The sequence below is a fragment of the Mya arenaria genome, chromosome 1, assembly GCF_026914265.1.
Source record: "Mya arenaria isolate MELC-2E11 chromosome 1, ASM2691426v1".
Lineage (NCBI taxonomy): Eukaryota > Metazoa > Mollusca > Bivalvia > Myida > Myidae > Mya > Mya arenaria.
Window position 1 is genome coordinate 53,539,729 of NC_069122.1, and position 72,089 is coordinate 53,611,817.

At 32.8% G+C, this 72,089-nt stretch overlaps 1 protein-coding gene across 1 annotated transcript; it reads left to right on the plus strand.

Annotated features, from left to right (window-relative positions):
* The first annotated feature begins 8,658 nt into the window (after window positions 1–8,658).
* Window positions 8,659–38,453, plus strand: LOC128227966 (calcitonin gene-related peptide type 1 receptor-like). Its single transcript, XM_052938958.1, has 12 exons — window positions 8,659–8,718; window positions 14,547–15,018; window positions 29,595–29,686; window positions 31,899–31,990; window positions 32,538–32,691; window positions 33,665–33,815; window positions 34,006–34,066; window positions 35,048–35,114; window positions 36,566–36,648; window positions 37,364–37,499; window positions 37,944–37,985; window positions 38,229–38,453. Exons 1-12 carry the CDS (start codon window positions 8,662–8,664, stop codon window positions 38,451–38,453), a joined length of 1,632 nt encoding a protein of 543 aa, XP_052794918.1. The 5' UTR covers window positions 8,659–8,661.
* Window positions 38,454–72,089: the final 33,636 nt, after the last annotated feature.

Genomic DNA, 72,089 nt, shown 5'->3' on the forward strand with positions numbered 1-72,089 from the left:
ATAGATGGGTGTTGGTAATCTTTGTAATTATGCAATATATACCGGAGCAAAGCCTATTTCATAAATCTCCAACAATGTTTGTTACATTTTACACCGTACTCCTTACGCACGGTCAGTCCAAAGTACTTTTGATAAAACAACCAATTCTTTTCTAAAAACTGAATAGAGCTTATCGCTAGGAACTTACTAGTATATGTAAATATCTTATAAATGTCATATATACCTGTTTAACTATTGCATCGTGTTTCTTAAATAGATCATATAATATGTCCAATAACTTTTTCAAAGCCATTATAAATATCGAACTTTATACAATCAACCTTATTTTAATAAAGAAACTATAATTTGTCACACAATATTCATTTTGCATTTATCGTCCAACCTGATTGGTTTCAAGATATTTTAAGGGATTTCAGGGGTGGTGGCGTTACGGTAGGTCTTTAATGTCCAGATGGTGGTGAGATTATGCTCACAATTACACCAGACTGCACCGAAAGTGTCTATATAATCAGTTAATGCTGAGTCAGTAAAAACTTGGGCATAACGGGTTTTAGTAACTTACTAATTCTGGTAAATTGCCTGTAATTCGACAGGTAAAGTCTTCTCAGCCCTGCTACACTATAACCAGGCTTCTTTCAATAGCTTTATTGCACCCATTTACCTCCATCTATTTGCATGGTTCGTGTATATCTTAGCGGAACAATAGGTGTAACGCAAGTTTTAATTAAGCCATGAAAATATATATTTCTTAGGCGCCGAAATTAGCTGTTAGATAAATAAAACTAATAGTTGACAATCATAAGACACTGAGTTATCATGATGTAAGGGATACTTGTTTGTAGATTATCATTGCTCAGATATACAAGTACGCGAGGTTTTATGTGACCTTATGGCATTTTAGGTTAGAGTTCGTATTATTTTTAAACCAAATCAATATTATGTAGAAATGTTGATGACTTTCGAATACCTGTTTTTATACTTTATATATAGTTTTATCGTTAGATTTACCATATACTTATATTTGTTGATGAAGTTTGCATTTATTTTGATAAAATGATGTCATTTCAATCATTTGGCGATGTCTTTTAAGCTTATCGTAGCCGTTAAAAAGTTGAAAAATGCTGATATCAAGCATTAGGATACTGCAAAATGTTTCAGGAAAAAAACGTCTTAAAGTATACATATACTGCTTTCATTGATTTACAAAACAAAATCAAAAATATAAATGTGTTCATGAATGTCAGGTTAGAAGGCAACGATAACATATATAAGGTGGAAAGATAAACCTTAGTATCACTCTCTGACCTTGTTGTGTATACTATGTAGATATATCGAACAAAATACCTTAACTGCATTTTAAAACTGTTTCTGCCCGTCAGTGTTTTGGTTTACATAATCTGTCGGTGCCTATATGGCTGCATTATGGCCAATTGTCACCCAATATGAGACTTATAGACCAATTTTGATGACGAATAACAGGAAACGTATCTCCATCTCTTGGCCAAGTGTGCGCTAAAATTTTTACTTAGAAGCCAACATGTTGTTGATTATTTATCATAACATCTGTGTGGTTTCACATGCCGCTGACATTCAGTAAATAAGAAAATGCCAGCCTTTTTAGACCCACTCCGCCTTATTTGGTTGATTAAATAATTTTTCACATGGATTTAAATGTTCAGGAATCGATAACACCTGCTGCAGTATCACAAGACGTCAAAAAATGTGTTGCAGATTTTTTTTATTTCTGTTGTATGGCATTCGAAATCATTCCGTTTTACAATGCCAGTTGTATACTGATATCAGAAAGAAATGAATACTAATGTATTATCGATATCGACTCATTATGTCCAAAGTTATTAAGTAAATCAGAAAAAATAAACGTTTACTACAGTATATGTTTATTTATAAATTTGTGTATAACGCTTAGAAAAACGCAGTTATTAAAATTAAAATAAATTGTTAAACTATTTGAAGAATTAAATTCATTTTTTAACAGTATGTCTGCTTATTAATAAGCAATATTAATAATAACGTTGAGCAGGCGCGAGTAAATGCTTGAATCCTATTTGATTAGACAACCCAAGTAACATTCATTGATTTCCCCTGAAGCATTCGTGTATGCAAATCAGCTGATTAGTATTCATAACCGAGCTACTTATTATTTACAGCCTATGACGTCACGTGATAGTAGTTGTTTACATATGTATTTTCCTTCTTAAACATATTTGGGGATAAAATTAAGCATAAATTGAACAATAACCCTTTTAAAAATATTGATCTTGTATTATTTTTTTATTATAAATGACAATAACTTGATTAATCATGGCGGATGCTCTGTCAGATTACGACTTGTTAAAATAACTTTTTGGTAGTTTCGAGTTGTTTGTGCCGGAATTGAGTGAGGAACCTGCTGCTGCTGCTGTGATTTCTCTAGAATTTGAAGAACTTATGAACATTTTATTTGAAGATTTGCCTGAAGTTACAAATAAAAATGAAATCGAAAATGAAAGTTAAGATTTAGGTCAACAGCTTAATGTAAGAAATGACATGTCGACAATTCAAAAATATAAACAACTGGACAGTAGGTGTAATGGTAAAAATATTTTCTTAGGCAAGGAATTATGGATGATACATTTCAGAGTTTAAACAAGTCGCCTTTACGTAAATATCTTACCTGAAAAGTGTTGTTAATTTGCTTCGAAATGGGGAAAAATGAGGAGTCGGCAGCCATTACTGGTCTTATTGTTACTAAATTTAGCTCCACGTGTCTCCAAGACAATGATGTTTTTATACGCGTGAGAAGGCTACAAACTACTTGGAACTATCGAGTGATGAATTGCGGTTCTTGTATAATAGCAAACCAAAAATAATCTAATGGTGTTTTATGCAAAATAGATGTGATGTTTCCGGCACTTCATACATCAATGAAACACAGAAAAATAATGATCAATTCTTAAATAATCGACCGATTACTATTGACTTAAGAAATGAGTCGCGTTAATGAATGAGCATTGGTCATTTTTCCAATTGCATAGTTTATATTTGCTGCAACTGTTTTAATAAACTTGTTTTGTTCTGTTTTGTTCTATTCTGTTTTGTTCGTCCTCTTAGATTAGTAGGAAGCATGTCTGAATCTGAATCCCTTCATAAAAAACAACGATATTGTATACATTATTCATAATGTACATAGTGTTGAAGCTTATGTGATTACTAAGGTTTCTACCTCTGTTGTATTATCTTATTGTGTAGTATCTCTATTCGTCTCACGATATACGCATATCTCTAACACACACAAAATAGAATATAATATAGTATAAACAAACAAATAATATGAATAAGAATAGTAAACACTTTAAATTAGTACGTGAACACTATTATATCAAGCATTTTTATGGACCCTGTCATCTGCAAGGAATTGATGAATCCTATTGTTCTAGTATGACATGAACTTGTCAGTTGTTCTGATACTATTGTTTTGCGTAAAACCAACTTATATATAGCGGTCAAGTCAAAGAGAAGAAGCGCATGAGATTTGACTTTTCCATCCATTACAAGCAACACACATAAACTGTCATCAACGTAATGTCTATTTCAATACTTGATTGAACATATGCCTGTTAGATGACCAGAAACAACAGAAATAATTTTTGTTTCCTTTGTTTTTTTAGAATTAAATTGGTCATGTACATTGTACGTACCAATACCAGCGACCTGGTTAAATTCTTTTTTGTATTAATTTGAAGAACACATAATGTTTTTATTTTCAAACAAGAACAACGCACTTAACTGAGAAGACGTATTATTTCGTCTGCGTTCGTGCCATTTATCGTATCTCCAAAATTTTGGAAATTATTACAAAGTTGCCTAAGAAGAAACATAATAAACGTATTCTGTAAAGTGCATAATAATTTCCTTGTTAATGCGTTTTTAATTTGAATTCATCAAATTCAAAATGCTTACACAGTTTAAAAGTTGAAACTAAGTTTGGTATGAGTATTCGATTCTACACACAATTTCCATGGAAACTCTTTTGTATTGATTGGTCCTTAAATCTTGCTTACTTTTTAAAGCATATATTTGTAAGACAAGACTTGAAACTACAGAGATAAGCACAGAAGTTTAAATGTAACCAAACTAGTTAACGGCAGACGTATTGAGGCCAACATCGTCACAAACTATTCGTCAATACTTATGTGAAAAACTACAGAAACAAGCTCAGTAGCCAAAGTTCCAACAAAAACTCCTTTAATGGCACAGAGTAAACACCAAAGACAAAGAACACAAAAACAAAACAATCACTTACAAGAAACATGGAACAACAGCACAAAACTCCACAAACAACACAGTGCATTTATACTAAATACAAAAACAAGGTATTTTATCAAGGATTGTTCAGTACCTCAAGTCTAAATTATGTCAAGGCTGTAAAATATACTCGTAAGTAATCTGTTATCACTACTCCACTGTTCCTTGACGTTATTCCAATTCTCGTTATACCTATGCAACATTATTTTTGCAATGGTAAAAGTGGGAAGCATTTTGGACAGGAAATTCATGGCACTGCAGCAGAAACAATGTACGTGTCGTATGATAAGTGACAGGTCTCGATTCAAGGACAATTAAGTTAATAAACGTTGTTTTCAAGACAGAAACTTTGTAAGAGATTATGCTTTGCGGTTATTTTCTGTAGTTTTTTTAGATTTATTGATCAAGGCACCCTAGCGACTGTTTCGTGCCGTGTGTATAATTTGAAAGAGTACGACATATCTGTCAGAGATGGGATTAAGGCTATAAAGAAACAAAACAGTAACGGCACCGGAACTGCAAAAAATCGGCACCAATTGAACAAGAACTACAAGACATTTGATAAAAATGTAAAGAAGTTCGTCTCAAAATAATACTGACATGTTGTATTGACAAGTGCAGAAATCTCAATGGAACGCTTAGTGTTATTTAAATTATTGACATTAATCTTGCTTATTGCCTCAAAATGATAAACAATGTTGGGAAGCTTTTAAGAATATTTGATTCAAAAGTAGTCCTCATTTTTTTCGAGGAGTCTTGCCACCGTTAAATGGCTTGATCAATATTTCTATTCGCAGTCGTATTACCAGTATTAATCACTCTATTGTCTCCAACTGATGCGTAGGAATCGTAAAAAATCAACTACAGTGAAGAGACCATATTAATTGAGAGTATTAGAGACGTAATTTAGTCATGAACATGTATATTTCTCTGGCAGCTTAAGAAGATAAAAAGAGCTTATTGTTAACCATTTCGAGATTACATATCAGACGGTAGGGGAGGACTGCTGCGCCCTTTCCGTTTTTAGTAGCCCCTCCCCCCTGCAACCACAGACACCAACATGTAAATTAAGTGGACTTAGTTTGATAATCAGTTTTTTTCTTCTTTAAAAAAGCTTATTCTATTATTTCTAAAAAATTCAAGCGTAATATATTTGGCAGTTGAAACCCAAAACTCCTTCAAAACAACACATTTGTATTTTTTTTGTCTTATTGACAATATATAAGCTCTAAACAGTCTGATATGAAATAACTGCACTTTTAAAAAAAATGACTCAAAACGTACATTTAAAACTAGATCAGTTTTACAGAAATCTGTCGACGACTTTCAGTATCTGTTTTAATATTATAATCAATAAATACAATAAGTATCACTATCGATTGCTGATTATGTTTTGATTTGTTTTCCATTACATGTTATCATTACGGGTTTTATATCTTTTAAAAACAATCAATTTGATTAACAATGCCTTACCTGATATTAAGTTAGGCTTCTTTGAAGCAGAAAGATGAAATGACTTGTTACCTGATGTTATACAAAACGATGAGGGACAACAGGTAAATGGAATAGCTCTTCGTGTATCATAGTTTACTGACGTAAGCATTCATTTTTTTTTAAAATGGTGAAATAGTTCAAAGCCTCAAACATATTGTGGAAATCCTTAATCTAATTTCAATAACATATCTAGAAATATTATCGATCATATTTCTGTTCACATGAATATAAAAAGCCTTACGGGGATGGAATAAATATTGTAAAATTGTTACCGCGATATCATCTGATCCAGTGAGCTCTAAGCGTCTTCAATACGATAAACCAGTTGACGTATAAGAACGCTTTGGATAACACTGGGAGGAATGGAATTATACATAAGTTGCTTTGCTAAGAGATCGTAGTTGGTGTCGTAAATGAAAAATGAAGTGAATATAGTTAAAGAAAAGTAAGTTATTATTATTTCTCATCATAAATAACATCACATTTAGCAATAAAGTGTTAAATTCAGTTTTATGAAGTAATATTAATTTTGGTTGAGACAAATGTCATATAGTTCGTTTGTTTAAAATCGACTGTAAATATTTACATGTTATAAATACCATTAAATTCATCATTGCGATTAAGTTAAATAAATTGTAAATAATAAGAGTCATACCAGCATTGTCTAAAGGGGTGGCATCGAGGTTATGTGTTGTAAAACAAATTGAGAAATGTAGCATACAAACGAAATTCAATTTTACAAAGTTCTTATCTAATACATTGAATTAAATATACGACAGTCTTTGCCATTTACGTGAACTTTAACAACACATCAGTTGCAAATGCCTTCTGAAGTTTACACCGTATTAAATATAACCAAACAGCCGCTTACAACCAAATGAAGTGCTGTTAGATTTAAAACGGCAATGCATTAAACCATGGCAAATGTCAAGAACATCTTTGCTCGCTGATTAGTGTTTGTTTTAGATATTACCCATCCCATAGCTGGCGCTGGAAACCTCAGAAACAGTATTTGACAAGTGCCTGCTCTTTTCGATGGACTACAAATAACCAATGCAAATTCATCTGCGAGTTATTGAGTTTACTTTTGTTTTAAGTTTACTTTTTTTGTTTCGAATGAAAATTCATTATAACGGTTGTTGCTGTATGCATACTGAACTTTGCCACCCTATTTCACAGCCTTATCCGTCAAATATGTATACAAGCTAAGAAGACATAACTTGCGCCTGCTCTGTCACAAAATCCATTTTAGATTATGAATAAAATGACATGAACGTAACGACGACTGCAGCACTGCCTGCAGAATCAGTTAACTTTAGTTGTATTATCCCTACGTTAAAAATATCTGGTTGGTTCATAGTTTATGAGCCGACATAGTTATGACGTCATGGTGCTAGTTTGGGCACTTACACGTTTTAAAGTATTGATTTCCTTATATAAATATTTATATATACTCTACATCTATACATTTGGAAAAGTTATGAGAAGTTTGTGAATGTTCGCGACATTTTTGTTAACTTTTTAGGTGAAATTAAACAAGTTTAGCTAAAGCATTTGTCTCAAATCTATAAAAACACTGCAGCAAACAGGTGTATCATTCATTCTTTAGAACAGTAAAGATTTGAGAGTTTACAACGATGCCGTTTTGAAAGAAAATGGAGTTTTAAATATATTTATTTTATGCAAAAGTCCATACGAGTTTGTTTTATAACGCAACAGCTGAACTTTTATTATATTGATTTAAAATAAAGACATAAATTGTGATGCAAACAAAGTTCATTTGATAAATAAGGCCAGGCTAGGGCCATTAATTTATTATCACTAGTGGAAGCAATTCAACCACTTTGAGATGTGATATATTGCTTCATGCGAGTCGTAATAAAGTGTACGATATAGCAATTAGATCTCAAAATGTGTAAGATAAGACGGAAACCTAGCTAAGGATATTGAAAATGTTAAGTTACTTTAATGTAAGTATTTTAATTTTATTTTATTAAGGTAGTAGTATTACATGGTAAACTTAACACAGCAGAAATTAGAACTAGAATAGGCAGAAGCACATTAACTTCATGTTTTCATAGTATTTTCCATTGATGTAAAACCACTTCTTTTAATTCCTGTAATTGACATACAAACAAAATTCAATTTTGAAATCAGGAGATATTCAAATGTATAACACATCACCGAACGTTTGGACTATGTTTTATTTTAGTGCGACAATTTGATGTTGTTTGAAAAAAGCGAATACCATAAAAGGAGATGAATAACCTTGCAAAGTTGTTGGTGTTATAACTACAGTGTAATAAGAATTTACGAGCTGTTCGTACTAGTCTGAAATCGACTCAAACATTTTATTTCAAATATGAGGGAAAAGACAAATATTAAGATAACGTGTCTTCAATATTTATGCGAAAAGCTACAGAAACAAGCCCAGCAGCAAAAAGTTTAATCGGATTATAATCTCACTTAAGAATCAAAATCTGCAGACGTGTCACATTGATTTGCGATTCATCTGAACGTCTGATGGTAGAATAATGAAATGTAATACTTATGAAAACAAACGACTTTGGTAGATTCGATACCATTTAGATTATTGAAATAGTTAACCAAGAATAAATATACCTAGGATAAGGTAGATTTAAAGACATCTATCAGAGTTGAAATTAATTACAAACTAAGTTGTATCTTAACCCGGTTGTTGGGATTGATGAAATGGTGTAACGACTGTATAACCTTTATACAATATATATTTTAAGGGAGGACATAATTATTTTAACAAATATCATTTTAGGCTTTAGTGTCAGTGTACGTTTTAAATGTCAAATATCCTTTAAATCATACTTGTATTTGTCAGTTTCAGATATGACGGCATTTTCCACGACCTATTCACTGTTCATGATTCTGAGTCTTCTTAACCAGGTATGTACTAAATATGCTTTTATTAATGACTGTATTTTGATATATAATGTATAATGTTTGTAGCGTTTTGTCTGTTTCTGGGGGTTTTGTTTGGCCATGAAGGATGTGCTTTTAAACACGGTGGGTTAAATTCATGGCTCCTGGTCTCGTCCATGTAGTACCCAGTTTTCAACTATTCAATATTTATTTTAAAAACATATAAATTAAATTGTATAGAAGAACTAGTGAACATTATCATTATACTGTAGAGCAAAATGCAAAAAAGTATCAACGATAATAATATTTCGGACAGAACTGCTACTGTTCGAGTACGTTATATGCATAACAAACATTGCATAATAACACGTTTCGGTGACTTAAATCATACTGTGTTGGTCGCGTACTGTATTAAAATACATTTGAATTTAAACATTTATGTAGGATTTGACAATGAGCTTATATAAAGTATATATCATCTAACAGATCTTAACGGGGACTGTAGAAAGTATACAAAAGCAATATTAAAGGTGCTTTAATATTTCGCACAAGAGTGAGGTTTTAAGTACATCTAAATTGTAGAAACTTAACTAGGTGTCATTTAACAAGTTATATTAAAATACTGTTCAACATCTCAATAAAAGTTAGAGGTAAAGCACAGAAAAATATTTACAAATTATATTATTAAGGATAGTCACTAAAATATCTAGCACTGATTATATGACAATATACAGGTTAGCTAATACGCTTCAGTTAATTACTGACATTACAATGAATAATAACAACAATACAATTGGTAAAGAAATAAAAGATTTGATTTCAATTTCCATGAACATCATTTATTCAAATTTAATTTTCGAAATAGCAATACAAGACCATTAAATATAAGTCATTCTTCAAATGATAGAAAGACCATGTTCTATAAGTCCCTATTTACCTACGATGCATATCTCTCCAAACACAATAGCGTTTACCATCTAAGGATTTGAAAGATCAGAGGAATAAGAACATTTGGAGTGAAATGCATCATACGGAAATCCTGGAGGACAATTTTAGAACGTGATGGATCTATGATTTCGTAACCCTAATCAATAACTCAATAACTGCATATAGAAATAGAAGCAGATATTGAATTCTTGATAACAAACTGCTTTAATATTAAATATTGACGGATGTCTGCAAAGGCATCGAAAAAGAATGCCGATTCTTATGTTTCGCACAAAATGGAGTTTGTTGGGGTCTATGTTATATGTTAGACTTGTGTGTTGCTAACTTGCTTCTTCTACCCATTCATCCTCTTTGTTAAGCATTGTCCTGATATACATTAATGGAACAACAAGTGCAAACAAGTCTAGCAATATTCTTTTAAAATGTCACTGCTGAGATGGACCGTAATTGTTTAAGGATTAAAATTAGATCTTTTGCATTTAATTGGGGGTATGGTATGCAATGGGGCTGTTCAAAATGGGTGGAACTCCACCAGCATTTTGAACTGCGCCATTGCATACCATAACCCAATAAAATGCAAAAGGTCGAATTTTAATACAATTTTTTTTAATTTACATTTATTTAAATGTTCATTTCTGCTAAAATAAAAAGATTATTCAAGAGCATTTTATTCTTTTTTCTTTCTCTCGTTGTTCTCAGCGGTGGTTAAATTCGAACAGCTGCGGTAACCTTAATTTATAAAACAATGAATGCGCAGAAAAAATAGTTCCTTACTCATGGGTTTAATTTCTATTTTTTCAAGGAAAACTATTTTTCCCACCTCAGATAAGTAAATCCAATAATTTAACCATGCTAGAATTTCTTATCTTGCCCACGGGCGAAGATAAAATGCCCGTATGGAACTTCTTTCTACATTGCAATTACCTTGCTTGTTGAAGACTGTCGTCTGTAGCATCATGGAAACCTTGTCTTGTGGCAATATTTAAAACGCTAATTAAGTATTTCTCGCTTCAAATGTCACCATTAAACAGTTTTCACGCACCTTTCAAGAAATAATGCTTCAAACTCCTTAGAACTATTAAAAGACCGATTTGACTATTAACATATCAATGCGCACATATCCATGACAACCACGAATGATCACATATCCATACGCAATTATTTTCATTAACTCATTAACCACAAAATAGTTTTAGCAAAAAGTACACTTTTAGTTAATTTTGTTTAACTTAGGTGGGTGAAAAAACATCTACCATACCCGCTCGTGTAAGATAGGTTCATCCCGACCCTCGCGCAGGGTGTTTTGCGGAAACTCGCTAAACCTCATTTCCGCAAAACACCCTACGCTCGGGTCGGAATAAACCTATCTTACAGTCTCGGCCATGAAAGATACGTATAATCTTAACAACGTATTTTAACACTTTAACAGCTAGAACAATACAACTAGGGTTATGAAAAATTAACAATAATAAGAAAACAACAAGAGTTTCGCCACCTACAAATTTCTCATTATATCTCGCGATATTACGCGATACTAGCGTTTGTTAGTCACGAGTTTTTAAATTGGTGAGAAACTCCAGTCAATATACTTATTGAGCGTTATGTTGAAGGATCAGTTGGTGTATGAACCATGTTGGAATACGGTGTTGGACAAATCAGCAAGTGCATTGTCATTTCGTTGGAAGTTAACACCGGATTAACCGACAGTGGCGGTGGGTGGGGTAAGGTGTTTAGCAATGGGAACTTTCGCGAAAGGAAAGCCAGAGTGCGAGAAGACTTAGTGTTGAATTGAGCTCTTTCATCTGGACGTTGCTGGTTGCACTACAATATGTTATTGGTTCATTTCCTCGATTTCATGTTCTGTCAGATGCTTTATTTTTCAACCAAATGACAACTCCAAATTCCGAAATAAGTCGTCATCATTGTCATTTAATATTCCTTTAACTGTTCCATCCATCATGAAATCAAAATCTACATTAAAATAAATCAAATTATTGTTGCTCATTTTGTTTTAACTGCTGTGTTGCAGATTTTAGTTTTGCAGGTTGCCAATAACTTTACTACGATTTCATTGATCAAAATAGTTCCGTAGTAAATATGCCACGCCCATTAGTAATATTGCGTTCAATAGCAGGGGAAAAGTATCGAACAAATTCACGCGATTTCGATTGGAAATGCCATTGCACAATATACAGAAATAATGTGAAATTGATAACAACCATTGCTAAGGAATGAAGTGTTAATGTAAATATATTGTTATTGAGGTCAAAATAAATATATTTTATAATTGGTGCTTTTAACGCATGACAAGCATGTTGACCGGAAACAAACTCGAAGTCAACACAATCAGGCACAGATTCAGAGTAGAACAGCATGTATCTTACTCAATGCATCCGTTCATCCTAATTATGTTCTGGCTATTTACTTGTTCTGGTCAATTCTCTGCATTTAACATATCCTGTTATCGCCTGCTTGTTACGTCGCACCACGAGATGACCAGTGCTCCTGTTACTGACATTGACTCTCTAAGCCAAGCTGTTATATGGTTTAACTTTAATTTAAAATGAAAATACAGGCTCGGACAAGGCATAAAGATGTTTGAAGGGCGCTGCTATAACTATCATGATTCTATCTGCTTAATTAGGTTTGTTTTGCCCTAGACATTTCAGAAAAAAAAAACCCATATGTAATAGGCTATAAATCATCCTTTGCGAAACTTTGAACCTAGAAGTGGGTTATAGTTGCATTTTAACAAAGAGCGGATAATGCCCCTACTGGTTGCATGTTTTCTTTTAAGGAGAAATAAGTTTCAGGCGTTTATTCACGTCCGCGAACTGGACAAAATTGAAGAGATGAAATTTTACAAAACATTTTATGACGCGATCCGATCAGTATTTATTCGATTAGCTTATCATCGTTAAATTGAACAATGAGCGAAGGGCAAACGATCTAGAATTTCAATCAAATAATCTTTATAAACAGGGTTTCAACAAACGGTATTCTGCTTTCGGCTACCTTAAACCATTGTTAGTTATGAAACACATATATCAAAGTTCAAAAAGTCATACGTAACATATTTGAATAATGTTTCACTCGAGATTATTTATAATAAAGCTAAAATACCTACAATAAAAACATTTTCGCTACTGCTTCCTCGATGGTATTGTGCACAAAACGCTGTCAACCACACGTACACGTACATGGCAAAGTATATTCACTAAGCTTAGAGCGTCCCTCTTAATTGTGTCTACATAAATATTTGTAATTATATTATAATATTACACAATATAGCAACATTTGTTACTAAAAATATTTCTTTTTTTGCACATTGCAAAATATCTGGCCTTCACTTTAGGTGGCGTTAAGTGCCTCCCAAGAAATTCGTCTATAATGTTTTTGTTTAGTTTATGGTATAATTAGGAAAATGATATGTTTTGATCTTTTTTTGGTAAAGCTTTAAGTGCGGATATATGCTCTGTTTGTGTCATTATTTTTGTATATTGAATTTGTGTCTTTAGTTTATTGTCGAGTGATCCCTTATTCTTATTAAACAATTGTATTTTTGAATGTTTGGATATTGGACTTGTCCCTGTATTTTTCATGGCATTATGATTCAATACCTCTGTGTTGCACCCATGACAACATTGAAATCCCTTACGATTCGAAATAAGTCTTTAATACTGATTTGTGTTCAAACATTTTGATCTTCCGGAATATGTTTATACTGCAAACAGTATTTTTAGATAACTTATATAAAAAAAAAATATTTTTCAATAAAAATAAATATCTTTATTAGGAAATCAAATACGTAGCCATTTTAAATAATAAAATCAGTAAAGGGGCCATGTAAGACCATCTGAACGATTAATGTTAACATAAGTTCATTGGTTCACACTTAGCCCATCTAGAATTCATTTCACCCAATAAATTGAAAACAAATTTATTCAATTGGTTTGCATCGCCGATCGCAGTCTAGACCATTGTGAAACAGCTTACTTTTTATATCAAGTGATCAAATGATATACGGCTTTTGCCCAATCGTAAAAAGGCCAGACTTTGTTTAAAGGGGTTGACATATACTGCGACATTTATTATATACTAGTAAACATCTATTGAGTATAAGTATAATTTTGTAACATCAGTCTCAGTTTCAGTCTCTTTTACCAATGACATACGCTATATCTTTGGCATACATGCGGTTATATTATATAATATTTATCAGGTGTATGCATGGTAAAAAAGAAGAAAGGCTATGTATTTTTATAATCATGTGTTACAGACATGAGAGTTGATGGTTAAACATTTGTATTCCTATGAAAAAAATGAACTTTGTTCACGAGAAGGTAGTGCTTCTGTCATATTTCAGACCATCTGAAATGAACATATAATATCTCATTTATTAAAACCAATTAATAAGACAGGTGTGTATTCCAGAAGGATCGTATAGGCCTATTGTTTTTTAACAACAACAATTTTCTCTGCAAATGTAACAATCTATTCAGCAGCAATCTAGTTAGCAAGACTATTAGTAAAGAAATAGATCCGATTAAGAGGCACAAGACGAGATCCTTATCAACGACACTGAACTAAATACAAACATGTACAAAAATACTAACACATATATAATTAACATAAACGGATCATATAGACATAAAAATAACTCAGATGGGAATGAAATCGCTCCTGACTATATACATCGAGTGTGGATCTCTTTACCATTTTAATACAAACATGCACCACTTGGATCAATCTATTGCGTCAATAAATAGTACCAGAGTATTGCAGTTTCTTCTCGTAGTAATCCTGGTATATCTTGAAAAAAAAACTTTATTGGTAAAATATATATAATAACACTTTTGGGATAGATTAAAATTTTATTGGCTCTTTAATTTTGTCTTTTTCAGAGGGCAGTTTCAATTAACAGCGTACTTCAGTATCCGTACAACTTATCAGAATCTTGTAGCTGGCGTCTAGGAAGATATCACAAAGATGACTTTTATCACAACGCGTGTGCATGGTGCTACTTCTTTCTCTTCCGGAGTCATGGACTATTTCCCGACAATTATAAATATCTAAAAGTTCAAAACAACAGAAGCGGTCTCATTCAAGGAACTTATTTACTTGCGGACGCTGAGAACTCGACTTTGCGTACTCAAGTTTGCAAAACTTTGTCTAATGACGAGTGTGAGTTATGGGGACTATGCTGTGCAGCAAGTAAAAAGTGCTGCCATCGACAAATTCAGTCGCGAAAAAATACGACTAATGCGACGGCTTGCGGAATAACATGGGACGGCTTGTCATGCTGGGAAGAAGTTAACCCAGGGGAAAAAAGCTACCAATCATGCCCAGGATACCTTCAATTCTCCATACCGACACGTACGTTGATCTATTTAATATTCTGTTACACTCTTTCAATTGAATAACATAAGTACGTTTTTTAAATTCGTCTTGCATTTACGGACGTTTTAATGATATGACTGATACATGGATTGACGGCGTTTCTGGAATTATTTCACCCAGCAACATAGTATTATTTCCCTCAACTGAGTGCCTGACACACTAGCTAAAATTGCAAAATGATACAATGAAAGACAAGTATTTGTATTTAATTTCGTTTGGATTTCGTAATACAACTTTATACTAATTGATTTTAAATACAGAAGCTTACAGTGACTTTGACTTAATGAGTCAACCAGTTTACACCCCCCAGAACATTTTTAACATGTCTGAAGATCGAATACATGCGTATTTTTAATACTTACAGTGATTGAGGATTTTGTATTTTTATGATATCTGGTCGTGTTACATTTATTATGACATAATTTTTTGATATTGTTACAAGCTCCTATAAGAATGCGTTCATCTTGTACCTATAGAACGTTTCGAATATTGAATTTATGGAATGCAAATGTTTTTATCCTGAATATTACGGTTTGAAGATAGTCAAGGGCAACACATTGTTCAAAAACATTTGGTGTACCGCTTATATCTTTTTAATACATTGGTGAGTATGCAGTCTTGTACTTGTCAAACAATTAACAGTAAATCACACATCAAACACATTTCACAACCTCCGATATCGAGAGCAGTTTTTTTTAAAAAGACGTTTCCGAAATATAAAAAATATTCGCCTTTCATGATAACAAAAAGAAACAGTTCAGAGAATTAATACAAAGCCATATTAAGCCAATTGCTGATTATAGAGTTTCCATGAAGAACGCTGAAAACAATTAATCGTCCGAGAATATCTTGTCGACCCGTTGCTTCCTATTTTGTCTGGAAGTGATAGTATTGTGTTATTTTTATCTGAAAATACTTAATATTTTCGAAGGCAGCTGAATATCGGATTTATTTAATCGCTCTTAAACGTTTAATCCAGTGTGTCGGATATTTATAGACATTGTCAGTAAAGAAAACCAAATAATGCCAATTCTGTCTAAGTGAACATAGCATTTATTCAGGCATAGTAAGACTAAACTATTTGTTTACGCCTCATTTTAGTGTGTATCCATTTACTCCTTGGAATAAAACCGCACTTTTTGTCAGTTCATACAATACGCTGTTATATTTATTTCAAGACATTGTGATTTCAATTATACATACAAAATATATACATGCATTTAATTTAAAACATTGAATAGGTAAACACCTGCGATGCGATGTTTTAATTCAATTTACATTTAAATCTTTTATTAATATTGTCATAACCATATTTCAGCAAACCCCTCATCTTAGGAGGATATATCACAATAAGTATTTGATAACTAATGATCATATGTCCTTTTGATTATATCAATTGATAGCAAATTCGATATAATGATGATTATGTTTTGTTTAAAGCTCAACTATACGAGGGTTTACTACCCGTCCGGCGTTTCGGCGTCGGCATCCGGTAAAAGTTTTAGGGCAAGCTGTCACTTTCTCTTATATTTCCAATACCATTCATTCATTTCATTTAATCCTTTAAACACTTGTACAGGACCATCACAAAGTGAGGTTATATATCTCTATAATATCCTACATACAGATAATGGCTCATAATTGTCTTAGGAACTTAGGTTAAACATTAAGGGCAGGTTAAAGTTTAGTGCGAGATGATATTTGTTATAAATATATTCCATAGCCGTCATTCAATTGACTTAATACTTCACACAATTGTTGACGGCCATTTTAAAACAAGGTAACACAAATCCATATTAAGCCTTATACAAATTATGGCCTTTAATTTTTTATTTTTTTTTACCTTTTTGATTTTTTGACGGGTACTTATCTATAATTTAACCAGATTTTCACAAAGAGAAATGTGGTTATTAAATTGAGGTGCGCCGTTGTTCGGGTGGGCCGGTACTAGGGCGGCGTAAACTCACCTTAAACTCACATGGGATTGCGTTTGGGCCCAAAGCGACAAGTTCACTATTATTTAGAATAAATTACCTTTTAGTACTAAAAACATTAGTTAAGGTTGACATAATGTTGCCAAACTTAGTGGTAGGAAGAGATAATCCAAGCCTTCTATGGGATAGTGTTCGGGGACCCTACGGTCAAGGTCACTGTTACTAAAACAGAAAAAAAAAACGGTTTTAACTGAATCTCGCAACAAAGGCAGAATATATGCTGTCAATTATTGAAAACCTTGTTTTGGTGCATGGCGGCGTTTCTTGTTAATATTTTTATTTACCTTTTTCATTGCTGTTGACAGGCACATATTACATCATTATTGTATTTCTAAGACAAAGCGGCGAATAGTCGAGCGCGCTGTCCTATGACAGCTCTTATTAAATAACGATACCAATACGTCTAGTGCTCTTATATTTCAACCTTGTATTTAGTATTTATTTTTTGTCAATCTTTTCTAAAATGTTGATTCAACATGTCCGTGTGTTTGTGTTGAAGAGTTACACGAAAACATAAAACTAATCGAGCACTTGGGATTTTTCACTGTTTACACCAGAAACCTTAACACCACCTAATTCTTCCGCTAAAAGGTTTGAAGTTTCTCAGCAAACATAACCGTCGAGGGACTTAGGCAATAATTGCTATCAAAACAAATGTCATGGTTCTTTGGCATAAAACATATCCTTCTATTCCAATCACGCACATTCTATATGTTGTGTTAGATTGGGCTTTGAAAGCTTTTTGTCCCACTTGTAAAGTTCCAATCTATTTTTCATATTTCTGTGTCCCTAAGCTTTCATTGCAAAGCAATACTACATAAAAACGCTATATTCAAAGCAGTTCGCTTCCAATGTTTCCAGAACCAATAAAATGTATGTTTTTTTTTTCTTTCCTGCGCTTTTAAAAGACTGAATAGAATACATTAACGGCCGTAAACACCGCTTCAAATCAAGAGCTGGTGATATAGTTTTCTGGCAATATGTTGTTCGGTAAATCATTATATTATTACTACGCATGTAATTGTCACTGATTTGATTGACAGGTTGATATTTCTACGACGTCACCTTATACACGCCATGACCTTATTTTCACATGCGATTTATCAATTATTGCCATTTGTTTTCTTGTATTTGAGCATTATAGAAACAAAACTTCTGTTTAATTTCGTAGTAAGATCGTACATGATCACATACAAAATTGTGTTTTAACTCGTGTACGAGGCGTCATCGAAAATATTGCTTTCTGTTGCACTTGGTGGAATGCATATCAATATTCCAATTAAACGAAAAACCTCATTAGGACGAAATCGCAGGAAATCAGTCCTACGAAAAATCTTTCTTCGTTAAGTCTGGTGTTGTGATTCGATTCGCTTATCACTTTAGTGATTGTTTTCTGAAATAACTTAGCATCTCTTTCGACTGCTTAATACGGTATGCGTCTAATGAGATCATTTGAAGGCTCAAATGCTGATATTATTGTTTCCATAAAGCCGATAATAATTGATAAATCGGAAATATGTTGCCTACAATCGCTCTACAATTGTCACATTGGGATTAAGTACTCCGCTTTGCGACTGTTTCTGATGATACTTAACATTTTCAGTGACCGTTATGTATTTATTCAGAAATAATCGGGTAATCTAGTTTGTCTGACAATTGCTGCCATGATTGTTAAAGTGCAAGAAATGTCAACCAAGTCTAGTTATGTCAACCTAGCAATTTGCGGATACTTGTTCAGGCAAAGATTGACTGCAAGCGTCAAAAAATATATATCGGATTACTAGGACTTTTGAGTAAAAGAAGTCATCCTGATAAAGTGGTTCATTATAAAATTTCTTGTTTTAATACGAGGGTATGCTATTACAGATGTTCTATCTAATATCATTGTTAAATTCATTTAAATGTCAGCTTTTTATTAGTAGCACTTGCGACAATACGATCAGACAACCATTTATAATAGGATTAATAGAAGATAACAATGGTTAGATAATTATAGCTTTAATTTAATTTTAATACTTAAACAATTCTTGTAAGAAACATTGTGATGTAACAATATGAATTTGATTCATATTATGAGCAGTATGACCTCATGAAAGTTTAAATGAATGTCGACGGTAAGAGGAGCAGGCCAGTCCCTCCCGTTCGTGAGAATGTTTTGTGCAACTATGCACACCCACATAACAATGAATTAAATCTATCGGAATACCAATGCATAATTCATTTGATCAGCTCTGTCTTCCCTTGCACTTTTTGCAGTCGTCACAAAGTTTTCACTAAGGGCTAATGATAAGATTAAATGTTATTATTACTAATGCTGTTCGTTTGAAAACGTCTAACAAAAGCAAAACATCTGCCATAGCTTTACCATTGTTTATTGTTATGCATGAGTAAATAAATTATGTATGTATTGTTTTAGCGCTAATATACACAAGTAAAGCACGGCCCTAACCATTCGCTCAATAATTATAAGGTGATGCCACCTTTATAATATGAAATACTTATGGGAATAAACTACAGAAACAAGAAACCAATTTAAAAACTTTACATGGTCGAAAATGTATTATTTGTTGATGAATCTGTGTACATATATAACCAGTCCTATGACTCTGGCTTAAAAAGTATCATGACCCTTATTTGTTTAAACAAAGATAGTGTTGGTGTTCGCTCCGCGGCTCTCATGTATATAATTAAAGGGATCTAAAAAAGGTTATTGATTATCCGCAAACAATCAAATTTTAAAAATTACACGTTTATCTACATCTAACAAATGGACCTATATTTGTTACAGCCTTTTCACTTGTTTACTTGACAATGTAAATGGTATAAATCCAATAAACAATTGCCTGTCAAATCAACTTTCAATTAGTGCCATACTAGTGATGGTAGTGTGAAAAATACATTTAAATGGTGCGTTTAGCGACGAGGTAAATTTCTTGTTTTACGAAATATATTAGCCTCTGTGCCAAAATGATTGATGACGCAATATCAAAATGTCGAACATTTTGTATTTAAAAATGAATCCCTTAACTGGTCCTTTTGTTTTCGCGCCAGCAACAAAGCAAAGCATACAGCAGAACAATGTCAGCCAACATGCAATTCAAACCTAGTTTAACAATCAGTAAATGACTTTAACTTTTGTGAATGCACAGTAAGTAGTATTTTATTTTTATTTAATTAATCTAGTTGTAACTAAAACTGTTTTAATCACTGAAAATTAAGCGCAGTCCATGAGAAACTTTATCTGCATGTTCTAATTAATTCCCAAGACTTTGTTCAAACTCATAAGGTTGTAAACTGTGTCAGTTAAATGCGTTAAATTCACCGCACTAAGTAGTTGAACGTGCAGCGCCATTTGATCTAAAAAAAAAAATTTCAAAGTCATCAACCGTCTCATGACAGGGAAACGTTTATGTTCTTTTTTACCTACTTATGTTTTTATTTTATATTCTTAAAATTTCATGTAAACTTTTGACAGATGTGATGTGCAATTAAACGGGGTTTAAATTTTACTGACCGTTCCAATGCGGTACCTAACAATCCTTGATAAATATAACTAGTTTTTAGTATACTCTCATATGCAATGTGTTGTTTGTGAAGTGTTTTACTGTTGTTTTATGTTTCTTGTTTGTGAATTTTTGTTTTTGTGTTCTATGTCTTTGGCGTTTACCCTGTGCCATTTAAAGGGGTTTATGTTTACACTTTTGGCTACTGAGCTTGTTTTTGTACTTTTTCACATATGTATTCATGTTTAAACTTTCGGCTACTGAGCTTGTGTCTGTAGTTTCTCATGGAAATTTTAAAACGTGAGAAGTGACAGTCAACAATATAAAAGGAAATTCTTCTTCGTCTTCAAGCAAAACAATGATATAGTAAGCTTGATAAGTGAAATATAAAAATAAAATGTAACATACCATTAAGTAAAGAAAATGTGACAAGTGTCATAAAATTAAGTGGCCTTTTTGAAAAAAAAAACATCAATAATTAGGAAGTGTCATAGACAATAGTACGTAAAAACAAAATGAATGATTTAAAATAATTTCAGAAAAACAAACAAAAAATTATTAGAGTGAATATTAGAAAAAATGTACGGCATAATATAAACACCATTTGACTGCAAATGATTAGTTTTAATGTTTAATTCGCACTAGCTAACATCTATAGTTGAGTCCCTTGTATTTAAACATATTGTCGAAAGATGTCACACACACCGTACTTACTATTTAGATCTGAGTAAAGATATTTGACAATAAGCATTATCCAATAATGCTAAGTAAGAACACAAAAAGGCGCACATTAGTAAAGCAATCTTACCCATAACCAGACAGAATGTAAACCAAATGTGAGCAAGACATTTCCGACTGATTAATTATCTGCGGCTTTTATGGTAACAATATCATTGTAATTCGTTCAGATATGGGGTTTTATGGCATCTCTGAACATTCCAACATCCGATTTATTCTGAGAATTTTATAAGGAAGTAGTGGTTTAAAAATTTACCGCCGAGACATTGGCAGAACATTATTTGATAAATGTCACATATGTTCATGCATTTGCAAAGAAATTCAATCTAATAGATCAAGTATTTTGAACGAATATAAAACATTGCTCTTTTGAGTCTGTCATTATACTACCAGACGACTGAAGGCAAGAAGTTTCCCATTTTGGCCTTGCCTGGGACCCCAGATGTCTTTTAAAACGTTTTGTCGCATTGGAAGTGACAGTTTTATTATGAGACAACATTCAAAGTAATTGAAATTAGATTAAGGTAACAGATGTAAGACATTTTACACACATTGTGGTTCAAATGGGCTTTATTGGGCGTCACCAAAACGTTATAAGATTAAACTTTTTTTACTTATCTTCCTGCTAGTTAACATTTATGCCTTTGAATAAGACGTATCCGTATAAACTATATTAAGTATTTGTATGATTAGAACATAACTATAAACAAAGCATAACAGCAATACATTATCTTTTTCGAGCACAGTATATCCGCCTGTACATTATAGTTGCCATTGCAATAATTTATAAAATGCGATGTTTAAATTTGTTCGTCGGATATTGATATGGAAGAATATAATGTACATTTGAATGCATCAAAACTGGACCTAAAGGAGGAAATATGGAGTTCTAGTACCACGACATATTGAAGTTGTCGTTCATTTTACACTAGGGCCATGCAACTGTATTGACAACTACAAAGTTGCTCTAGGGGACAATATTATTAGACTAGCTCTTGAATCAAATGTACACGGTTTAATTATTAATCCTTTTTCTGTAATTTTCTGGTAACGTTCTGCACCATTTTGAAAATAAACCTAAAATAACCCGGTGAAAAATCGATATGGACAGACCGAAAAGTAAATAACTTACAAAATTCTAGTTCAAAACCATAACAACGAAATGACAGATTATATTACCCATCAACTTCTGAAATACGTAATAAACAAGTTTCAATTTTAATTTTACCAAATTGACTATCTTGTCTCATTCAATTTAGAGAAAAAGTCCCTTTCAATATGGAGTGACGACGACAGTTATGAGTATTAAAGTACACCAAATTAAATATGTTTGTAACCTGGTGTCTCTTTACAGGCCCATCGTAAATTATTTAGCATTATTTTGAATACATATTCTTTGGTTTATTTACACTTTAACCTTTTTAGTTTCGTTAGCAATAACAACCTTTGTCGCTAGGAGGCTTACATGTACGGATAAATTCAGACTTGAATCAATCTTGATAAACGAAATCCTCCTTCCATGATCCGGTGTAGATGCAAAACATGGTTTTATAATTTGTACTTGTTATGATCAGACAATGACTGTTTTTTTTGTGATTTTAATAATTTCATTTGTTTTTCTTAAATCGCATCTTCTGATTTATCTTAACGGACCTGGATAATACTGAATATAATATTGATAGCATATACCGATACATGTATGAAAGACGTTTAAGGGGTAATACATTAAAACAAACTCAAAATGACCTGTTGTGTACATCTAGACGCCGTGTTTGTCATTGATTTGTATGTAAACAATGTATCGTTTGTGTGCACGTGCACTTTTTGGACATTCTTTGATACAATGCAGTTTAATTATGTGTATCTATCTTAAGAAACAATGCATCACATATAGAGTTTAAATGTTCTTGCGTAGACGTCCTATTGTTTATATTTATCTCATTAAAATTGTATACCTAGTTTTACAGTGTATTTTCAGCGTCATGCTTTATACAAATAGTATTGTTGTAAATTCATTGCTTCTTCTGCCACTGACATTTATTATGTATTCTTTTGGTATTTATTATTACATTGTCAAGTAATTACAAAGCAATACCCTTACGCCTATCCCATTCCTAAAAATATTTATTGTAAACGTCTACTGTAGATTTCTTAATTCTGCATTTCAGTTGTTGATGATGACATCATTGATCAAAATAGGCATACCTGACAATACTCTCCTTTTAGATGTATCTAATGGCAAATTAAGAAATGGTCATTATTATCAAAAGGTTCAAATTTAATCTGTATAATATATAACGTCAATAATTAATGAATACTCTCGTATTTTTGAATACGAAAGATTAATTTTAAGTTTTATAGAGAAGTGTAAAAGAGAGGAAATAAGGTATATTGATTTTATTTTTCTTACTTAAGTGGAACTCATATGGTTATGGTATCATTAAAATTATTTATTTTAGATTTCTAATGTATGTCTTGTACAACTGTCGGGTCGGTATTTTGCAGAATAATTGAATCAGCTTTTACTGGCTTTAAGTGTTTTCATTACGTTACAATTAACTTGGTGATTTATCTGACAAATCCTTTTTAGATGCTGATGCAACAGTAGTTTATATTTCCTTTAAAAACACATACTGGGCTTTCAAATTCGAACATATTATTTGTTTACATGTCTTCTTAGATCGAATAGTCAGTAATCTTATTCAAACGAAAATGTCAAAAAGCACAGATGCAAACTACTGGTGAACGTCTCATTTTGTCTCCAAATAATGGGGAGATTAACTGTTCTTGCTCGAGTTGTCTGTCCGCTCGTCTGTCCGTCGGTACGTTCGACCGTCCGTCCATCTGTCACAAATCCTGTCTGCTCCATATGTCTTGAACCCCTTAAAGGATGTAAAAATTACTCGCCAAAAATGTTAACCATATTGATACGATTTGCAGACCACATGTTACAGCCAGCTTGGTTCAACGTCAATGTCATAATTGGAGTTGAAAGTTCATTTGACTATAATTCGTGTCCAATTGTCTGTAACCAATGTTGTCCATATTGAGACGATGTGCACAGCGCATGTAACAACGAGCTCGGCTCAAGGTCAAGGTCGCAATTTGTGGACAAAGGTTAAACATGTATTTTATACTTTGCGGTCAAAGGTATTACGTCTGCAATATGAGTATCTTTCGTGTCCACTCCAAATGTCTTAAAACCCTTGATATAGGCTAAATATGGCATACCGACACACTAGCAGACGAGTGGCCATAATTTTCCATCAAGAGTTCAATACAACTTGATTGAGACTTCGATAAATGACTTAGAGTGTATTGGTATTACCATCACATCACCACAATTCTTCCGATTCAGTGTGTACAAACCACCAGACTTTCCTGTCAGTTTGTTCTCCCAATACCCAGATGGCGTACTCACAATTGATACAACATCAACAATAATTGTATCTGGATATTTTGATGTGAACATTGCCAATACTTCAAATGCACATTTAGAGGCTACAATGTCTGAATATCAACAAGTTATATGTACTCAAACAAGCAGGAAAGTAACTTTATTAGATCATATCTATAACAATTATTATATAGTTGTTCAGTCTGGAGTTATACCAATCTATTACAATTTCCATGACTTACACTTGCAAACATTTAGCGCATTGTCTAAGCCAGGTGTCCCTATGAGAAGATCCATCACAATTTCAATGGTACAACAACATAAAGAAGCTAAATTGTTCAGCATACGATTCAATTCCATAAAAATGGCTTTAACGACAATAGACGGTATTTGTTGTGGATGCCTCGCTGTTTCCGTTTCAAGGGTTTTGTATGTTCCATACATAAATTGTTGTTTCTCGTTTTCCACAACCACAAAGGGAAAAAATTGTTTTGTATTTAACAATCATCTAATTCAATTTAATTTAAGACGTTATGGCAGACAAAATAACATAAATGTAATACTCAGTGCTATATATGATAAGCAAAACAAAGTCTTATTATTTGCGATTCTACTCTCTCAAAGCAGCATCGGTCTACTTCAAATATTCCATTAATACTGTTGTTATCTGTATCGTAATACATTAGTTTTAATCACATATAAACATTGAACGTTTTTTCTGATTTCATGAAAACAAGAACAACATATTGTTTCTATTTGGAACAAGCACAACGCTTTTAAAGTATCTAAATACAACTAAACGTGGCTCTTTGTATGCCGTAATGGTAGCTTTTGGTATTTCGATAAAACAAATATCTTGAAAAGTACTCAATTAATGTTCGCTCAAGGTTAGTTTAAATATATTTTATTCATCAGCGTTCACATGCATAACAAAAATAGAAACAGAAAACACATCTATAATTTAGCGAAAAAGTTGACGGAAAATATCATATCAATATGATTTGTTGCGTTAAAATATTAAGTCTGCACAATTGTTTTCTTTTTTTTCTGTTAAAGGATCGTCGAGAATTTAATTGAAACAAAGAATGGATTCAAGTATGTAAATCTTATCCCCCAAAAAAGTTTTCTGTCGGACGGAAATCATGTCAGAAATGGTCAAAAGAAATCGCACATTAGTAATACAATCCAAGTATCAATCAGGCAAATAGATACAATTGTCAGCAACATCTTTTCGACAGATTAATTGTCCGTGACTTTTGTTTTAATATAGCATCGTCATTTGTTGAATCAGTGTTTAACGGCTGTTTCTAACATAGTCACACATGGGATTTTAAAAGTATACGCCATATAAAAAGCATCTTAATTTTAGTGTTTATTTGTATTGCCTTGCACTCACAATATAATTAAAATGTAAAATTGCAATCCTCTCGTATGTGAAATATTACAATTCATGATGCAGTCATCTAATTTTATTTAAACTTAATATTAATGCAAAAAGCTACAGAAACAAGCTCAGTAGCAAAAAGTTTAAACATAAACCCGGTTTAATGGCACTGGGTAAATGCCAAACACATAAAACATAAAATCACAAACAACAAACATGAAAGAACAGCACAAAAGTACACAAGCAGCACAGTGCATACATAATACATATATATAATCTAGGTAGGTTTATCAAGGATTATTAGGTATCGCCTTGGTACGGTCAGTAAAATAAAAACTGATTTGTTAAATACACATTAGACGTTCACTCTGCTTAGTCACATTTCGATGTTATTTCTTTTTATAAGTCTGTATAAGCCATGCAAAAAGGCACAAACAACTTGCACAAATAATAAATTGTGTAAATAATACACAACGCCCGTCCCACCATTATATTAGTCAGGTTGATTTTTCTTGTGTCATATGGTAATCTAATTGCTGTTTTTCATTTTACACATTATAAAGATATATCACACGGATGAAATTATTCTGGTAGTCCATAGACTCATTTGTCAGTACGGAATATCGAGACATAGCCTAAAACTAAACAAATTGTCTTACGGCTTATGGTACTATTTATTTATCTGAAATAGCCAAACAACTTCAGGCAGCCAATTTCCGTCATCGGCATTGCCTGGAACTTCAGCTGTCTTCAACAGTCTTGTTGCCGCATCGGTATTGACAATATAATTTTAAGAAAACAATGGAAGAATTAAAAGAAGATTTGTGGAATAAACTGTTATAAAACATTTGTTGACTTTTTTGTATCTAAAGATGCGTTATGTCATCCGTAAGTAACACCTGATCATAATATCTATATAGGTTATATTTCGCAGATTTATATATTTATTTTATTTATTTCAGCTATAATCTAGCTTTTAAACGAAACTTGGTTGTGTGTATTATCGATACAACCACTTAAAAGAAAAAGATATTACTAGTCTATTTTTATTGAATAATTCAGGGCCCATATGGTCATGTGACAGCACGAAATAGTATATGAAAACTAAAAAAAAAATGTCATTTGTGGCGTATACACTTGACTGTCAATCTAGCTGTGGCAGGTTCGATTCCCCGACGCACCACTAAAACCATTACTAATCGTCTACCGGGAGGAGCGTGACATGGGGGTGCTATACACTTGTATACACAAAAGAACCAGTGTAGCTCTAATCAGGGTTACATTCTGTCTGTGCACTTTGCTCCAATAACCCAATAACCCAATATGGCTATCGGCAGAATGGGCCTTGCTCGTGTGCGAGTAAAATGAGAATTTACATGGCAATTAAACAAGGCATTGCATGAATGGTAATGTAGATAATGAACTATTATTTATACATTTTCAGGGAATTGTACAACCCTATGACGTAATGACAACGGATTTCAAAGCGTCAACTAATACTTGTGTTCAATTAATAAGAACATAAATCAGTAGAACATAGACTGTTCTAATAGGTTTGAATTATCTACATAATGATATAGTTTTCTTGCAAAATATGGCCGGTGTTTCTCTTTATTATTATTATGATTCATTTATATTTCAAGCTCTAATACACTTGGAATTTCATAGAAAATATTTGTTTGGATTGGTTATATAAGAACATGGTAAAAACAACATAAAGAGCTACATTGAAAACGGTTACAGATTCTAAACTATCTTGCATTATCATAAATCTAGGAAGGTTGTGACCCATACTTCTAGATTTGCAAAGATTAAGGGCTAAATTCATAAGCAATATATTGAAAAAATATTTGAATCAATGATTTGATTTTAAACCCTGGTTTAGGCTTTTACTTCTCCAATGATGTATGAAATGATCTGATAGGTTTGGGTTGACAATATTCTTCGATAAAGCAAGTGAGTCTACAAAATAAAATGACTGATTCAATAATGCGACAATCCAAGATTAATGAATCTTTTTTTAACAAACAAATCGAGATTTATATTGTTTAAAGTACAAGGTTTATGTTATGTCCAATATAAAATGCGGATTATTTTGTCGAAATTTAGTTTAACAATACTTAAGTATTGTCCTGACTTGCATACAAGCCATTGGTCTTCTAAACATTAAAACTGATTTTTTTTTAATATGAAAATATTTTGGAATCTGATTGTGTACAAACTATTTTTTAGACAATTGGCTGTGTCAATGAAATAAAGTAATAGCCTGAATGATAAATACGCCAATTGGCATTTCATGAACAAATGGATAGTTTTTGCAAATGCTTATCGGTTTAAAGAGCACCAAGCAGTTCCATGGGATCCATTTATCAGTTCTAACTTTGACAAGTGTGACATCCTTTCCTCACTCATGGAAGCTGCGGAACTAAGAACCTCATTTCATCATTGTCATTTTTAAGTGAACTTTGTACTGGGTCATGCAAGGAATCGTCGTCTTTTATTGCAATATTTAATGAAGGTTTAGAGAGGTTCGACTTATTTATCAAGAGAACGCAAAATGAATTGCTTCCAATCAATGGCATCGTTGTGTTTTGACATCCAGAGTTTCGTGAGTTATTGCATGTTTTAAGAAACAGGGATTAGTTTGTACGATCTTTATAAATACCCTAAAGCATTCAATACGCTGCTGATAAGTCGTGTATTTGTCCAGTTAATATAAATTGACTTTAGTAAACTTTTCTGAATGCACCAAAACCATAAACAACACTTTTACTCGTAATTGCATTTTTACTTGTTTGGTCCTTGAAACAATCTTTAAAATACCTTGTGTAAAAACGTTGTGCTTAAGGTTACGCTTTGCAGATATGGCTATCAAATGCAATTTCATTTCCTCAACAAAATTTAATGTTATCAAACATTATCATTAATATTTCCCACATTTAGAACTACCTGTATTGAGAACCCTTTCGTTAAGAGAAACAGCACTGCGACGTATATAAATAAATATGTTAGTCTATGTACCAATGCTATCGAATTGTTAGTTAGGTCACTTATAGGCCCAACGGGCAGGGTGTTTTGTATGTTTATTTGTATTGTAAATAACATTTATGTTATGCACATTTAACAATAATAAACAACTTAATGACTTACTTTCTTACTTAATTCCATGGTTGACATCATTACAACTAACAATTCATAGTATTTATATATTGCCAGAATTTCTGTAATTTCTATAAATTGGTATAATTATACTATTCCAATATTCCAGTACAATTAAACAATATTAATTGAGAAATCAGTTTCAAATTTACAAATTATCTTTAGCATTGTCGCGTGACAATTTAAGCGTACTAGTAATCATCATATAAGTAATTCCAATTGAGCATGTACGAGTACATCGTCTTTTTTATCCGAATGAAGCTACTAGCGCAGTTCAACCTCAATGTGTACGCATTTGCCAATCTTATTGAAGGTCCTTTACAAGAGAGAAACATATCGAAGCGAAATATATTGCCAATGTTGAATGGTCTTTGCAGGTAAAGCAGTTAAAACTTGTCTGAAGAATGGTACATGGCTAAGCAAGGATGGTTTGGAATGGACGGACTACACTCCTTGTCTTTCGTACAAGGTGAGCTGTTTTTGTTGTTAGTGAAAATGATTTGTTCTGGCTTAAAACTTATCTTCTGCAAACACCAGGTATTATTTAATTTAAGTCTGAGTGCAACAACGGTTAGGCGCATTTCCAAGTTCGCGGTTGCATATAAAAACCTATGATTCTGAAATGTAACAGAGAAAACATATAAGACAAATGGTATCCGGCACCTAATTTATAACAATTAGGCTTTTTATTATGAAACTCTATGATCACACAGTTTTAAATATTTTATTTGCTAAGGCTGACTATGTGTGATTCTCATAGTTTCAAACAATAACTGCATCGTATCTTTAAAAAGTTTGAATTTGGAACTCTGAATTGTATTCCTTTGTCTGCAGATAGAGCTGGGATCTCTAATCATTGAAGAACTTAGGATTTACCTATTTACCTAGTTTATAGATATTTGTTTTGTTACTAAGTTTCCTCAAGTTAATGCATACGTTCATAAGATTCACCTTTTGCGTTTTTACTTTAGTCAGGATTAGTGGGATAAGAGTGGGGTTGTGCACGCAAACTGGTATAAACCCCAAGTAAATTTTTTTTTTGCCCGTTAAAAAGGCGTTACCTAACAATCCTTGAAAAAGACACCTAGTTTTTGTTATGTTGAATATATGCACTGTGTTGTTTGTGCTGAGTTTTATTCTGTTGTTCAGTGTTTCTTGTTGGTGATTTTTTGTTCTATGTCTTTGGCGATTACCTTGTGCCATTAAAAGGGGTTAATGTTTAAACCTCTGGCTACTGAGCTTGTTTCTGTAGCTTTTCATATAAATATTTATGGCCATTTTTGGACGCCTGGTGACCAACATTTGCTTTAATATCGTTTATAAGTGTTTGTCTATAGATAAAGAATATATAAGAAATATATTAAACTAAATATAACAAATAATTTCTTTCGTATGAAGAGACTGCTCAATAGATCAATACAATACAATAAAGAACTATAATACAAACTTCAATAACTCTGTGGGGTTTTGTGGGTAATTTGTTTAACATATTATTCACCAGCAAGCATTTAACTGTCAAATGATACCAAAAGGGTATCGGGTCTGATTAATTCAATTTTTTTAACATTATTGCCTCTGGCTATGGCCATATAAAATGACACTCTTATTTGTGGTCTTTGTTTCTAAAAATGAACCGTAATTGCATGCAAGTACTTAAGTATTATTTTCAGTGTTCCCTCGTGTACGGTTTACTTACGATATCGTACATTCAATAACGTTCTTATAAAGACAATACAAGCCGTAATACACGCAAAAAACACAAACTATTTTAACGGGTCAGTCATATATAATTAATCGTCATGGGAACAATGAAAACATAATGCGTAATCGGTAAAAACGTTAGGTTCTGCTTGGACTAAACAGATCGAAAATACCACTTGCTTTAAAAGTGAAACTGAAAAGACAACATCTCAACCGACTGAGTTGCTTTCTTCATTTTTTTTAAACATTTCAACATTTGGCATATCTATAATGAACATTTATTACATGATGTGTTATCATATTGTTCAAATGTATTGAATGCTAAGTAAAATATCAAAATAATCGAATCTTTATTTAATACTTTTAAATTAACGGTTTTGCATGAGTGATCGTAACAAACTAAACACTCGTTGAACAGTGGTGGTGACCAAAACGTTTTTTGTCTCAAGTCATTGCGTGTTTGTGGTGGATTCGCATCATCTCAAAGAACACTATTTTGTTTTGTGACATTAATATCATTGAAATTACATTTTGTCTGTGAAAAAACCCTAATGTAGTTTATAGAGCCATACAGCATTGCGTTTCATATAATTAAAAGACAGCAGACAAGCTGCTAACGATGGCGTTGAAAAAAGAAGAATTAAACTATTACTTCTTTTATCTCAGTAATATTTTTAGTAATTCAATTTTCATCGATTGCATTTCAGAATAAATGCAAATAGTGTTTTTTTTTAAGATTTCAAACCCTAAAATTAGTAGAAGCTGAAATTGGTCAAAGAGCCTAATATGTTTGTTATTGTCATATTTTGGTGGATTTGGCGGGGTGTTAAAGCGAGTATTACGTTCATACTTAATTGACTGTATCAAATGTGCTGCTCCGCTCAGTACAAAGTGTAATCGCATTAGTTACATTGTTGTAGATCCAAATAAACCAATTTTGAATACCAACCCGTATTATACCACGTGAACGTTCATTTCAGGACTTGAGGGTTACCCTTTATATTGGTCTCGGCTGTCAAGTTGCGAGTCTTGTTCTCCTTATACCCTCTCTGCTAATATTTCTTTGTTACAAGTAAGTATATCATAATCACAGAACATATGTGTCAGACATTATTAAAACAGCTATCATTTTTTGTAGAAATATTGCTGATATTTGCTGATAGTTCACGGGAGGCGTAGACACGATTGCAATATTCATTTTGGTCATACACGGGATTAAACATATTTTTTGTCTACTGTTTACTGTTTACTGCTTGCCAGGAAGAGGTATAAATAATATTTTTAATGCATATGATATGAAACGCGCTGAAAACAGTATGTGGATGTAACGTTTAATAGGAAATGACCTCATTTATAATTGTTCCCAAGCCTCTGCGTGCTGATGCATACTTTTGATAGTAGAACGGGCTATACAGTTTTTAAATAGTACGATATTTGTATTTCATTGATATTGATTATGATATTGATTGCATATAATTATCATCCATGTATGTTATGCTCATATTTTATATTACAGTGTGAATACAAGTAAGGGTCAACAGAGTTCGTGCACAGTCCTTCATAAGTATTCATTAAAACACAGTCATACTTTACAATATTTTCATTTTTCTTTCTTTCAGAAATCTTCGAACGCAGCACAGAATAAGACTTCACATAAACTTCTTTATTTCTTTTATCTTGAGTAATTTGTTGGACATCCTCTGGACGGTACTGGTGACCTATGACAAGATCTCTAATCCACAGGTGACGGACACACTCATGCACAAAAACCTGGTAACTTTTCCCTGCTCTGTGTCCTACTGTGCTGCCAAACCAAAAACATGGTCTAGTTTCATGTTTAACATAATTATCTTTACTCATCAGTATGAACTATTGTTTGTACTTCTTCTATGCATTTTTACGGATGCCGTTATAACCGGAAATCGCTAAAAAGATTATTTCAAGATTATAGTTAAAAACGAGAGTTTAAAATTTCATGACACGTTTGCACCAGCGGTATACGCAAAAAAGAATGTACCTGCAATGTTACTATTTCTTTTGCTTAACCAATAATTGCATGGAGTAGCAATGCTATTTATTCCTTAATAGCCGCTAAGTCGGCTACCACATTGTTAGCATGACACACTGTTGTGTATTTAATATATTATCTTCCCAATCAAATGTGTGAAATTTGTAAAAAGTATGCTGTACCCGTCTGCAGAACTTTTATACTCAAGGCAAAGTCGGACACCTTCTTTCAACCAAGTACTGGTATATTAATTGTCAAGCGGCTTAGCTTCTTTCTCATTAGGGCAAATCTCAGTAACAATATACGTTTGACGCTGACTACATACCAACACGCCCCCCCCCCTTCCCCTGTGTCAACAATCTGTCATTTATTATGATTTTGTTTTAAAATGTAACAACCAACGTGCCTCTTTGTCTCCAGATGTTTTGCATGCCACATATATTTTGTCATATAACCCTATTGCACATATGCATATAAACCTGCATTGTGAACCAGATCAGTACTCTTATATTAACATACGTAAATATAATTATCTGACTTTAACATCGAACGGTTACAAGCAGAATGTCGTCGTTTATATGATGAATTGGTTGTGACGTCACATACGTTTCCACTCTTTTTACATACCATTCATGCTCTTAACCCTTGTTTTCACATTGTAAGCTATTAATAGTTTGTTATTTACAAAGTGTACTTACAACTTATTCCTAAAGTGTACACAACTGTTTTCTTTTGCAGGCATGGTGTAAACTTTTGTCATTCCTAAAACTGTATTTCAAGAGTACAAACTACGCATGGATGTTCTGCGAAGGATTCTATTTGTATCGGCTGATTGCAAACGCCTTTTCACCACCAAAACGATTACTCTGCATATATCTGGCTGGATGGGGTAACGTTTGTTAGCACTTTAATTAACTTATTTTATTTCAGTTATGTCATCTCAACATATTTTAACCTCAAAACAATAAAAAAAGTACTACCTATTGTCTGATGAGACTTAAATATTATACAATGTACTCTTTCGGATTTTGCGTTCCAATGTATGACTGAACATTGCAAAGTATGATTTTGTCTTTCAGGAATCCCATTCACCTATTGCACTACATACGCAGTTTTGCGTCTTCTCATTGCAAACGGCAGGTAACAAAAGCATCATCAGTCAGATAGTTGATATTGTACAAGTTTCATATTCTTATCTTCCAGAACTGGATGCAATCTTTAAACTATTTCTACAGGGTTTTTACGCATCTATTTTAATAAATATCGGGTTATTCCTTTCATAAACGTGTTCCTTCTTTGAAAATTCAATTCTTTCGGTCCGTATATCAATGTTTTTACAACCAAAAATCCAGTTTTATAACGTCAACGGTCTACATAGTGTTTATGGTGGATCCGGACCTTAAGAAATGCTTTAAAGCAATTATTGTTTTTGATTCGGATGGAAGCAGACAAATTCTACATTCCATCATCATTATCTGTTCTTTACAAGGCGCCAATATCATATTTCATGTTGGATTTCATGCAATTGTGTGTTTGAAATTTCCTCCTTTCGATATTTTAAAGAATATTGATGATCAAAAATAATAAAATATGAGAATTTAAAAAAGATTTAAAGAGAGGTTCTGATTGCTTGTGAGACTTTATTGGCTCTGGATAATAACATGTCAGGATACAACTGACAGCCTATATGCTTTTTGAATTCACTTTATTAGAAGGTACAGGAAATAAAGACACGAGCAATGCCTACAAAATCATTTCTTTTTCATCGAAGATAGTTTTGACATCAATAAGTAGTGCAAATCTTTTTAACGGCTTTATATTATACTACATACATTCTAGTACTATTTTAAGGCGGTACGGTTTTGTCCTTACACTAAGGATTAAATTAATTTTTAGACAATTTTGCTGTAATAGTACCTAAGGTCTGCATTAATTTTATCAATGTCTGTCAAATTTATAAGACGCGCATTATAAGTATTGCTACAGCAACAAAAAGGATCTCGTGAATATACATTGTTGCTTGAATTTTATTTTTTGCAATTTATACTATAACATTCGTTTGATCTTAATATACAACAATTAGCATTGCTTTGTATCCATTATATTTATTAACCTTTCTAGTTGCTGGGCCATAAGTATGGGAGATAAGGAGTGGATCATTTATGCCCCAAACCTCGCATGCTTAGTGGTGAGTTTAAAGCAGATATGGGCATTTATAATCTTCAGGTTACTTGAACAACGGCTATTTGCAAACAGTTTTAAGTTTTCCTTGAGATCGTTATCGACTATTAGTAGCAGCACTTAAGTGATCCCGATTATATTTGCATTACATTGAAAAACAAGATATTGTAGAATATATTTTTAGATTATTTGAAATAAATCAAGGAGCTTCCACCATCATTTAAATATTTGATAATAACACTTGGTGGATACTTCCCGATATGTATGTTAATCATACCTGAGTACGGTAAACGATTCAGAAAAATAGCTTCTCATGTCAAATACACCGAATAATTGTTATTGTTTGCTTTCCGGTGACGTACAGAATTTAATCACTGGAACAAAAATGCTATTTCTCTGTTTCAAACAGTGAAAAAAGTACTGTTTTCAATTTTTACCTGCCCTCATTTCCAAATCAAAGCGCGCATTGACTGCGACACAATTTTAACGATTTCATTTCCGACCTAATGTTTACAAAAACACGTGTTATGTTGAAACAATACATTTAGATTAAACAAATTTCATTCATCAAAATACATCACATATTAGAATACATTCATATACATGCACATGATGAAAAATGGGTCAGAATGACAGATATATTAAAATTAAACATTTCCACTCAACATTTAAGAAATTTCATGGTAAGTGACGGATATTAGGTTAAACTCAAAAAACAAATGTAACGATAAACCGGGTATGTTCAAAGAAGTAATATGTAAATTGAATTAATTAGCAATTGTTTTATAAAAAAAGTCAATGAAAGAGGTCATACTGACTGATGTACTGAAATCGTTAATGATTAACGAACTGGCCGTCTAATTGTCTCGATGTGGCCATATTAACAACGGTTGGAAATGAAATGCTATCATCGGGTAGTATATATGAGAGGAATAACTATATCAGAAAAAGTAATATTACATATAACTTGAACGATCTTAATACATAAAATTAATATAAGTCACTGTCTGTCTTGGCCATTATTTATGTAAAAAAACTATCTAAGACTCTAATATTTACATTATAATGTTGATGAAAAAAAACACGCGTTAGAATTTGTTATACAATGATTGTATGCCTTGAAATATGAACATAGCTTGCATAAACGCTTGTTCAAATCAACATAATCAGTCATATGTTGTTGTTGTTCGTATTTCTTTCAATTTAATTATAATTGACAGCGGCTCCCAGTCAGTCTATTAAATGATTTTAATATCCTGTAACGTAATACTTTGACGTATTATGGACAATAAATTCAGATAATGTGTATGGCATATTCCTTGGAAAACTTCAGTTTCTTCATTTAGAGATATTTTATAAATATATTAAACAATAAATATGCTATATATGGTAAATTATTGAGAAGGTCATTGATATCATAACAAAATGAAGATAATATGAGATGTTTGTAATCTTCAGGTCAACATATTTTTCCTGTGCAGTATTCTTAGAATACTGTTGACTCAACTGCAGGCACATCCGAATGAGCCAAGTAGTTTCAGGTAAGAATAAGATACATTATTGCATGTATTAGTATCATACAGTTCATAGTTCTAGAACATAATGTTGTATATATGAAAGATTCACTTCCAAATAAAATGTTCCAGAAACATAATGTATGTTTATAATATGCAATCATTTTCATTGCAAAACAACATACAATAACACTATATTAACGAATACATGTTACTTGATGGCGTATTGTTATGATATTCGAGAATTTTTGTAAAAATATAGCTTGATTTGAGGACACAATCCTACAAACATGGTCATCGGAAGTATTTTTTTCTAAAAGTCAGTAGTTTGCCAGATAAACAACAAAGTCTTGATTCTTTTTGCAGCGGTTTTTAAATTGAACATAACGAATCCGACCCGCTAGCTATTTCATAGGTCCATTAACGTAAATGTTCAATGTCGATGCTTGGTGCTAACAATTTTGTATCACTCGAAAGGTATTTGATAGCTAATAACTAAGTTAAAAAGTTTATGATCATGGTCATACTGTTTAAAAGAAAGTATGTTTGCTCCTAACTTTAGTTGAAATCGGACGTAAAATTGAGTAAACAATCTTTTTCGGTATATCTTTTATTAATTGATTTCAGTCATTATGCACACATGATCCTGTCAATAGTTCCACAATAACATGGGGTCACCAGGTATTCATCATCCACATATTTGTCGATACCTGAATTGCTTCATAACCGTTTTGTTTTGCAGACGAGCATTAAAGGCTACCTTTGTCCTCATACCTCTGTTTGGCGTACAGCTGGCTGTTACTATATATAGAACACCGATCGAACTCGCATGGAGTGTCCATTATGAGCGTTTCTCAGAAGTCCTTTCAAATTCACAGGTAATAAAACAAATATGTCTAGCTGCCTTTTAAATAGTTATATTGTAATTACATACAGACTCAATTAGCTTAAAGAGATAATTGACTTTTATGAGATTTTCCTTACAAGTAGATGAATGTAAGTAAGCCGATATCAGTTTTAAATTGACGCGGTATTAATACGTTAACACTATTTAAATGTGGTATATGAGCTTTAATGTGGTTAAATGGTATACGGTTTCCGTCTCTCAACTATGGAAGCGTTTATCAAATATTATATTGATGTTGTGCTCATGTAGTGTTTTCGACTTATGTTGTATCGCCTTAAAGACAGATTGCCAAAGTTATATGACTGAACCACATATTTATTTTCTTTGGCAACTTATTTGTATCGACAGATGTTGGAGATGCGACTTCATAATTGATTAAACAATGCGATTGGAAGTTTGTATTTTATGATTTCAGGGATTTGTGGTTGCTCTGATTTTCTGTTTCTTCAATGGAGAGGTAAGCATGATTTTATCAACGTTTTCTGAATTAATTTCAAAATTATGTATCATTTTAAGGCGTAATATACCGCATTATCCAGCTTCAAAACAGTGCTAACAACTCTTTATTTATCTTTAACTAAAGCCAACTCATTTTTTTTAGCACGCTTGTGTTCATGATTTCAATTACATGAATGTTTGTAGTCTATGAATTAGCGGGATCAATGTTATACATACCTTTATAGGTCAGTGATATTTTAAGGTGGCAACACAAGTCAAGCGTACCTGGCGACGAGCGTGGATGGATCGTTTATCGAGCACCCGAAAGTATAATACTACCTTAAGCCTTCATTTCAATCACTCGGTGACACAGAGGACAGCCGACCATAGTCAATCCAGGCGAAACAGTCTCGAACCTTGCTTGGAAACCTCAAGTTCAAAAACAACTCCAAACTCCGTGACTACTGTTCAGACGAAATTATTGTGACTTTACAGTTCAGTGACAAGCAACATAAACAAAGTGCACGTTACAAAGTCTGTCACCAGTAAAGAGAAAGAGAATCGTACTGGCGCAAGGTTGTTTAATACAGTAACATACGTACAGTGTCATCAACTGCCAAAGAAGTGCCAGCTAGTTTATTTAAGTTATACATCTAGAAATATGTTATTTTCCACAATCTTGAAACGGCTGGCTCAAATATGTCATTTCTGTATATCTATAGTTTCTTGTCAGAGCGTATTCAAATTGATCACTGCATAAGTAGTTTGGATATAAACTGATTAACAATATACGTACTCATTCGAACACAACATTGCATTGATCCATTATCAAGCTCAAGAAGGCACAGCCCTACACTTAGCCATCACTTAATCCCCTCCGTTACACAACGGACCGGAGAATCAGATACAGTCTCTAATCTTCTCTGACAACAATATCTTCAAACAACAATTTCCAACTCGTTGCCAAATGCTCAGTTAATGTTGTTGTGACATTAGACCTTGATGGCATTACGTGTTATAAAAAGTACAAACGCCATATGACCATTTCATCAATTCAGTACGGGGAACCAGTATCGTGACTTGTATGGATGAATCTAGCACGCTAAAGGGCATTCCGAAACCACACGTACATCCTCATGCTTTGAATCAACCATCTGCTCAATCTAATTTACATCATGTTAATCTACAAATATAGTGCGCCACCCTTCCTTAAGCCTTACGGACTGCCACTGACTCAGAGTAATCGGTATATAAAGACATGTTCTGTCTAAACGTTTCCAGCATAGTACGGCACTTGAACATCGTAAACCCTCATATACGGTATTTGTCACGCTGTTGTGACTACAACATTTCTCTACCAGTCTTACTATTTGATAAAAGCTTTAAATATTACATTTACTTAACTGACAGTATCATGCTAGAGTAGCATTGCCTAGAGTGATGTTATTTATCAGTTTAGATTATATTTATAACAGATGTATTATCGGTAGGTTATTGAGTCGCAAGGAATAAATAATGAGCCATAGTGTATAATGTCAATTGAATATGAGAACTGGCTAAAGTTAAGGTATCCGGTATTCATACATAAGACATTTGTATTGGCCATTGGCTCCAACGTTAAATGCTGCTGCCTGGTGACCGCACATAGCTTCTATCATTTACTACTCTGTTTAATACATGAACGAAAAGCCACCATACATTAAGTTATTATTTATTATATAAAGTTATAACAGGTTTCATGTTTTGTTCATTTTCATCTAAAACAAAAATTCAATCTCTCAAGTAAAAATGTTTCGATATAATTTGTACACATTATTTTCCACTTATGAGATATGATCACATTGAAGACGTGTCACTTGTCAGGAAACATTCGTGATTCTTACTATGTACCATTTAGATGATTGCTTATCTCACTCTTAAAAGCAACAACAACTACAGTCGGATGTAGCAAGCGATTATGTTGGTATGTCTATAAGTTAATAATATATAAGAGCGGTTGCGAAACACAATTGTATATGCGCATGTACATTTAACAGCTGCCCGTACACGTAAACATATCAGTTGACTTTGAAAATTGTTTGCGAAATCTTATTTTACATTTTGTACCTGTCGACTCACTGTCTCTCGCGTTATTTGCTCTTGATTTTGTAAATCCAAGCACCGTTCAAGTTCCATGAGCATACACCTTCTTTACAAATCATACAAGTGTTCTGTATATGGACTAGACGTTTCATACTAATTAGAGGGAAGACATATCATGATTGCGCACCACTATAAGAGTAATTCACATATACACGTGCAAGTAACTCGAAGCCTCACTTTATATTTACATGTATTTGTACATTTTTAAAAATAACTGTATCATTTCTGTGTTTTGCTTATTTACCTTTGATCCATTTTGAGGTGACTGACTGTGCGATTTTTCTTTCACTTTGGAATACATGTTTAGTATTGAAACAATCAGCATTATATTTCTCTTTACGTGTAACAATATTTCAGAATTTTCATGATATAATAATTATATTGTTCTAAATGCACTTGCCTGTTCATTTTTGTTACGTGTGTTGATTGAATGTGTCATATCATTTTCTAAAATAAAACGTTTAAATGAAGGTTTAGTGTTTGTACCGCAAATTCCATAATTACCAAACTAGTGTGTGTTACCATCTTGATTAACAGGAGGCTATGCAAAAGGTGACCTTGTGGAATATGTGTCCACCTCTCACGCAACAGTTGTGCGTTCGTAGCCCGCTATGGAAATATTCCAATGGCCTCTAAAACAGGACGCTAGTTCTGGTTTCTGCACAGGACACGGATTCCAAAGCGTGATTCTATAAGCTATCAGCTTTTGTCCAAATCAAGCTGATATAATTGAGTATCGCTTGAATTTAACCGTAATTATGCAATGCATTTTTCGAACATTGAATGAGATGCCATTTTCTGATGGTTGACGTTGAAACTACGATATACAGATTTCAAAAGTTTGTGCAAAAAAGCACATCAAACATATGGCACAAAATCGTATAAGCAAAGTAAAGTGTGACGCAAATTGTCTTCTTATTTGTGGTTTGACGATGAATACGAATAGCGATATCTTTCAGAAAATAATGCTTAATCACAAATCTAATTCGGTTGATGCGCAAACACCGTTTAATGGCACAGGGTAAACGCCAAAGACATAAAACAAAACAAAAAATCAGAAGGCTCAGAACACGTGAACGAATTTCACTTAACAAAGGCAGTCCCTGTCGATTTCGGTTTGTCACATTTGCTTAAATAATACCTCATTTTTGTAAAATTTAAGTATAGCCTCTTTTTTGTTACTTTATTTTAGATAGCTTATTCAGTCGTAAGTCTGCGTCTGCTTCCTAAAACGAATGTATTCCAAATTTGGCGCCATGCTGATAATCCTTTGGGAACATTTGTTTAGGAAACGTAAAAAAAAACTCATTTGATGAAACACATGTCATCTTTCCAAAAAATAAACTTCGTTATTGTAATTAAATACAACAGATATTGTTTGAAAAGTAAATGTTGTATGAAAAAGGAGAATCGATCTAACAGTTATGAACATTTAACATGCTTGAAAACTGGCACTATGATTGACAAAAAAAAAATAGAGAGGATTTAGTCGTCTATTCAAATCCATCTGTACATTAATGGCAGACAACCTTTAAAACATTGCAAAATGAAAATCACACAAACAGTGTCATTAAACATTGAATCAAAGATATTAACAATACAAGTACACCTATTAACCACTTTGTTTGTCTGCTTAAAATATCAGTATCACGAACGATTTTGTCATCGATTTACACGTGGTACGTATGAATTTTCTTTTAATGTTATTAAACACGAACAATGCTATTTAAATACATTAATCATTTAACAAGGGACTTTTACCGGTCGTAAGAGAATAATTATATTTGGCAAGATTAACCTCCAGGAAAACCTTATAGGAGCCATATTTATGCCCGTTTTCTATATGGTCTTTGTTTGACTTAAACATAACAGTAAAAAAGTAAGTACTGTATGGACAGGTGATAAAACACATAACAGTTTTATGACACATTGATCACCACATTGATTAAAAACATATTTATTGCCTAGTGACAGGCGGAGAAACTGAAAACAGCCAATACTAGTTAGAGAGTATCAGGGAGGCCCAAAGAACACCAATACCGCATTTTTCTGGCTCGAAGGGATGCCATGGCCAGAGCAAATCCGTTCTAAAGTGGGCTTAAAACAGCAATATCGTGTCTTGCTGGTTCGCAGTGATGACATAGAAAGACCCACCCGGGATATAGTATGCCCTTGGAACAACAATACCGCGTCTAACGGCTCCCAGTGATGACATTGGAAGAGATATCCCGTGCATAGGTATTCCCTGGTAACAACAGTATCGTGTCTTACTGGTTCCCAGTGATGACATGGAAAGGGACACCCCGGGGTGTATGCCCTCATAAAAACAATACCGTGTCTTACTGGTTCCCAGTGATGACATTGAAAGAGACACCCCAGGCTAAAGTATTCCCTGATAACATCAACACCGTGTCTTACTCGTTCCCAGTGATGACATGGAAAAAGCCACCCCGGGCTATAGTATGCCCTGGAAACAGCAAAACCGTGTCTTACTGGTTTCCAGTGAAAACATGGAAAGAGCCTACCGGGGAAAAGTAGGCCCTGAGAACAACAATGCGGTGTCTTACTTCTTAGCCTGTAATAACATGGACAGAGCCAACCCGGGCTAAATTATGCCCTGAGAACATCAATATGAACTATTGGTTATCACGAGAAATAATTATTCCCTTTATATTTTTTTTTCATTTATTTGTAATATTTTGTCTGCTGATTGATTTTTTTAAATACAATGGAAAAGACCCGGTGAAGCCCTTAATCCTGCTGTTTCATTTAAGTTATTTTTTATTTCTGTTTTAAATTATTTCACTTCCTTTCCATCCTGTTAATGGAAATGTTGAAATACAAAAACACTCGTTAAACAGCAATGTTGAATTATTGTCTCATTATTTGATTTTTCCTGACAATATGTTCGTAAAGTTGTTATAACTTTTCAATTTGCTAATGGTTTCTGTCCGTTATTGGTACAAAACGTATTTTAAACGACATATTTCTACCCTAAACATTTAATAAAACACTTTGTTTCTAGAGAGTGGTAGTTGATAGGCTTTTTAGTCATTTTTGGTTTTATGCACCGTTGACTTCCATAACTGAACATGTCTGTGGTTCAAAACATATGTATTCGATTTTTTTTAAAGCAAAATCTCAATACATTGTTCTTATAAATGTATTGCAATTTCGCAAAGGCTTACACGGCTGATATATTGCAAACACCTCTTATACCAGACATCTTTTAAAAAAATATCAGAATAAGGGTGTAAGAATAACATGATATAGATCTACTGTTTGTTTGTAAAATTGAGCAATACATCATGCTTTCATCAAATCAGAAAATGCAACCGGTATTTATTGCCAGATAAGGCAGTTCGTTTAATTATAATCCTGATTATTGCGCTGCTGCATGATTGTCTCTCCAATTTATGTTATGTTTGTTTCTAGAAATTCTTCGCATTTTTTGCACAATTGCATATTATTTTGGCATAAACTTCAGCTGGCATTAAGTGACTTCCAAGAAATTCGTCTATAATGATGATGTTTAGTTTATGGTTCATTAGGACAATGACGTATGCCTTGTCTTATGGTGTTTGTATTTGTGTAAATTGGGTTTTACATTTGTTTAGTTAGTTAATTGTCGTATATTTACACCTCCACTTTATCTCCTTAAATGAACTGCCTTTATTTCCTTAAATAAACGGCAAAAGCGGTTATCCACCGATGAACGCATCATCTTCGGATAAGTTCGGATCGCGAATCATCGCATAACAATAAACATGAACATTGTGAATCTTGTTATTGTTTGTAAAAATGATTTCAGGTGGTTGATCTTTTCCCGCGTCATTGTGACATCATTTGAAAAAAAATCTCTATATAAATCTTTGACATACATGTACTCATAGTATTTACTATCAATCAGGTATATTAACAATTTGACTTATATGCGGGTCAAAAAAAGAAGATAGCTGTGTATTTTTAAAAATCATGTGTAACTGACAGGAGAATTAATTGTTAAACAGTTGTATTCCTATGAAGGAAATGGACTTACTTTGTTCACGAGTAGGCATTGCTTGTGTCATAGCTCAGACCATCTGGAATGTACACTCATGTCATTTATCAATACAAATTGGTCAATTAGACAGATTTGAATTCCAGACATCCGTATCATCCGTTCCATTGTATTTTAACAACACCACTTTTCCCTACATGTGTACCAATCCTTTTAGGAACAGTCTATTAGACAACCACATCAGTTCTGCATTAATTATAAGGTTGAACATAGTCTCGCTCGTATCCGTGCAAAGAAATGAATTTTGTATGTAATACATCCATCTACTTTCTATTAGAAGAAGGAAATACGAATAAAAAATATCCAATTCAGGGGCACAAGAAAATGTCCAAATTAACGACACTGAGTTAAATATTTAAAAAAAAGTACAGACATGATTAGCACATAAACAAATACCACCAAAAACAGACCACACAGGCAAACAAATAACTCAGATGGGAATGAAATTGCACCTGATTATAGACATTTAGTGCGGACCCCTTTTGGAATTCAATATGTACATTCACCGCTTGGAACAGACGTTTGGGTAAATAATTTTTTATTAATCCTTCGTTATTTATCTTTAAGATTATATTGACTTTTTGTCAGAGAACATTGTCAGTGAACTAAATCACACCCTACAAAATCGAAAGCAATCGTCAGGAAAAAAAAACATTTCCGATATATAAATGATCTTCGCCTTTAATGGTAACAAAAACAGTTCAGCGAAGTCATACAAAACCTTATTAAACCAATTGATGATCAAAATATCTCCACGTAGAAAGCCACAAACAATTCATCGTCCGACTATATCATGCCGACCCGTTGCTTCAGATTTTGTCTGGATATGATTAAATGTAGGGCAATTTTGATCTGAAAATATTTTAATATTTTCTGAGGCAGCTGAATAACGGATGCGTTTAATCAATCTCAGCGTATTTACCATAAATATATAAAAATGCATAATAGTGCGTAGAATAGTTTAGACCGAATTGAGAAAAAAGCTCTAAACCTATGTAAACATCTCGATTTTTTTGTTTTTATTTCTTTTTTTTCTGATTTCGATATTTTGTTGTTCCTATAAACAAATATTATTTTTTAACCATGTTCTACTAGTAATGCGCATTCACTACTTTATTCCGTTGAAATATTTGGTAATGCAGAGGTTTCGTGCATTTGAAGTCTTTGTGAATTAATGCACACATATAAAAGGCCACATTAATGTCCCTCTCTCTTTATATAAATGTTGAGTCACAATCGTGTTCTGTACTTTTATGTGTTGGGTTAAGTTAGTAAGTGAGCAAGGAATTAACTTTTTACTAAGGAAATATCAACACAAACTGCTTTCACTTGTACGTTTGAATTCATCAACAAACTCAAATTGTCAAATATCAAATGCAATTATTGCTATAATTACAAGTCTTAAGTATAGAACTTTACCGTTTTCAGATCACGAAACTATACATATATTGTGTCAGTCTGTGTCAAAACTAAACCCCCTAAACGATAAGCCCTATTCTGATACAACCACCCAGACAATAGTCTAACATGATTCCACTAAAATAATGTTATTGCAAATTGAAATGGAAGCATAATAAAATTATCCTGTAGCATTACTGGTCCGATTAAAAAAAGAACATAAATGGTAATGGAGTAGCCATCAACCACGATTTCAGAAACAGAGTTGAATCGTTAAAGAACATAACGAGGGATGGCTTCTATACATTGATTTTGATTGGAAAAACTTACCAAATCTTCTTGCCTGAAACGGCTGATCCACTTTCAAGATAGTTCCAAGGAATTCAAATTCAAGTAGAACTATTGGTACAATGGCGACCAAAATAAAAACAAATAACTTTTCTCGGAATAGTAAGTCTACCAAATGAAATTAATTTTGAGTGACTTTCAACCAATTTTTTTAACTTCAGTGCAAAAGACAAGGAACAATGCCTCCACGAAGCATGTTGTTTTCATAAATATGTCAGACAAACTCGATTACTCATTGGTCTAAACCACTGTTAAGCAGTCCCATTCTCTGTCAAGTATGGTAAGGAAGATCGCACATAAGCGAAACTATCTTTATCAATAGCGGACACAATGGGAAACAATTGTCGGCAATATATTCCCGACCGATACTTTTTTGTGCCTTTTGCGCTAAATATTGCATCGTAATTACAAATAATAAAATGTGTTTAATGGGTTCTGTTGAACTACATCTGAGGATGCGAAGTATTTATTGAGTAATACAAGATTGACCATAATAAATGGTTCAGATAACATTAGCAGTGAATATTAAATAGCATCTTATATCTGTGTATCAACTGCGACAAATAGCAAAAGAGGTAATGATTTCTCTGTATGGTGTCGTCAACCTTGTCGTCGTCACGGTTTGTTTCCGAGGAATAATGTTTGAATAATTTGCTGAAGAATCTTCACAATGATACGCGCTTTTGACGGTAGGCTCATCAGTCGAAATCTAGGCTTAATTTTGCAGGGCAATGCAAACTAATAGAAAACATACAAACAATACACGTCAGAGAGAATATACAAAATAACATCAAGTATCTTAGTTGTCAATAGCGATATTGTTTGCATGATTTGAATAACTAAATAGGCTGTGCCCCTGAACCATGACATATATCTGCATAGCAATACTTGCATTCGTTCGTTTGCGAATTAAGTCTTACTTTTATAGTTGTTAACACTAGCTAACGGCATGCTTGCTCTTATTATTTGCAAGCTTATTGCAAAGGTGTTTGAACCCTGCTAATTGAATGAAACGATTTATCATAAAGAAAACAGATTGACTGCCACAGAACATTGATGTCTCTTTTGATAGCGACATAAGCATTTTGTGCCGATACATTCGACAATAAGTTATCCTAATCACGCGGTTCGTTCTAAGAGCTCTTCTTTAAACACGAAGGTATGCTATTACAGATGTTACATCCTCATATCGCTGTTGAATTCATTTAAATGTCAGCGTTCTGCACCTGCGACAACACGATCAGATAACCATTTAAAATGGTTTAAATAGTTTGCTTAGATGATTATAGCTTTTATTTTATTTCAAAACTTTAACAAATTTTGTGATAAAACTTTTGATGTAACAACATGAATTTGATTTATATTATGATCAGTATTTGATGAAACTTTAAAGGAATGTACCCGGTAAGAGGAGTAGGCAAGAAAGGGATATCCCTACCGTTCGTTAGAAAATATTTCTTGCTTTCGTATTGCAACTGTGAAAACCAACATAATGAAAAATCATACCGGAATACCAATGCATATATCATTTGGTCAGCTCTGTCTTCCCGTTCAGGTAATACTTTTCGTTTGAAAAAGTCTAACAAAAACATAACATCTGCCATAACTTCATCATTGTTCATGATATGCATAATGTATGTATTGTTTTAGCGCTAATATGCACGTGCGAAGCACGGCCCTAACTAATGGCTAAATAATTGTCACATTCCTTGATAATTTGAAATACTTACGTGAAAAACTACAGAAACAAATAAAAACATTTAAAAACCTTACATGGTTGATATTATAGTATTCGTTCATGAATCTGTTTACACAGTTAACCAGTTCTATTACTCTGACTTTAAATGTATCATGTCCCTTATTCGTTTAGTGTTAGCGTTCGCTCCGCGGCTCTCACGTATAAAATTTAAGGACTATAAAACGGCTAATGATTATCCGCAAGCAATCACATGAATAAGCTATCTTTTCTTTTTTGATAACAATGAAATTGGCACGTTGCTTTGGTGTTGTATGGCTGTTTTGAACATAATCATACATATCGATGGATTTGGACTTTGGAAACACGCCTTTTCATTGGTTTATTAAAACACAAATTGAAAGAACGAAATATTTCTGGCATTGGAAAAGCTTTGCATTGCAGTGCAAGTAAATGACATAGAACTATAACAACATTTAAAAGCTGAAGACAAGAAATTCCGTTCACGTTATTTAAAAGACTAAACTTTTAAATGTGTACTTTTGCAGCAGCGACAAACCATATTATAGGATACTGGGCTAGTTCTTTTAGTAGGCAATGGAATTAACAGGTTTTGCTGCATACGAATGGTCAAGAAAAACCTGAGAGATCACCTTTTGTTTTATTATTGTAAAAATGGTGAAACTCATACGTGTGTTTTGATGTTTCTTTAATTTTAATTTATGTTAGTGATATATAGTGTACAATTCCTTTTCAATCCAATATGTACAAATCACGCTTATCTACATCTGACGAATGGATCTATGTTTGTTACAGCCATCTCCCTTGTTTACTTGACAATACAAATGTTATGAATCCAATAAACAAGTACATGTCTCGTCAATTGTCCATTAGTGCAATAATAGTGATGATAGTGAGGAATATACATTTAAATGGCGCATTTAAAGGAGAAAAATGAAATGCGAAATATGTTTGCCCCTGTGCCTTAATGAATGATAATGCAATAACAAAATGTCGACCATTTTGCATTTTCATTATGTTAGCATCCTGTGCCTCATGCAGACTCAATAAATACCTTGTTGCTTTCATTTAAATGCTGACACCCACGACAAAGCTGCAAAAAAACGAATCTATTAAATGGTCCTTTTGTTCTCGCGCCAGCAACAAAGCAAAGCAAACACACGTCAGCCAACATGCAATTCCAAGACAGTTTAACAATCAGTAAATGACTTTTTACAGTTTTGTATGCACAAAATAGTATTTAATTTCAATAATCTTATTGTAACTGAAACTGTGTTTAAAGCAGTCGATGAAAAAAATAATCTGACTTTTCTTATTGGGTTTCAATATTTAAGTAAGACTTTGTTACTCATAATAAGGTTGTATATTGTGTAAAAATCATTTGGCTGACATTTGTTCATTTTTTATGTTTGCATCGCCCTAGCTCTACATCTATAGTTAAGCTTCTTGTACTAGCATATATTCTAGAAAGCTGTCCGACAAATCGGATTAACCATTTAGATCTTATTAAAGATATTCGACAATAAACATTCTCCAATACAGCTAGGTAAAGACACAAAAAGGCGCACATTAGTAACGCAATATTACTTAAAACCAGACAAAATGTTAAGCCAATGTGAGCAAGACATTTCCGACTGATTAATTATCTGCGGCTTTTATGGTAACAACATCATTGTAATTCGTCTTGATATGGGGTTTTATGGCATCTCTGAGCATACCCCATTCGATTTATTCTAAGCATTTTATAAGAAAGTATTGGGTTTCATATTTGCCATCGAATTATGGGCTGAACATTGTTTGAAAAATGTCATATAATTCAATGCATTTGCAAGGAAATGCAATCTAATAGATCAAATATCATGAAAGAAAAAAAGTGCTATGCTCTTTTGAGTCTGACTTTACCAGACGATTAAAGGCAAACAGTTTCCTATATAGGCCTTGTCTTGGACCCCAGCTGTCTTTTAAAACGCTGTGTCGCATTGGAGTATTTGAAATAAGATTAAGCCGGCAGATGTAAGACATTTTGCACACATTTTGGTAGAAATGTGCTTTATCGGGCGTCACCAAAACGTTATCAAATTTAATTGTCTTTCTCCTACTAAACAGATCGGCCTTAACGTACGTCGTAAGCGCATATACTACAAACATAACTATATACAAATCATAAAAGCAAATGAATACACTATTTTCTTGCGCTCAGGGCACTCTTTAGATGCCATAGCAACAATATATATATGTATGAAATGTGATGTTTGATTTTTTCTTTGCATATTGATATAGGAAAAAATTATAATGTACTTTAAATGCATCAAAACTGAAGCTAAAAGAAGAAATATGGAGATCTAGGTCTTATGAAAGTTATTTGTCGTTTTGCAATAGGGCCTACTTTAAACCTAATTGAAAATACAAAGTGGTTCTAGGGAAAAATATTACCAGACTAGCTCTAAAATCAATTGTACCATGTTAATTGACAGGAGAAGGATGTAATACATCATATATTGATATCGGCAATATATTTAGTAGAGGATATATTGAATGCATCTAAATATTACCAGACTAGCTCTAAAATCAATTGTACCATGTTAATTGACAGGAGAAGGATGTAATACATCATACATTGATATCGGCAATATATTTAGTGGAGGATATATTGATATATCACATCTATATCAAATATTAGTTATTTAGCGTCTGGAGTCGTTCCAATCTATTACAATTTTCATGACATAATATCTGCAAACATTAAGTGCAGTATCTAGGCCAATTGTCCCTAGTTTACGATCCATCATCATTGTAATGTAACAACAGCATAACGAAACGAGTGTTCAGCACACGATTAAACTCAATAAAAATAGATAAAACTTGCAACAGTAGATATATTTTGTATATGAATCACTGTTTTTGAATCAAACATCCTATAATTTTCTTTCCATATAAATGTGTCTTTTGTATTTCCCAATGTCAATTGGTGTGGAACTCAGACAACCAGAGGTGGAAACATCTGTTTCTTTTATTTAAAGAACAGCCATCTAGTCTAATTCACTTGAAGTTCTTATGGCAGTCAATATAAAATAAAAGTAATCATCAATACCATATATGACAGGCACACCAATGTTTATTCTAATTATTTTCGGTGACATGATCTTCCTTAAAGCAACAACGGTCTTTTTCATTTTCCATCTGTATGATTATTATCTTTATTGTTGTACATTAGTTTTAATATCATATTACCAATGAATGAACCTTGTTTTGAATGCATGAAAACAAGAACAACATAGTTTCAATTCGGAACAATGACAACACTTTTAATATATTTAGATTTAAAAAGCTATCTTTAAAATAACTCTTGCAAGGTAAGTTCAAACATATTTTATTTATCAGCGTACACAAACATAACATAAAGCCAAACAGAAAACACATCTAGCGAAAATTTTGACGGAAAAAATCATATCAATATGATTTGCTGCGTCAACATTTTAAGTCTACACAATGTTTTTCTTTTTGTTCTGTTAATAGCTCCGTCATAATTGCAAATGAAACCCAGAATGAAATAAAATATGTAAATAATATTTTATCTGTTAGACAGTCCCCAAAAATGTCAGAAATGGTCAAAAGAAATCGCACATAAGTAATACAATCCAGATATCAGTCAGACAAATAGATACAATTGTCAGAAACATATTTTCGACTGATTAATTTTCCGTGACATTTGTTTAAACATAGCATCGTAATTTAGTCGGAACAGTGTTTTATTGCTGTCTCGAACATTATAACTCATAAAGTATTAGCCATTAAAACATTAATTTCCTTGTGCATTCGTATTGCCTTGCATGCTAATTGAAAGTCTGTAAATGTATATTAATGTCCCTTTCTTGATTACATTAAAATACTGGTGCCCGAAATGAGCCGTCAGCACAAAAATTTCGTTTCTTTTTGGCTGGCAACCGCAAACAGTCTAACAGATGACATCACTGGCAATTCACAGTGTAATTCACCTATATCATTGCAATAATCTATATGTATACACATCATTACAACTGATGATGCAGACGTCACATTCTATTTAAGCTGAAACCTTAGCAGTGAAATAAACATTAGGCGTTCTCTATTCCTAGTCACATTTCGACGCTATTTCTTTTAATAATAATGTATAACCAATGCCAGAAAGGCACACACAACTTGAACAAATCCTATTCAAATGTACCGCACGGATTAAGCTATTCTAGTAGACCATAGAATTATTTATAAGAACGCAATATCGAGACTTAACCTAAAACAAATTGCCTTACAGGTTATGGTACTATATATTTTCCGAAATAACCAGACAACTTCCGGCAGCCAATTTCCGTCATCTGCAGTGCCTGGAACTTCAGCTGCCTTCAACACTCTTGTTGCCGCATCGGTATTGACAATATAATTATGAGAAAACAATCGAAGAAAAGAAAGCATTTTTTGGGAACAAACTGTTATTTAACATGAATTGAGTCTATTGTATATCAAGATTTATGTTATCCGTAAGTACTAACTGATCATAATATGTTTGTTAGTTATGTTTCATAGATTTCTCTGTGTATTTCCTTTATTTGTGCTAGAGTTTCGCCTTTAAACAGTATTTGGTATTAAGTATTGTCAATAAAACCAAATTTGTTTTAATGGGTTCAATCACGCTTTTCAATTCAAATGTATTCCTAATTTTTAATTTTCAATATGCTTGCATTGCACTATAACATTGAAAGCTACAGGTACAATAGGAAACATTTTAATCAAGCTCATGTGACAAGGACCAGGGATAAAACATAGCAACCAAGAAACACATAACTCTATAAGAAACATTACTATCAAATTATTGACCTTAGTTAGAATTTGGTGTTACCGCATTAGCAATGCAAATCATACAGCTAAGGAAGAAATATCTTCTTAGGGGTTCGCTGCTAAGAAATTCTTCTAGAACCTATCTAATGGCATATATACCTGTGTCAATACTTTAATGGGTCGGAAAGAATATGCTCTTAGGTAGCCATAAATCACCTAATGCCAATTTGTGCTGCTTATAGAGTTACCTCGAAAAGGTCTAATAAATACTCCATCGGATAGTAGTGTTTCCATGTTGTCTGCCTACAATACATATGGCTTTACAATTTGATGTTTTTGTCTCTCTTACTTATCATTTCAGTGTATTTCTAAATATAGGATGCATCTAATCGTATTCAGTGATTGTATGATCCTTGTTATGAAAAAAATTGGTACAAAGTGTTAAACAATATTTGAAAATATTTTAGGGTATCAACTTTACAAACGATATTCTCGCATCTAATCATTAACAGATAATGATCAGCGAAATAAGAACTGGGAGTTTAAGCTATTTACATACAGCCCTATACTTGTCCCAATATTTGTCCATAATTTCAGCATAAACATACATATATAAACCTCGACGTACTTAAACAAATGAAAATAAAATAAGAAAATAATGAAAACTATGATATCGACTAAACCTATATACGGCAGAATTTTGGGTCAGCCTTCAATCTTATCACTTCTTGGTACTGAACGATACTTTTGGCCAATCATACGTTCAATTTTAGATAAATACAAGAATCAATTATTGTTCTGGATGAACATCTTAATTTCATGTTTTTACTTGCGTACTTTTGAAGAGATTTTCTAAAATTGTTAGACAAACAGGATTACTCATTGATCATATCAACTGTTAAAAAGTACCCTTCTGTGTCAAGTATAGTCTGACAAATAGCACAGAAGCGAAGCTATCTTTATCAACAGCAGACAAAATGGTAAAATATTGTCGGCAATATATTTCCGACAAATAGTTTTTTCTGCGCCTTTCATTCTAAATATTTAATCTTACTTACAAATGATTAAGTGTTTAGTGACTTCTTCTAACTCCACCACATCCAAGGATATAAAGTATGTATTGAGGTATAATACATTGGCTATTTTAATTGGTTCAGAAAACATTAGCAGCGAATATTTAAAAGCATCTTATTTGGTGTGTCAAATACGACAAATACCAGAAAGGTAACGGTTTTTTTTCGTTTGGCGTCGTCCTCCATGTCGTCCACACGGTTGGTTTGCGAGTAGTAATAGTTACTAGAATATTTTGCTGAAGAGTCTTCACAATGATGGGCACTTTTTGACCGCCGGATTGTTTGCAGAATTCATGTCTTTCTTTTTTTGAAGGGCTATGCAGGCTAATGACCAAAACTACAACCAATACACGTCAGAGGGAACAAATTAACATTAAGTACTTGAGATATCATTTGCATCATTAAAATAACTAAAATTGGAAGTTGCCCCTGAACGAAGACATATATATATTTTCTTAACTACACTTGCATTCGTTCGTTTGCGACTCAATTCTGCTTACTCAAACCATACGAAAAACATACATGTACCAATACATCTTTCTCTACATGACACTGCGTGAAAACATGTACATGTAATTTATATATAAATCCATTTTTAGAATCAAGCTTTACTTTGTACTCTTTTACAGAAGTTGATATTTCTACAAACCCTTTTTATTATAAAAGAATATTTGAGAATGACTCCAGCACAACGAATCATCTTTGTCACCGTTTGTTTGATAAGTGTCGTGTATTCAGAACAAAAAAAATAATACGCATGTCCCGACAAATATTACAATCAGAGGTGTGTGGTATTCTAAACATAAACTAGTTCCAAGCCTGAATGTCATTGACATTCTTTGAACTACGATAAAACAGAAAATGACACTGTAAATGACGACATCGGGGCTAAAACGATTTATTAACTTTTGGTCGAAATACTGGCGAGATATAATGTATTGTTATTAAGTATAAACGAATAAATTTAGTTCAAATTTATTCACAGTTTTGATGGTATTAATCATATGTAAAAATTTGAATTTGTACAACTATCATATTTGATTAACACAGTTTAAACGCCTTGCAAGTTTCTTATATTGAAAGCTGAAAAACAAAGAATTTATGCTCCCTATGTCCTATATTCGTATTCTTTTAGGAGACTGACTAGAAGGTCAATGCCGTAAATATTAGATTGAAACATTTAGACCAGACTTTTAATATTCGGTATTAATCAACCCCCGAAAACTTTGAAATGGTAATAAAAGTCAGAGTATTAGTAAAATGGTGTGAAACTCAACAACAGCAATAAACAACAACTTTTCAACTTTTCTTGGAAACAAATTTATCAATGATTTATAGCTCATTCGAACAAAATCACAATTTACTATTTTTTACTCGAAATGGAATATTTTATGCAATTTAAGATGTTCCATGCTTGATGTTGGTTTTTGCGGCGGTGCTGTGCACAACACTTAGCCTTGACCATAACTAAGATATTTAAGAAATTTGATTTAAACTTAGTATGAACATGTGCACATGGAAAAGAAGGTATTATAATCGTTGACATTTGCTGCTCGGTACTCATGCTTTTATTATTTGCAACCTAACTGCAAAATAACTTGAACTCTTATAATTGGATAAGACGCTTTAACATAACAAAAATCAGATTGTCTGCACCAGAACAATGGTGTCTCTTTTGATAGTAACAAAAGCATTTTGTGCTGATACATTTGAACCTTTTAGTAAAACAAGTTACCTGATAAAACGGTTTGTTATAAGAGTCCTTGTTTAAATACGAGGATATGGTATAACAGATGTTTCATCATTATATCGTTGTTAAATGTCAGCACCTGCGACAAACCGCTGAGACAACCATTTACATGGATTGAATGTTTGGTAAGATGATTATACCTTTGAATTTTATTTTGAAATTTAAACAAATCTTGTAAAAATCATTGTTATGTAACAATGTGAATTTGATTTATGAGCAGTATTTCCCAAGGACATTTTGAAGGAATTTCGTTGGAAAGGGGAAAATGCCAGGGATGGATGTCCCTTCTGTTCGTTAGAAACATTTCTTGCATTCGTTTTACAACTGTGCAAACCAACATAATAACAAATACAATCTATCAGAATTCCAATACATATATCGTTTTGTCAGCTATGTCTTCCCTCGTACATTTCAGGTAATGCTGTTCTTTTGAAAACGTCTAACGAAACATAACATCTTCAATATTTTCATCATTGCTCATGAGATGCATTAGAAAATATAAGGCTACAGGGGCAGTACATTATTTGAAAAATGTCACACATTTTCATGGATTTGCATAGAAATGTAATCTAATAGATAAAATATTATGAGACCGAACCAAGTACTATGCTCTTGAGCCTGATTTTACCAGACGACTAAAGGCAAACATTCATTTCGCACTAGGCACATCACTAATTCTTTAGCTACTGGGATGGTTCTTGTTTTGTCCATTGTATTTTGAATACATAATCTATTGTTTATTTACACTGTAACCTTTTTTGTTTCGTTAGCAATAATGACATTTGTCGCTTGGAAGCTTACATTTGCTGATTTATTCAGACCTGAATCAAACTTGATGAACACATTTAGCCTTCCAATTCGTACGGGATGTTCTTGTGTAAATGCAAAACGCCCGCTGTAAATGGTTTTATATTTTATATGATCAGACAATGACTGTTTTTGAGGATTTAAAAATTTCATATGTTTTTCTTAAATCACATCTTTTGATTTGTTAATGGACCATGATAATAATGCAGTTTAAGTATGTGTAACTATCTTAAAGAAAAATTCATGACCTATCGAGTTTAAATGTTCTTTCGTAGTGCCCTCATATTTCCCTCATCAAAATCGTATAGCTAGTTTTACAATGTTACTGAAAATAATGTATTTAGTACGAATCAGTGTTATGTATTTTCAGCGCCATGCTTTAAACCAATATAATTGTTGACTGCTTCTTCTCGGATATTTAACATATATGTTCTTGGTACGTATTGTACCATTGTCAAATAATTACTAAAGTATAATTTTATTCTCATCTCATTCCTAAAAGTATCCATTTTGAACTTCTACTGTAGATAACACTCTCCCCTTAGGTTAATTTAATTATAAAAGGTTATGCAAAAAGCTACAGAAACAAGCTCAGTAGCAAAAAGTTTAACCATAAACCAAAGGCAAATTAAGAAATTGTCAAAATGATCAAAAGACTCAAATTTAATCTGTATAATATATTACCTCAAAACTTCACGAAAACTTTCGAGCTTCCGTAACTATTGAGAACGAAAGCTTATTGTAGATTATTATTGGGAAATCTATAAGAGGAGAAAAAAGGACTTGTTTTTTATATTCTTTACTTAAGTGAAAACTATAGTGATCTGGAAGCTGTCTTATTAAATATATATTCCCATTTTAGTCGAACTTTGAATTAGTCTTAGTGTCATAGTTCTATTATCTTGTTGCTATAAATGAATCGAACTTTGGCCAGTATTAGAAATGATCACGGAGCTGAGGAAATTCCTGTGTTGCCTATTGTTACCATTATACAGCTATAAGGTTATTGAAGTTAAGACTAAAATCCTTTAATGAAACGTCCACCGGTGTCATTTAATTGACCAGACTACTTCCAGAGTAGGCATTTCATTGTCGTTTACAATTTTTGTGTCGGATTTGTAATGTTGTGAAATGTAATCAGCTTATACGTGTACGTTTAATGCCTCCCTGATTAAATGGGAGAATATATTGTTTTTGCTCGAGTTTTCTGTCTGCCCTCTTTGTCAGCTCTTTTTTATAGCCCGCTCGGTTGAAGGTAAGGATTGAAAGGTTAAAGGCCTTATTAATACATTTCGTGTCCTCTCCATATTTTTAAAACAACTCGCCGTTAATATTTACCATATTGAGATGATTTGCAAATCGCATGTTACAACAAACTCGGTTTAAGGTCAATGTCACATTTTAGGTCAAAGGTAATATGTAACACTTTGAGTTCAACGGTCATATGACTTAATAATTTAATTTTTATGTAATAGTTTTCGCGTCCGCTCCATATATATTGATCCATTTGAAGGATGTCGAAATGCTATTACATGGAAGTAAATCACCGGCCAACTTCAGCCAATTGTCAACTAGAGGATGAGTTGACGTATTATCGACCAATATCTTCAATACAGATGTATTAACACATCGTCAGCTGACATAGAGTTTATGGGTGTTCTCATCACCTCACCATTGTCTCTTTTCTGAGTTTACTAAACACCAGAATTTCTGTCAGTGTTTTCTGTCAACTCCTAGATGACGTACTAAAATGTTACAACATCAACATTTATTATAGTGGGATAGTGTAATGTTGCCAATTCTACAAAAACACATTTATAAACAACACTGTCTGAATATAAACAAGTTATCTGGGCTTCAACAAGTAGAAAAAGAACTTTGGTAGATCATCTCTATATCTACTATTCTACAGGTATTCAGTGCTTGGAGTCGTTCCAATCCATTACAATGTCCATGACATAACATCTGCAAACATTAAGTACAGTGTCTAGGCCAGTTGTCCCTAGTTTAAGATCCATCACCATTTTAATGTTACAGCAGCATAAAGAAACTGGTGTTCAGCACAAGATTGAACTCATTAGAATTAAATAAAACTGCAACAGTAGGTATGTGTGGTGTTTGGCCCAATGTTTCTGTTTTAAACGTTCAATACCTTTCCATATATATATATTTCTTATTTCTCAATGTCACATCTCGTGGCACTCAGACAACCACAGGGGGAAACATCTCTTTTTTATTAAAAGAACAGCCATTTATTCTAGTTGAATTCAAGCTATAATGGCAGTCAGAATAACATAAAGGATTAATCAATGCCATACAGGATAGGCACAATAATGTTCATTCTAATTATTTCCGGTTACATAATCTTCCTCAAAGAAGCAGCCGTGTTCTTCATGTTCCATCTGTATGATTGCTATCTATATCGTAATACATTAGTCTCTAATCTCATATTACCATTAAACCTTTCTCATTACATAGAAACAAGTACAACATATTTTCAATTCGGTAGCAGGACAACGCTTTTAAAATATTTAAATATAACTTAACGTGGATCTTTGTGTGCCTTAACGCTATCTTTTAGTATTTCGAATATAAGTTTACCTTTAAATTAACTCTATTAAAGTTCGCTCAAGGTTAGTAAAACATGTTTTATTTATCAACGTACACATACATAACATAGAGACAAACAGAAAACACATGTACAACCTAGCGAAATGGTTGAAATTTCATGTAAATCATATTTTTTTTCTGTCGGACAGTCCCAAAAAAATGTTAAAAATGGTCAAAAGAAGTCCCACATTAGTAATACAATCCAAACATCTACAAGACAAAAAGATACAATTGTCAGCAACATCTTTTTGACTGATTATTTTCCGTGACATTTGTTTAAACAAAACGCCTAAAGGAAGACAAAAATAGTTGGTATATCGCTACTTTAGCTTGCTATAAAGGTATTTTTTTAAATGTTGGATATTATATAAGTTGAATATTGAAGCTTAGAATCCATTTTAAAGTAAATGGCTGTGTGCCATACATTAAATTCTGAACTGCTAATTCTTTTATCTAAAAGAAACGAATGCAGATTAATTCGCTGGTAAAATATGACCATAGGTCTTATTAAATGTCCATACATACGAAATGTTCTTCTGATAAAAAATAATGTTATTACTCAACACAAAAGACAGGCTGTGAAGTTATCTTATTCTATTCAATTCTAGTAATATCATCTTAATTTAACGGGCTGTGACCCTTCAGCTAATCAAACGGCTTAAACAATGACGTAAATGTACTATTGCCTCTTTCATTCGCAAAATTCCATTTTCATTTCGGTGTCATGTGCCTGACACAACACATTGTATGAAGACTGATATTTCAATGTTCCATATATTGTTCGAGCATGGCATATGTTATGGCATGTAACAACACGAATCTTTTTCTGAGAACAAAATAACACAGCATGGCAATTGTGGCGGATCCGTAGTCTTGTGGTAAAACATTTGACTGTCAATCTAGTGGTCGCAGGTTTGATTTCCCGTTGCGTGACAGTGCAATTTACTGGTGCGTTAAAGAGACCAAGCTCTAATCAAGGTAACATTCTGTTTGTGCACTATTATCCAAAAACCTAAAACGACTAACAATTTATCGGAGCACTCGCCGAATTGTCCTTGCCCAAGTGCGATTAAAAAAATTACCATGTTATGTTTTAACTTAATTAAAATTGGTGTGTGCAAATAATTAGAACATAACACAGTAGGAATATAAATGCTGTTATAAGTTGTTGTTTTTTAAATGACACTTTTTTCTTGCAAAATATGGCAGGTGTCAACAAGAAAACATTATTTTTATGAGTTATTATTATTTCAAATTCCAATACACGTCGATTTTCATAGGAACAATTATTTTTTGATTTGTAAAATATGAACATGGAATAATCTGCTGAAGAGCTACATTGACACATAATACCGTTTCTATATTATCTTACATTATAATAATCTAATCATAATTAAGCCTAATTATCAAATCTAGGAGGCTTCATATCCATACTTTTAAGTTTTAGAGCTTCATTCAGAAATAATATACTTAAAAAGGATTTGAATCAACTATTCAACTGATCATGTTATTTAGGCAATTGCTTATGATACTGATTTTATTTCTGAACTTGATTGTGTACAAACTATTTTTTGAGAAAAAAAGGCTTTTTCAATGAAATATAGTAATTTTCTGTCTGTTATATACACTCACTAAGTGATATTTCATGAACAAATTGATAGTTTTTGCAATTGCTTATCCCTTTAAAGAGTACCAAGTAATTACATAAAATCCATTTATCAGTTCTAACGTTGACAAGTGCGATATCCTTTCCTCAACCACGGCAGCAGCGGAACTAAGAAACTCATTTCATCATTGTTATTTTTAAGTGAATTTTGTACTGGGTCATGCAAGGAATCGTAGTCATTTATTACTATAGTTAATGAAGGTTTAGAGAGGTTCGTCTTACTTATCAAGATAATGCAAAATGAATTGCTTCTAGTTAATGGCATCGTTGTGTTTTGACATCGAGAGTTTCGTGAGTTATTGAATGTTCAAGAAGCAGTCATTTGATACGCTGTTGATTAGTCGTGTAATTGACCTGTTCATATAAATTGACTTTAGAAAACTGTTCTGAATGCACCAAACCAAAATCGCTTTTTACTTATTTGGTCCTCCAAACAATTATAAATATCCCTGATGAATATGTTGCTTAACTGTACGCTATTCGTTATGGCTGACAAATCCAATTTCAGTTCCTCCACAACATTCAATGTTATCAAACACTGCTATTATCATTATTAATACTTCACCCATTTAGAACAGCCTATATTGAGTACTCTTTCCTTAACAGAAACAGCACTGCGACTTACATAAATATATATGTAAGTCTATGTACCAATGCTTTAGCATTGTTAATATTATGGTGACTTTTAGGCCAGATGGGCCGGGTTTTTAAATTTCTATAATTGTATTGTGAATTACATTTATGTTATGCACATTTCAATATAATAAACATATACATGACTTACTTTCTTACTAAATTACTGGTCTTATTCATCCATAATCTATAGGATGTATTTACAGGAATCTAAGGTTGACAACATTACAACTAACAAGTGATAGTATTCATATATTGACAGAATTTCTGTAAGTTGACCCGCTGATAGATTGGCAGAAATAAACAATATCCATAGAAATACCATTATACCTCTTAAAAAAGATATATTTACTGAACTGTTTTCTTTAAAATACTGTCAACCTTTGTCTCACTATATCATTATTACATAACAATTTAAAAATATAAATTGTGAAATCAGTTTCAAATTTGCAAACTTATCTTTAGCATCCTCACTTGACAATTTAAGCGTACTTAGGCTAATTATCATCAAATGTGTAATTCCAACTAAGCATGTTCAAGTACATCGTCTTTTGTTATCCAAATGACGCTACGAGGGCAGTTCAATCTTAAACTCAACGGCAAAAAAAAACACGATACATGAAATATTATAGAAATGTCCTGCATTAGTTGAAGTAGTTGCAAATGAGTTTTACACCATTTTACGATTAGTGAAACATACATTTGAGCCAGGCAAACGTATTTGCCCAATACAAATGCCATATGCCAATCTGACTGAAATCATTTACAAAGAAGCATATGAACGTATTGAGCTGGAATATAATGACTTTGTTGAATGGTGTTTGCAGGTTAAGCTGTCAAAACTTGTCTGAAGATTGACAAATGGTTTAAGAAGGATGGGTTGTAATTGACTACACTCCATGCTTTCGTAAAAAGTGAGCTGTTTTAGCTTGTAGTGAAAATGTTTTGTTCAGGCTTAAAGTTTATCTTATGCAAACACCAGGCCCCAATTCCTCGAAACTTCTTAAGTCTCTTATAACAGGATTAACCTAAACTCACTATTTTTGTTGTCATATAAAATGCGTATTATTCACTTCTTAACGAGTTTTTTAGAAATTATGTAGGAATATTCTAAAAGAAAATGACAATAAACCATTTTTCATTTATCAAAATCCATTTTCAGTATGTGTTTGGCTGATTGAAATAAGCGACTTAAGCCTGTTAAGCTTAAGAAGTTTCGAGAAATTGGGGCCAGGTATTATTTAATTCAAGTCTGAGCGCAATAATGGATATGCACTAGTCCAAATTCGCGTTTTTATATAATAACCTATGATTCTGAAATGTAAGTGTATATCCATTGTAAATCATATACTACAGTGAAATATATATACTGGCGTCCCTTGCAATTGAATTAAGGCAGGTAGTTAATGTTAATATAAACACTAACAAAAAGATTAAAATGGAAACAGGCTAGTTTTAAAATGATAAAATAGGTACCACAAAGCTTAGGAATATTTATTTTCCTATATGAGTCGTACTGATAAACGGAGCTTGTTTCTGTAGTTTTTCACATTAGTTTTTTTTTTCTTTTACTCATGAAAGTGTTTGTTGGTGAAATATCTAGGTCAAGTTCGATAACCAGCCAAATCGCTTTAGGCACTCCAGAGTTATGTCCCCCTGAATTTGTCAAAATTGGCCATTTTAGCTTTGTCCGCTCTCTAACTCGATCATTTCTCATCCAATTTCCACCAAACGTCATGAAAGTGTTTGTTAATAAAATATCTCGGTCAAGTTTAATAACCAGCCAAATCGCTTTAGGCACTCCAGAGTTATGGCCCCCTGAATTTGTCAAAATTGTCCATTTTAGCTTTGTCCGCTCTCTAACTTGAACATTTCTCATCCAATTTCCACCAAACTTCATGAAAGTGTTTGTTGGTGAAATATCTAGGTCAAGTTCGATAACCAGCTTAATCGCTTTAGGCACTCCAGAGTTATGGCCCCCTGAATTTATCAAAATTGGCCATTTTAGCTTTGTCTACTCTCAAACTTGAACAGTTTTTATCCGAATTTCACCAAACTTGCTACTATAAATGTTTTTTCTTTTTTCAAAACGCAGATATACATACCACTTGACACCACCTTCTTGTTCTGCAGAAGCGTTGAAAAACAACTGAATGTTCATGATTTCTGGAATGTAATAATATGTCCTTCAGTAAATGCCTTGAACCTTATATTCACATATTCATTTTGTTCTTCCCCACATAAGGAACTATATTGGGTTTGCCTCTTTGAAATCCCCTATTATGTGCATAGAATTAAGAAGATTTCTGTAAAATTACCCTTACCCTAAAGTGAATTAGGTGACACGGAAATGCTTTGAGTGTTAACTCTTGGAAAGAAAATGTTTTACTTGACAATATATGACAAAAATGATATTAGGAACGTATTGTTTATGTTTCCTTTTTCTTCAAAGACGTGGACTTTAAGTATTGACATTTTATTCAAGTTCATGATATAATTATTACGAAGTTGGTGCATGATCTAATTCCATCGCGTTCTGAAAAGTATTGTCTTTGTGTTTTAAATATCTTCTTGCTATTGAATTCAAACAGTTTTAACCACCAAGGCCCAGCTATTTCTAGCGAGTATTTAACTGTTGAGTATTTAAATGTCCTATTTACACTTCAGATTTAACAAACTAAAGACATTTTTTCACCGTTTTAGCAGTGGGAATGTTATTGATTGTGGTGACCAAACGACTGTGTCTCACGCCATTGCGTGTTTGTGATGGAATCATGTCATGTCAATTAACATTACTTTTGTTTTGTGATATTAATGTCATTGAAATTACATTTTGTCTGCGAACAAACAGCTAATGTTGTTTATAGAGCCATAAAGCATTGCGCTTCATATAATAAAAAGACAGCAAACAAGCTGTACGCGTTGTTTTTTTTAATCTGATTAAAATCCAATTAAATTTACATATCACATATATATTTATTTTATATTACTTTTTAAAAAAAAAAAATGATTAAACTAATGTTGCTATGATCTAAGTTATATTTTGTTTAAGTTAATTTTCATCGAATATATGATAAATTATTAATGCAAATAGTGTTTCTTAAGGTTTCAAACCCTAAAATTAGTAGTACGGGGTGTTCAACTGAGTATTATGTTTATATTTAATTGACTCTATTAAATGTGCTGTTCCGTTTTGTACAAAGTGTAATCTCATTAGTTACATCGTTCTTAGATCCGAAAAAAAAACAATATTGAATACCACCCCCTATTATACCACGTTCACGTTCACGTTCTTTTCAGGAATTGAGGATTACCTTTTACATTGGTCTCGACTGTCAATTTGCGAGTCCTTTTCTCTTTAAACCCTCTCTGTTTATACTTCTTTGCTATAAGTAAGTATATCATGGTCACAGACCATATGTATCAGACAATAATACTCCAGCTATCAATTTTTTGTAGAAATATTGCGGATATTTTATCGTTCAGGAAGTAATGGTTAATATATAATAGAAATGTATCCAAACCGTAAGTTTGTTGCTGTGTAAGATCGTAATGTATTTCATCAAATGCATACCAAACGTTATATTTCACGGGAGGCGTAGACACGATTATTCATTTTGTTGTTTAAGAGGTAAACATATTGCGGTCATACACGGGATTAAACATTTTTCTGTTTACTAAATGCAAAGAAGAGTTATTAACAGAAATTATAATTGCATTCGACATGGAATACGCTAATAACGGAATGCGCTCGTTACGTTTTTTTTCGGAAACGACCTTATTTATAGTGTTTCCCAAACCTCGGCGCGCTGATGTTTGATTTAGATAGAAGAACGTGCTAAGCAGTTTCAAAACAGTGAAATATTTTTATTTCATTGATATTGATATATCTGTTATAATAACCGGATAGCATATAATAACCATCCATGTATGCTTTGGTCATATTATTTATTACAGTAACCATAAAAGTTAAGGTCAACAGACCCTTATAACACATTGAGTGAATATTTCGGGCATAGTCCTTCATCAGTATTCATTGCAACACTGTCATTCTTAACAGTATTTAGATTTTTCTTTCATTCAGAAATCTTCGAACGCAGCACAGAATAAGACTTTATCAGGTGCATTAAATGACCTAATGGTGTAGTTTGTGTCATCTTCTCAGAATACATAACGAAATAATTGTCAACGTATATCATAGCTATGTGTCAGGTTTAATAAATGCTTAAAGTACAAGCATTGCTTAAATTATACAAACTATTTGTTTGATTTAATTTGAATTCAAGAATGGAGACAGAATGCGTATATTTTACATTATGGAACAAAGAAAAATAGCATTTAAATTTGTTCCGTTCAAATGACACAACAAAAGGCTGAAATGGGTTTAAACCCTTATCTTGCATAAAAAAGAATCATTGCATTGATTCGAAACATTCATTTGACTTCATTCAATAAGGGCTATTAATTTGAATGGTAAATTTGACAGTTCACAATGTACAAAGTGTTTTAAATTTTCAGGACGATTCAATTTGTTGGGAATTTTATATAATGAAATAAAAACTTTGCATAAAAAAGACTTTCAGTGTCAGTTGCAAGTTTAAAAACCTTCTAAAATGTATATTAAAAAAAGTGTTGAAAAAAATGAAGAAATTTTCATTCACCCTTGTTTACAACAATATAAACAATTAATAGTTTGTCATTTAAAAAATATACTTAATATATATGCGAAAAACTAACCTTATTCCTAATATGTACACCCCTGTTTTCTTTTGTAGGCATGGTGTAAACCTTTGTCATTAATACAACTGTATTTTAAGAGTACAAACTACGCTTGGATGTTCTATTTGTATTGACTGATTGCAAAAGCCTTTTCACCACCAAACAAAACATTGACGTATTTTTGACTGGATGGGGTAACGGTTTTAAAGCTGTCTTCATAAGCACTTAAAGCTTTTAGCAAGTAATTAATGTATTTGTTTTAATTATTGCCATATTATTGCAATTTAACCTCTAAACCATTATAGAGTACGTCATGTTGTCTGATAAGACTAAATTATTATACCCTTTTGAATTATGCGTTCAAATATTCGACTGAACATGGAATTGCATGTTTGCCTTTCAGGAATCCCCTCTATTCAAAAATATGATAATTAGTAAACAAAAATATCGTGTTTTTTTAATAGATTTTACCTTACATACATGTAATCCGTCTTCGAATATTTAAAGTCGATCGGTCCGTATATCAATGTATTTAAAAACAAAAATCCAGTTTTATGACATAAGCGGTCTACATTGCATTTGTGGTGGATCCGGACATGACCTAAACAAATGCTTTAAACAAATTATTGTTTTTTGTCATTCCAATGGAATTTTAGCAGACAAAATCTAAATTCCATCATCATTATCTGTTCTGTACAAGGCGCCAATGTCATATATCATGTTGGAATTTATGCAATTGTGTATTTGAAATTTCCTCCTTTCGATATTTTCAAGAATATTGGTGATTTAAAATAATAAAATATGAGAATTTAAAAAGGATTAAAAGGGAGGTTCTGATTGCTTTTGAGACGTTATTGGCTCTGAATGATAATTTTTCAAGATACAATTGGCAGCCCATTTGCTTTTTGAATTAAATTTATTAGATGGTTCAGGAAATGATGACATATTTATCGCGAACTTCAGACCAAATGCCTACAAAATTCATGTGTTCATAATGTAAGTAAATCTTTTTAAAGTCTTTATATTAAAATGCATACATTCTTGTAGTATTTAAAGGCGGAACGGTTTTGTCCTCAAAATTAGGTTTAAATTCATTTTTTTAGAATGTAGTCAATCTTGCTATAAAACCCCCATGCGTACGATGCTATACAATTGCTTAAAAAGTAGCGAATTATAAGTATCGCTACAGTGGCAAAATGGAGCTCGTGAATATACATTGTTGCTAGAATGCTATGATTTCAAAGTATTGTTATGAAATGTATAATATTTCATTTGTTTGATTGCATTATGCAATTGGCTTGAAGTTGGTATCCATTATGCGTGTTGACCTTTCTAATTGCTGGGCCATAAGTATGGGTGATAAGGAGTGGATAATCTATGCCCCAAACCTCGCGTTCTTTGTGTTGAGTTTACAGGATGTGTTACAGGTTACTTGATAAACGGTTCTTTGCAAACAGTTTAGGTTACTGCAGGGATCGTTATCGGCTGTTAGCTTATAGGTTACTGTAGGGATCGTTATCGGCTGTTAGCTTATAGGTTACTGCAGGGATCGTTATCGGCTGTTAGCTTATAGGTTACTGCAGGGATCGTTATCGGCTGTTAGCTTTTAGGTTACTGCAGGGATCGTTATCGGCTGTTAGCTTTTAGGTTAATGCAGGGATCGTTATCGGCTGTTAGCTTTTAGGTTACTGCAGGGATCGTTATCGGCTGTTAGCTTTTAGGTTACTGCAGGGATCGTTATCGGCTGTTAGCTTTTAGGTTACTGCAGGGATCGTTATCGGCTGTTAGCTTATAGCGCAATAGAGATCCTGATTATGTTTATTACATGAAAAGAACAAAAGTATTGTAGGATGAATTGTTTTAGAATATGTTAAATATATGAAGGTGTTTCCACCGTTGAAAACAATTCTTCGTCGATTCAACCGTATTGACACATACAAAGTGGTTCTAGGGGAAAACAATATCAGAATAGCTCTTAAATCAATTGTACAAGTTTTAATGATTTATCCTTTCCTGATATTTGCTTGTAACGAGGTGACTGAACTTTGGTAGCACTTTCTTGTTTTGTAAGATAATGAACTAAAATAACCTAGAAACTATAAAGAATCGATATGAACAAACCGACAAGCAAATAACTAAGGTCTAGGTTAATACCATAAAAACGTAATGGCAGATTATATTACCAGTCCCCTTTAATATGTAGTCATGACGACACGGTTAGGAGTATTTAAGTACACCAAAATAGATATGTTTTAAATCTGATGTCTCGACGCAGGTCCATCTTTAATGTCTTAGCTACTTGGCTAGTTCTAGTGTCGTCTAGAGGTAGAGTTGACATATTGTCTACCGATATTTTCAATACAATATATATGCAAAAAGCTACAGAAACATGCTCAGTAGCAAAACGTTTAAACATAAACTCGGTTTAGTGGCAATGGGCAAACGCCAAAGACATAGAACACAAATTTACAAACATAGAACAGCACAAAACTCTACAAACAGCACAGTGCATAAATACTATATCAGACTTCCTGAAAGTTGAAAAAAGTGGCAGACATTCGGTCTGACAAGACATAAAAATCTGTCAGACCGAAAGGAAATCTGTCAGACCGAAACAAAAAAAACAAAGTAATAACATTGCTTTATTCATCAATAGCAGCTTATTTCTTAATAAATGCTTTATCATAATCACTCTGTCAAAATTCAAAAGTTGATCTTGATATTCAAAACACTCCTCATCAATATCGGGGTTAAGGTCCTGTTTGTCACAGAGAGTGTTAAATCTCCATTTCAAGAGCCTGATGTAAGGACTGTTTCAGTGTTGGACAGGGTGACAACCTCCTGTGATGACAATGGTGCTGGTGTAGTCTGTTCGATTATATGCAGGCACATCTAGACTCTGCCTAAAAGTACAAAATCTATCATGGACAGTGGATGTACAAATAAACTTTTATCAATAAAATTTAAAAAAAAATCACAAATAAAATGCCTTTCACAACATGTCAAATATTATATTAGTGGTGAATTTAGATTACACTTTTATGCCTTATTATGGATTTAGTTTTTGTTGTACAGGATATTTTCTTTTAAATTTATAAAGGTAGAGCTATTTTTAAGATAGAAGTAATAATTGCCTACCAGCAAAGTTTCCATAAGTTTCTGTTTCTGGAGGTTTGAGTTTCACCATCATCATCGCAGGTTATTACTTGCTTTTCTTTGTCAATAACAAGTCATTTCCTATTTCTTTGCCATTTCGCAAAATAATTCTTTGATGACATTTCGTTTCATATTCATTTTCCTTTCAGAGCATTCATCGATTGATAATTTTCTCTTTATTAACTAGCATTCGTAAAATGTTAGAGAAGCCAAGTTTGATGCGCAAATGACTGACAGTATATAACATGCGCACCGATTGGTTCTTCTACGGGCACTGTGCCGAAAGCGACCAATGCAAACTTGTGTAACGTTTTTCTAAGGCCCTCATGCAAAAACCCGGTTACCGGGATTTTATGATAAAACCCGGTCACCGGGAATAAAAAATAGCCGGACAGTCGGACCGATTTTTGTTCAGAAATCGTCGGATCGGATCAAAATTTGCCGGTCATGTCCGTCGGACCGACGACTTTCGGGAAGTCTGCTATATATATATTTATATTTTTTATTCCCGGTGACGATATATATAATAATTGGTATGTTTATCAAGAATTGTTAGGTACCGCCTTGGAACGGTCAGTAAAATGTAAATTTACTGGGGGTTTAAACCAGTTTATGTGCACAAACCTCACTCTTATCCCAACAATTCTTAATCAAGATAAAACGCAAAAGGTAAATCTTATCAAAGTATGCATTAACTTGAGGAAACTTATCAATAAAACAAATAATGATAAAAAACGAAAAGGTAAACCCAAAGTACTTCAATGATTAGAGATCCCAACTCTATCTGCAGACGGAGGGAAACAATTCAGAGCACCTAATGCAAATACTTTTCAAAGATACGATGCAGTCATCGTTAGAAACAAGAAAGTTGATTGACACATCGACAACTGACAAAGAGTGTATTGATGTTGTTATCCCATCACCACCATTGTCTCTATTAAGAGTGTATAAACCACCAGATTTTCCTGTCCGTGTGTTCTGCCAACACCTAGATGACGTACTCAAAAATATTATAACATCAACAGTTATATGTCGGGAGGTTTTAATGTTTTACATTGCCAATTCTTCAAATGCATATATAGAGACTACATTGAACGAATATAAACAATATATCTGTACTTCAACATGCAGAAAAAGAACTTTGGTAGATCATATATTTATATCTAATATACTACAGATATTCAGTGAAGTGCAGTGTCTAGGCCAGTTTTCCCTAGTTTACGATCCATCACCATTTTAATGTTACAGCAGCATACAGAAACTGGTGTTCAGCACACGTTTTAACCCCATAAAAATAGATAAAAATTGCAACACTAGGGTTTTGTGGCTTATGCATCACTGTTTCTGTTTCAAACGTTAAATATGAAACGAGTTTAGAAAAAAATATTTAGCAAGCCTCTTAATATAATTTAAATAATTTAGCAACTCTGACATTGACTTAGAAACATTTGTGTTGTTTTAGCTTGAATTATTAATGTTTAGAATTCATTAGGAAGTAAATAGCGGTTGTGCCATACAATTTTGAACTGCTAATTATGTTATCATAAAGAAAGGAATGCAGATTAATTCGCGAGTAAAATATGATCATTGGTCTAATTCAATGTCCATACACACTAAATATTCCTCCGATTAAACTAATGTTATAACTAAACACAAATGACAGGCTTTGAAGTTTTCCAATCCTATTTATTTCTAGTAGTATCATCTTAATTAAACGGGCTGTGACCTTTCAGCTTATCAAACGGCTTTGACAATGAAGTCAATGTACTATTGGCTCTTTCATTAGTAAAATTTCATTTTACGTTCGATGTCGTGTGCCTGTTATAACAATACTTTGTATAAGTACATTGACATTTTAATATTCCATATATTGTTCGAGCATAGGAAATGTTAGGAATAAAATAAAAATAAATGTAAATGGCGTAAATTTAAGAATGGAGCGATAATGATTTACATTTCCGTTACCATGTTACAAACAAACTACAAAAAAGGATGTTTATTTTTATTGAATAATCCATGGTCTTTATGGGCATGTTACAACACGAAACTGTTTCTGAAAACAAAATGAAATAGCAAGGTAATTGTGGCAGATCCGTGGTATTGTGATAATACACTTGACCAGGGGTCGCAGGTTGCGATTCCACGCCGCACCACTCAAGCATTACTTATCGTCTTCCGGGTAGTTGAATCCTTGCGACAGTGCAATATACTGGTGAATTTAAGAGTCTAAGAGTAGCTCTAACACTTAGGCAAAAAAAAGACTAACAATTTATCAGAGTTCTCGCCGATTGGGCCTTGCCCGATTGCAATTAAAAATAAAAACCTATAAAGAAAACAGGACAATGTAGTGTGATGTTAGACAATAAGCTATAACTAATACATGTATCATATGGTACAACCCTATGAAGTACAGCGGATTTTAAAGTTTCAACAGTGGTGTATTAAGCTTAAATTAACTTACAAATGACATTTGTTCTCTTTTAAAAGGATGGCAGTTGTCAAGCTATTAATAGTATTATTATGATTCATTATTATTTCAAGATCCAATACACTCCGATTTTCATAGAAACTATTCTTGTTGGATTTGTAAAATATGAACATGAAAAAAATCTGCTCAAGACACATAATACAGATTCTTAATTTTCTTGCATTATAATAATCTAATTACAATTAATCTTAATTATCAAATCTTGGAGCCTTTAGATTTATACTTCTAAATGACTGTGTATACATTTCGAGCTTCATTCAGAAGTAATATACTAAAAAATGATTCGACTCAAAGATCAAACTGATCCTGTTATTTAGGCAATAACTTATGATACTGTTTTTATTTTTGAATTTGATTGTGTGCAAATTATATTTTGAGAAATAGGCTATTTTAATGAAATAAAGTAATTGTCTATATGATATATACACTAATGGCATTTTATAAACAAATTGATAGTTTTTGCAAGTGCTTATCCGTTTTAAGAGTATCAAGTTATTAAATGGAATCCATTGATCAGTTCAAACTTTTACAAGTGTGATATCCTTTCCTCAATTACGGAAGCAGCGGAACTAAGAAATTCATTTCATCATTGTCATTTTAAAATGAATTCTGTACTGGGCCATACAAGGAAACGCTGGCTTTTATTACACAATTTAATGAAGGTTTAGAGAGGTTCGTCTTACTTATCAAGATAACGCAAAATGAATTGCTTCCAGTGAATGGCATCGTTGTGTTTTGACATCG

Bases quoted from the DNA above. Each gene is read 5' to 3' on its own strand.
- LOC128227966 (XM_052938958.1), top strand. From the start codon at position 8,662: ATGACGGCATTTTCCACGACCTATTCACTGTTCATGATTCTGAGTCTT. The intron at 15,019-29,594 runs GTACGTTGATCT...TGGTCTTTGCAG, and splicing joins TCAATTCTCCATACCGACAC to GTAAAGCAGTTAAAACTTGT. The intron at 32,692-33,664 runs GTAACTTTTCCC...TTTCTTTTGCAG, and splicing joins CACTCATGCACAAAAACCTG to GCATGGTGTAAACTTTTGTC.